This window comes from Orbilia oligospora, assembly GCF_000225545.1.
Source record: "Orbilia oligospora ATCC 24927 unplaced genomic scaffold scaffold00097, whole genome shotgun sequence".
NCBI classification, from domain to species: domain Eukaryota; kingdom Fungi; phylum Ascomycota; class Orbiliomycetes; order Orbiliales; family Orbiliaceae; genus Orbilia; species Orbilia oligospora.
In genome coordinates this window covers 736,569-805,602 of record NW_011645654.1, presented here as the reverse complement: position 1 = coordinate 805,602, position 69,034 = coordinate 736,569, and the positions used below count along the sequence as shown (strand labels likewise).

Genomic DNA, 69,034 nt, shown 5'->3' with positions numbered 1-69,034 from the left:
GTGCCCACCTTCGACATTCCATTCGGTAATAAGAGAACATCAGCGAAAAGGACTTCGCCGGCTGTAGAGTGGCACGAGACCAATTAGCAATCGTGAAAGTCGAACCAAAACCCAAAAAGAACAATCACGTGGAAAGAAAAACAAAAGAAAGGACATATTTCAGATTTTTTCCAGACTATATAGCACCGTTCCCGTCAGAGAGATGAGTCCGTACCTTGTCGCATGAAGTCTTTCAAATGGTGCCATTTGACGTCGTAAGAAAGGTTGCCGACGTAGACGCGTCGGTCCTGTTGAGAGCTTTCGCGAACGCTTTGCATCATTGCTTCCTTTGCCGCAGCGCGATCCTCGAATGAGCGTGGTGGACCTCCTCTTCCACCGTGATGACCAGAATACCCTCCTTGGTTTCCGCTCCCGGTCATAGGGCTCCGTGACCTATTGTCTCTCCGCTGGTTCCGGTACTCGTCTCTATCCCGACTGCGAGACCGGCTTCGAGGTGAATAAGAGCGTCGGCGGTGTCTTGGGCTCCGAGCGCTGCGTTCGCGATATGGCGAGCGAGATCTGTCGCGCTGTCGGTACGTAGAACCACCTTCAATCAGCATGGTTGGCATTTATGAAGAAGATAACTTTTGTGTAATTTAGTTTCCTCAGAAAAAGACACGCGACGGTGCGAATAAGAACAGAATAACAAAAAACGAGGAAGAATGGGGAGGGTTGAGGTTCAAGGGATGTGTCCAGGAGGATGGAGAAAGAAGAGATGGCAGTGAGATGAATCAGCGGAAGTAGAAAAACGCCCCAGCAAATTGGCTGTTGGTTTTTTTAGGCAATTTTTATTTTTTTTTGTTTTATTTATTTTTCCGCCGCAAAAGTAGGACACAACCAAAAAAAAAAAAGAAAAGAAAAGGATCCAGGAACGGCAATGTGAATGGGGACAAAGACGAAAGAGAAAGTGAAAAAGAAGAAGCCCAGTCTGGAAATAAAGGGAAAATTGAAGCCAGCTTTCCTGTTCCGTTCTGTTCTGTTCTGTTGTGTCTTGCTGTGCCTCTCGTATAGAAGAAAGAATAAGCCCGCAGCACTGTTGGCTTTTGGCTTTTTCCCTTTTCCTCCGAGGTCGTTTGGCGCGAGACCGAGAATATAACAGAGTATTGTTCTCAGGAAGGAGCAAACACTTCAGCAACTGCGCTAAAGAGCGATGACACTAAATAAGTAGAGAACAGGCAAGAACTGAACGGAATGGGTAAGACTGAATCGGAAAAAGAGAAGGCTCGAACTTCGGTGGACAGGTTCCCGCCGCTGTGCTACTAGCTACTAGCCGGTGCGGGTTCCATCTCTCGAACTTTCCATTCGACGCCCAATTGAGTACCGTGCGTCTGATGACATGACAGTTGACGGTTCCAATAAACCACGGAATGATAGGTTCTCCCCAAAAAAAGAGCCTGTCAATCGTCATCAGAAACAGAAACAAAGAGGCGGAGAACTAGTGAAGTGGGTTCGGATTGATTCCATTCTGTCTCGCGCCAGCTTGGGACCCCACAAAGCGCCGAACTTACAGCCAACCACCACACAACACCAACACACTTCTTTGCTGCTCTGCCACATAAAGCTTATATAGAAACCTCTGGATCGTCTTGCATTGCTTCGTCGAAACGTGCCTCCTGTCAAACTTTCCCAAATAGAAGTCTCGATAAACGTGTAATGCGGGTAGCGGGCTAGCAGTGCGTAGTTTCGTAAGCGCAGTTTGGGGTGTTGCCTAGGCGTAGACAATTCGAACAATGCAATGAGCACCGTGAATGGATGGCCCTGTCCAAGGTATCCCCCTCCAAAGTCGCTCAGTGCCCTTGCCATCTTCCTTTCTTATCGGTTGGTTTTCTGCTCCCAATCCAGGAAGGTAAAGTAAAGAAGGTAAAGTAATTGTTCATGTTGGTTCACCAACCGCCGAAGGGCCCTGCATGAAACAGAACGAAGGAGTTCGAGACACTTATTCAGTTGTCTAAATGCTAGACTACCATCTACTCCAAGGTACCACGGTTCCAAGAGTGAACAGACACGTCTGGTTAAAAGAAATTGGGGGAAGAGGGTGTGTGTTCAAGGGAATTAAAGAGTTAAAATGAAAGAAGTGGGACAGGCACATTGGCGTTCCGTATCCTGCAGCTTGCTTCCGTTGTTCTCGAACTCCAGCTCGCTCGCCTCATCCTAACCGCCCGCTCGGGATAGGCCATGCGAAACCGTCATCGTACCATTTTAAATATAACCCCAGATATATGTCATAAAAACGGGAGACTGCATTCTCGGAAATTTTCCATTCCGAAAGAAGGATCGGAATAGAACCAAAAATAGGAAGAAACTGATATCAAGATACCCCAAACCACATTTCTCCCCCAGGCCACGCCTCAAAATTGTATGAAAGCTGTATATGGGGCAGAAAGCTTGTAAGGCGTATGCAGCCGAAGGGAGCAAAAAAAAAAACCGCCGTCACAAACCGTATAGCTGATGTTGAAATCTGGCTTCAAAGCTCGTGACTGCTGGCTCCTCAAGTCGTGATACTATCTCGGAGTATTGAAATATCGAGGAATTCTCCAACTAAGACACAAAAAGTGGCGTCTCTGTGGATGAAACATACATGACGTGTAATAGGGAAGCTTGAGAGGGGTCGAGACATCGTAGATATAATATCATGCAGTGTTCGGATGATAGCAAAGAAAGAGGGGCGGGTATAATACCAATGTGATCAAGTAAGCTCCCAACCACTTAGTCCTCACAGCCGAACCACAAAACCAGAGAATGCAAAGGACACCTTGAGAAATACGCGAGGATAAAGAGGCGATAACGTCCAGTCCCCTTCCCTAGGATTTGTCTCTGAGTTTCCTGGTATCTGTCTCACCAAGGAGCTGTGGAAGATACCCGTTTAGGCGTTTTGGCTGTGGAATCGTAAGCAATGAAATGGGAGACCAGAAATTTTGAAGAGAATGGGAGTAGACGAGGAAAAAATTTTCCCTTTTGGCAGAGCTTTATAGTAGCTACGTTAAAAGCTACGTAGTACGAACGTGCTATTTGCTCAAGGGCTTCACTCGAAAGAAGAAAAAAAAGATAGGGCTTATATATTTGTTGAAGGGTAGAGCAAAGGGAACGACATGCGAAACGGCAGGCACCGCGGACAGGTACCAACTTAAAGGGTAAAGGCCCATAGGCGAAAAGCTCTGGTTCAGGGCACCTGGCGAGCACTGACAGCGCAGCCTGGTGTGGTAAGGGATACACAGACGTAAAAAGAAAAGACTCGCCAGAAAATAGAGGAAGGATAGAATATGATATGATAAAGCCGACGAGAAATGAAGGAGACAACTTCTCAAAAGACCGAGTCCAATCATCTGAAGCGCAACTCTCCGCGTCCACAGGTCTCTTACCACAGCAAGCCAGCGAGTAAACGCCATGCCTGCTTCTAGGAATAACGTGACCCAGATTGTGGTATCGGGAACGGGAGACGCCTTTCATCCCAGCAACAGCCCTCTTGCAGCCTGTGTTTCTTCTTTTGTTTGAATATACACTGACCATTGGGAATGCAAGGTGGTACCTGACATAAAGGTCTTGTGAATGAGGTCTTGTGGTCAAGTCGGATTTACGGGTGTGGGAAGCATATGCAATATCAAAGCAAACGCAGTCTTAATAGGAAACGTGGAACAGTGAGGCGTAGGTGCTTGGTTTCAAAGTACCAAAATGTTGGTGAAGAGATTTTTTCCTTCTTGGTGACTTACACTTCGGCGTGCGGCCTTATGATCTCCGCTACTTGAGGTATCTGCAAAAGATCAAACAAGAAAAGATATGTTAGCAGATTAAGCTCTGCATCGCGCAGGAACAAGAGAGACAAAAGGCGTCAAGGGTATATATCTGTGGGCTCTCTTTTATGTAAGATGCAATTGGAAGGAAGGGGGACGCAAACCCATTTTGTGTGCCTTTTAAACACTTAGTCAATGAAAAATAAAAATAAAGTATATGGACACCACCCTAAAAAAATTTTACGCTCCTTCGATTAAGATCTGTGATCGTTCCGGGGAATTATTGGTAGTGTTCGGGGGGTTCGCTGTTCAGAGGAGACCGGTGGAGAGGACCGTTAGGAGACGCGAGGTATTGTTTGAAGTGTAGGATTTCGGTTGACAGAATTGCCGTTCTCCAGTTAAAAACCTATCGAAATTATCCCTGGTGAAGTTCCTCTGCCTCCAAAAGAAATAGGTTTTCAGAGAGAGAAGTAGCAGGATGGACAAATCCTTGTTTTTGTCTCTACATGTGCATGTAACACGATGCGACAAGGGTATACGGCTCGTATCGGTCTGTACTTCCCCCGTTTGCTGTCTCCGGCTTTTCTTTTTCGATAGAAGAAATATCGGGTTTTGTAAAGTACTGGTACCTAAGAATGATATGTTTCGGGAAATTTCTTCAGGTGCGAGGGGCTCTGGGTGTTATGCAAAAGATTGAGACCGAGGAGAATGGGAGAGCAAGTTTCGGGCTCAATTCCAAACCAATCAATAGTAGGTACTTATGCAGCTAGGTTGAAGGTGCTATAAGTGTAGAAGAGAGCTGCAGCAGGCACAATTTACCCCGAGAGTCTTCCTTTAAGGTACGTAATTCTGGCTATTGACCCGGGAGCCTTTGAACGACTAACCCTTAGCTATCTCGCTTCGAGGTTTACTGCATCAGTGATTTCGGGAAGTATGTATATCAGATACTAAAGGAAAGATGCTTGATTAGTTCAATGCCAATATAAGCTAAATTGCTTTCGTCTCGATCTCTCCAGCAAATTGAAGGGGAAAGATTAAAAAGTGGAATTACGCCCGATGAAGGATGGTTATTTCGAAGAGAAGTTTGTGCGGTGCTTTCTTGTTGGACTTGCTTTCCCTGGCCGGTTGGGTGGTTGTATCAAAATGCCGGGCGAACCTCTGTCTCGGGTCTAAAATTTGTTGACCGATACCACCTAGGTCAAGGATTAATGACTTGACAAAATCGAATATCGTTTCTCAGCTGCCTTTCTTCGCCTTCGAGTTTAGTGGACCAAAGGTGATAACCAATTAGGGACAGGATTCCTAAGGTTGAGGATTCGATGACGAAACGGCAAAACTATTCGTCTTTAGGAGGTGGAGATATTCCCTTCTGCGCACTTGCAGTTTTTTCATGTAACATGCACTGTAGGCCAAGCCGAAGGAACGAGAACTCGGATCCAAAGGACGGCTGTCGCGGCAATGGACGAGCGAAGTCAAAGCACTACACGGGGGGTTTTCTGCTCTCTGCTTTTTTTTTTTTTTCGAAGGCAAAAGGGCTAACCGTTGGCGTGGGACCATACAAATTGATCACTGACTTGACAGCTTGGTTCTAGATGCGTGTATCTGATGCACATGTAGAGATTTTCAAGACTAGGGAGAGCGTGATGGCTCGACGAGATGTAAGCCTAAGCAGCAAGAACCAGCACGTTGACTGTCGACGTGTGTGGGGAACAGGGGGTTAGTATCCATACAGCAGTATGCATCAGCATTATCGTCCTTTCTGTTTTGGATGGAACAAGGTGGTGCGCCGGGAAGTTGAGTCGAACCAGGTCAGTGTTTAGTCAGGTCGGTTGTGCGGAGTACAGTACAAGGAGGTAAGCTATGCAATCGTGCTGCTCTCTCGATGGCTAGTTCAACGATCATGGGGGGGAGGGGGTGTGGTGTGTGGGTGTGCGGGTGGACGGGGGTGCGATGGGAAGGGTGGTGTGCCCATGCTCAGAAGTGAGGGTGCTGGAAATTGGCCCTATTGGAGACCACATCCGTTTCCCATCGCTGCACCGCATATATTCATTCATTCATCCATCCATCCATTCATTTATTCATTCTCAAAAAGCTTTCCGGCTTCAAATAAGAAATTCAGCCAACCTCCTCCGAATAAACGATTATCCCTGTACACATGCAGTCAATATGCATGCATATGGTCTACCACAGAATAGATAAAAGAAAACATGCCTTCAGATATAAGGCTCCGTCGCAGCGACAGAATTCGCGGTATATGTTTTAAACCAACTAGGCTAAAAACGTTCAGCAACCAGAACCATACTAAAACTTCAAACACCAAAAAAGGTTTTTTTGTATCGATCAATACTGGCGTTCCTGCTTCTTTGATCTATTTTATTTTATTTTTCTAGAGGCAAATCGGCAAACTCACAGTCCTTATTTCGGAGATGTTCACCTCGATATTTCCGAGTATTAGCAATTATAATATAATTGTGACCCAATTCCAGTCTAAATCTACTGCCGTTCCGTCCTGCCTATTCTTGACAGAAGCTGACCCACATCACGGACCGTGGGGAATCAAATTGACGAAGACTCAAGCTAATGCACTGATTAGAATGATACCTATCAAGCCATCATTTGCCTAATAAGAGAGCCGTGGCTGAAAGCCAACCCGCAATCATTCGGACTTGTCTAGACCTTCGATTATGTTACGTTACACACGTACCCTCCGGTAAATGTTTTCCGGTTTGAAGATATAATTGATCTCACGAAGAAACTGAGGTTCGAAAAGCCCTTATGTTACACCAATATCTGACATTCAGTTTACACTTTCAACCTTATTTAGCCGAGGGAAGTTGTGGATGGATAGTTCTTTCACAGACATGTCTCAAATCTCACATCCGAGCACTTGAGCTCAGATGCCTAACAGATTTCCCAGGAAGAAAAAATGTGATATTCGGTCCGATTTGAAAAAAAAAAAGGATTTGGATTCGAGCTCTACAAGTAGGGTTCCATGTTCTCAATCGGCGGCTACACTGGCCTTGGTAGGACAAAGCGGACCCGATGCCTGCAACCACAAAGCCCCCATGACCCCTGTTACATCTACACACATACTCCATCTGGACCTTTTCCTGATGCGCCAAATGGCTCGACATGACTAGTGTTGGTGGCTTGCAGGCGTCTATCTCAAAGGAATTATTGAAATGGATCGAAAGGGAACCAATATAAAGCCATCGAGGTTGGGGCGGATAACATTTTGTGACTTGTGTGATCACACGTGCATCACACATTTCGAAGACCCACAGCACAAGATTTTCTCAAGGATTATATGGATCCAAGGACCCATAGTCCGGAAAAAGAAAGGAAAAAGAAGAAACAACCAAGAGGTGAGAAGAAAGGGAAAAAGAAGTCAGTGCGTTCGTCGTTTTGTGATTAAACTCCATTGTTCCTAAGACGTAACATGTGCGCAATTCAGTCGCGAAGTGCAGTTGACTAGGCCTGATCGTATTTGCAACAGACCACTTTGCCTAACCATGGTCAGCTGAACCAAGAAATCAGAGGCCCAATTGGCCAGCGTTGAGATGAACATGATATCAAAGCTCGGACCGAGCAGATCGTAGTCGGATAGAGAAGAACTCGATCCACAGGAATGAAACGTTGAAACATGGCAGCACATCGACAGGCCGGGATTAGGAACGTGCGTCTGACATGTTTGTCTGATAGCCTATGCCAGGCCAATTAGCGACCTCGACGCTGCCGGAAATTTAAAGAAACTGAACCCTTGGCCACTCAAAGAAGATTTCGAGCAAGCAGACTTATTACGTATTGTATAGCGTAAAGTTTTAACGAAATCGCATCAACGATAGACCGTGTGTTTCTCCCATGGCCATATTAGGTATTTGCAATATCGATAGCCGAACCAAGATAAGTAACGAAGGTGGTTGATATTATAAAGCCCGTGGGGTTTTTTGAATTTCAAGAGCTAAACTTTGCGGGATCGATGCTCTGATTGGACGGATAGCGGCCCCTTTAGAAATTGGCATGAAATGAATGCATGGCATGGATACCATTGTATCTAGGGTCTCGTCTCATCCGTCCTTCCGGGTCGTGGCTTTGAACTTACTTGTACCCTAGGCCGGGTCTGTATACCATCCTATAGTCGCTAATTAGTTCAATACTATCTTTGAAGCCAGACAAAAGTTAGCCTGGATGGAATATCTCTCGACATTAAGTATCTTACATACTTAGTTTTGCGGTATATTTCTCACCCTAGTTCAAAGATCATTGGTTGGATTGCCTGTCTAACATGTCATGATAGCGTGCCGTCTAGCTATATTATGCTCACCGTGGATTATCCTTTCCTTCATGATAATTATCGTATGATTTGAAGCCCAACTCCATCAATCAATTGATTGCAAGGTCCCGGTCTAGACTTCCCTTCTCGTCCTAGACTTTAAGGTTGGATGCAGATGCAGGTTGTAGGTTGCCGGCTGTACAACGTTCAGCGCAACACCAAAAAATTTCAGTTTGATGTTGCCGAAAAAGACGTCGCGAACGTTCGAACTTAGCTTCAAACTTCATAGGCAACAACAACCACCGGGCTAGAAGGACTCGACAGCTGCCGTTGAAAACTACCAATCTGCCGCTTGTCGACCTGCCATGTAGCTGGACATCGCCAATTACGATAGAAGTGATATATCCGTGTGTATCAAGCCGGGAGATTACCAAGGACCTTATCCGCTTCATCTCCGAGTGCCATCAAACCCTGCCGCATGAGATTCCACAATTGCAAACACAATAATCGCATTCGAGACATCTTTCTTACTTTCTTTTGATATCAAATCAGCCCCACGCTTGAAATAATATCAAGACATAAGAAAAACAAGGAATTAAACGAATTAATTCTCGTTTTGCTCTCTAAACAAAGCGACAAGTCGAGTGGTTAGTATCTCTCCTTGGTCTAATAGATTTCATATTGATTGCTCTGTTCAAAGCTGATTATTTCTTCCTTTCGTTCTTACTTTCCTTTTAGATTAAGGAAGATGGCCTCGAAATCATCTCACCGTGCCCTTCGGCAAAGTCTTCTGGGATTTAATGCCCGATGGAAACAACCGTCCGCTTTCCAAATTCTGAGGAATAATTTGAACGGCCACCGACTGAGCCATGGTCAAGGTTCTGCCGTCTCCAGTACTTCATATACGCCCGAGCAAGCCGCGATATTATCGGCTGCCCTGAGCCATGTACCCTCACAGGGTTTCACTGATTCCGCTTTACTCTCCGGGGTCAAGGAAGCGGGGTACTTGGATGTTACCACTAATTTATTTCCTCAAGGCCCCTTTGATATCGTCAAGTATCATCTAGTCACTCAAAGAGAGGGATTAAGCAAATATGCAGGATCCGAGGAATGGAAAGATTTACAAGCTACAAACCCAAGATTTGGGACCACCAGCAAAATCAGAGCCCTTTGCATCGAACGATTAAAACAGAACAAAGATGTTATACGTCGTTGGCCAGAGGTAGTGTCTCACCCCAGGCAAACTTGCTAACACCTTTTCGTTATTGCAAACATCAACTAAAGCTAACATGCATATTTTCTCGATGATTTCTCTTCAACCGGCATAGGCAGTTGCTCTTATGAAATATCCAACCAATCTACAATCGTCTACATCCGAACTATTTAGCCTAGCAGATACCATGTGGAATATCGCGGGAGACAAAGAAGTCGATGTATCTTGGTATACTAAACGAGGTATCTTGTCAGGCATCTATGCAGCAACTGGTAAGTGTGACTTTTCTCTTGTTCGTTAAAAGTACTTTTAAGTATCCACAAGAGCGTGTTCGCTCGTAACGACCGTGGCTTATACTTTCGGCTACTTTATGACTTGCATATTATATCTCCCCTTTATCTTATTCCAACCCTCGCTGCATTCCGTTTGCCCCAGCCAATCCCATCCTCGAACTTAGCACAGCGAATGGGTTATCAGCCCATGCATTCCTGTGTGCGGATGTACGCACTTACGAGGGTAGACTCAGATGTACTACCGTCTTGGTTATGTGATGCGGGCGTCGGCAAACATTTTCTCTTAATTCCTTCTAGAATATATAACCATTCTAAGGAAATATTAGTTGCTGCGGAACCAATCAATGGTCGGAACGACGGCTAACACAAGAAAACTCACACAGAAGTTTACATGACCCAAGACAAGTCGGATCGTTTCACAAATACTTGGGCTTTCCTTGACGAGAGGCTAGCCGATAGCGCATCTGTGGGATCTACTGTCGGCCGGGTGGGACAGTACCTTGACTACGCCCGTTACAACGTCGTCAATGTTCTGAGAAGCAAAGGTGTTAAGATCTAACCGACCCACCGCTACTACCACAGAGAGAATGACCTATTATCGCCCTCCGCTAGCTCGTGAGTGGCTTCCTGCAGTCGTTTTTACTTATTCTCCTACCGCCCAGCCCGGTTCGAACTCGGGATCAAAAAACGCTACATTGTGCAGTTGCCACTTCGTCAATCCCGATAAACTGTAACCATCCATCTCTTGCATTCCGAAAGTCTGTTCTGAGGGCCCAGCTAAATCACATACTCGGCGCAAGCCAAAAGAAAGAGAGAGTAAAAAGATCTGGAAAAAAAAAAGATACAATCCTTGATGATGTCTAACTGATGACTTGTCTCTAGAAACTAAATACCGCTTGTCCACCAATACAAGGGCAACCCTCCTCATATCTTCCCGACTTAAAGCCTTGCCATTGGATAGGCTACCTGTTCCGTCTATCCTGTCTGTTTGCTGCAATTACCTTGTCACAGTCGGATATGCAGCACATTGAGGGTGTGGAAAAGTTCGATGCCATCTGTACGCTGTACCTACCTTCTCATCTCCATCACACTTCTAAGCCAAATATACCCCGGTCTTCTTACTTGCTCTCTAGCTCTTGACTTGCTCTTTCTCGTAGGCCCCCCACACCATCCTTCGACTCTAACCTGGATTCTTATCTTTTTACACAACCATATACCTACCTTCTCACCCCCCCTCATGGCCCAGAAACCACCCCCCTTACACGTTTAATACTTTTCTCTCCCATTTCACAAAGAAAACAGCATGCAAAACCGCCGTTTCTGCTTCTCCATATGTGGGCATATTGACTGGAATGTGCATATGCAACATGCAACGACTGAGTTGAGACAGTTGTCAGAAAGGAAAAAATGGCACCTCGTGCTCGTGCTTGACCTCGGGAGCGAGCGTTGTATCACAAAAAACATTTTTTTTTTTCAAAAAAAGACCACCATCTGAAAAAGAAAAACAAATGACTTCAGCCTTTCATGCATGAGCGCAGGTTTTCGCGGAGGCTGCTAGGGGGTACGTGTGAATGATATGGTGTGCTCTGTTGACAGCTGTTAACCATACATACACTCCACGGTCCCAGCCCAACCACCCCCTTCTCTCTCCCCAAAAAATAACCCACACACAAAATATATTCAACCACCAACCAACATCACTGAACCACCCACCACACCCCACCATTATAAAAACCAAAATAAATAAATAAAATGTAATAAGAAACCACTACTATACCGGATAGCTATACTTCTTTTGGATGATTTATTACTCCTTCCGTCTTTTCGGAATCGGAGAGACTTAAGAGCTACAGCTTGCAAACGGCTCGGTTGCTTCAGATATCAAAAAGTCCATATGCATACCGCATACCTACTATATGCTCCCCAGCTTCAGCTCACAGTTAGTATAATGTGCATGACTATACCCTCTGGTTGCATCCATCCGCGCAGCTAGCAGCCGTCAGAAACACCGTCGATCACTATCATATCAAAGACTCCATTCCTGAGCTCATATCGTATCGATGTATCAAAATATATTACACCGGCAGCTCCGGATCAGATGTTAAAGTAAAATACATACTGTACGCTCCACCGTTATCAGTCAAATATTTCGTCTCAAGGGACGGGACATACCGATTAAATCATGCCTGAACGACTCGCCTAACCCCCCCTTACCCCTCTCCATACCAGGCTGTAAAGCTTGAGTAGAGATTGATAGGAACATTATCGGTGGGTTAAATATTATCACGCTATGATATACCTAGCTATATATGTTACTCAGTGATTTATCAACTATTACTTATCAATATCGCTGGTACTAGTAGATGACTTCGAGCATGCATGAGAAACCATGCATCTTAACCTTGCGACATATAATATATTAAAATGTGGTTTCTTGGTGATTCGGACCCGGACCCGTCTGACTTGCGAGATTATGTATACGCCCGTGTACACTGTAGAAAAGATCTCTCGAACCGCATCAATTAATACAATTTGCGATTGAATTCATGAATTGGTGAATCCGAAGGTACTAATTGCAAGTTCCTCCGATGCAAAATCCCCTTTCATTGAAACTATAAAAATAAAACAGAAACGAAGGGTATCCCTTTCTATTTTACACATTTGATGATTGATAAAGAAAAAAATAATACAAAAAAGAAAAAACGTACCCGCCAAAATCGTAGGAGAAATGCGAAGGGGGGGGTGCGCAATATGAATCTCCTATGTACCGTAATCAGTCAGCATCAAAATGCTGCTAGCCGACTACCTCTTCTTCTTTCCTGCACCCCCGAAGCCTGCCCCCTCGAAGCCCGCCCTACCCTTCGACTTCTTTGACGGCACCTTCCTCGCTTTCTTTCCACCTTTACCGGCCTTCTTCTGCTCCCTCCGTGCTGCAAGGTTGGCTTCACGCTTCTTCTGCCGCATGACTTTACCCTTTTCGACGTTGTCATTGCGTTCCTTCCTGCTCATTCCGATAATTTATAGTCAGCAATCCAAACTTTGTGTCACCATAACATAAGATTGACGGGCAAACACTCACCATTCCCTCTCGCTCTTCTTCTTAGCTTTATCCTGCCTCTTTAGCGACTTCTTCAACAATCCCTCGTCGTCTTGTAACTTCTCTCCACTCGCCATCTTCAACGCCTTACTCCATCGATCCTTCTCTTGAATACCCGCCCGTTTCTCATCACTCATTCCCGCTAACCTTGCCTTCTTTGCCTCAGCATGTTTTAGGGCTCCAAGCACATCCGATGGACCCCTCTTCTTGCCAGCTACCTTGATACCCTCCAGGTTCGCAGTTAACTTAGCACCATCCTCGAAATCGACGTTTCCAAAAGTATAGTTCGCCGGTGCCGTAGATACCCCATTATGCTTTTTAGATTCCGGCTTCTTTTTTCCATCCGTAGATTCCGCCGCCTTTTCGGCTTCAACTTTAGCTTGTAATCTCATCTGCTTCTTTCTCTCTTTACGTTGTTCATCACGTTTTCTTCGCTGGTCCATGAGTTCTGTGCGGGTACGGGGTACCTCGCCACCATCGGCTTTGCGGGCATGACGGAGTTCTTCGATGCGCTTTGCTAGTCGCTCCTTAAGCTGCTGTTGGACGAGGGGGTCTTTTGAAGTCTTAAGCTTTTCGGCGAGGGTTTTTTGGGTGGTAGAGGTATCTGTTGTGTTTGAAGGAGCGGGAGAGGGGGATGATGTAGTGGTGGTGGTAGGTTCTGCTGCTAGACCTGGGATTCGTTGGATCGTTTCGCCTTCTGAGTCTGAATCCTCTGAATCGTCTCCTGAGCCCTCGGAGTCTTGTGCCATTTTGTCCATCTCTGCTGTGATATCTCCCTCTTCTTCTTCCTCTCCTTCGTCTTCGTCTTCATCTTCGTCTTCATCTTCGTCTTCGTCGTCGTCGCTGGAGTCTGAAGACTCGACTGTAGGCTTTTGAATAATTGAGGCTTTGCCAGTTTTTTCCGTACCATTAACCTTAATTTGAACGCCGTTCGGTTTCACATCTTTCCGTTTGGCGGGGTGATGCTGTTCCTTCTTTGGAGATGTAGATTGTTTCGATGGACTCTTCGGTGGATGACTGGCCTTCTTTGGTGTCGGCTTCTCTTCCTCTTCGTCAACTTCGACCATGTCATCGTCCTCATCATCCCCTTGAGCCTCCGCCTGAGCCTGCTTCTCGCCGTCCTTCTTCTTCCCTCCACCTGATTCCTTATTCTGCCTCCTTTCCCTTCGTTTTTCTTCCTTCTTCCTAGCCTTCATCTGCGACTTTGTCTCATAAGGTAAACCGTCTTCATTCAGCTTCCGCCTCTTCTCCTCCCTCGCAGTACGTTCTCTAGACCTTTCATCTTCGACTTCTTTAACTGTAACAGCCTGATCTGGATCTAGCTTTGCACGTTTTGCCGCTTGAGATTCTTCCTTTGTCTGTTTACGCTTTTTCCACTGGTCCTGTTTTCATTTTAATCAAGAGTTTTGTTAGTCATCTATACACACACATAACATATACATACATACATATATATATTCAAGAAAAAAAGGAGTGAGTGAGCGAGTGAGTAGTTTCATACGGAATTATCCTGAGTAAAATACAGCTTTGCAGGTATTAAGTTAAGAAGACTGTCGAATGCTCGAGCATGCTTGACTAATCGGTCCTAAAAGGGTATTAGACTTTAGAAAGACAATTGTATATGACCGGCGACCTAAAGCGCCCGAATAGCGCCGTACCTCAATGTCCTTCTCACTCATGATGATGGTAGCAGGCGCAGTATGGTCGCCAGGTTATATTACGATTAATAGGTAATAAGAAAAACGAAAGGAATTAGATGTGACAAAATAAAATACAAGTAGGTATCGCGATTACCGAACCGGTCGTTATTCAAACGCGCCTGGGGTTGGTTGGTCGGTAGGTTGGTTGCCGTCCAATGAACGTTGATGAAGTCGAGGGTGATATCGAAATGAAGAAAGAAAAAATAAAATCAACCCCAGAAATTTTTTCGTTCTCTCTTGCTCGCCCGTTTTGGAAACAACACATTTTTTGATCGTCGTTTTTTTTCAACGAATCTTCTTCAGTTCAGCCGCGCGTATAAATTTAGACGCCACAATTCTTGGCATTTAAGCCGCCTGAGATCTGAGAATGTGGCTGATGAGGTAACTGGTATGTGCACCGCCACAGTTCTGTGAAATTTTGTTGGTCACAACGCCCGGTCCGTCGTTGCTTAAAACTCGGACTTTAACACGAACGAATTGGAATAGCTCTAATTCCTTTACTCTTCTTCCTCTTCCCTATCTACCAGACTGCGAACAGACCCGCACACATATACATACACCCCTCCAATTACCTCATCGTCCATCCTAGGAAATACCGTCAAGGGTTCATCATTCTCGACAATTTTTATCAAAATGTTCCGAACAGCTCTCCGACAGTCTTCCCGTCTATTGACCTCGTCAATGAGACCAGCGGTATTCACCGGCGTCCGTGTCCTCCCCTCGATGTCGGTGGCGCCGCAGATGGTCTTTGGTGGACGATTCTACTCGTCGGGTGGTCCACCATCCAAGACGGATATTGAGGGTAGAATAGTGGAATTGTTGAAGGGATTCGATAAGGTGGGTTGCCGTTGCTCCCGAAGGGTTTTTGGCGGGGTTACTCTGGATACTTTATATCACAAGAATTTCTTATAACTAACTTATCGGTGTGTGTGTTCGGACAGATTACTGATCCTTCTAAGGTATACATGGTTTGATCTATTGGATTGGATGGTTTGGTTTGGGGAGATGCTAATATGGAGTGAAGATCTCGACGACTTCTCATTTCTCGAATGACCTCGGATTGGATAGTCTTGATACCGTTGAGGTCGTGATGGCCATTGAAGAAGTAAGATACTCAATATATCTAGTATTCATGGTTATTGGGCCAATGGATTGATAATTGTTCTTTTCGCAAATAGGAATTCAGCGTCGAGATCCCAGACAAGGAGGCCGATGCTATCCAGAGTGGTATGTGCATGACGTAGATACTACAGCATATCAGTCCGAGAAATATCTAATAAGTTTTCAATATAGTTGGTCAAGCCGTTGATTATATTGCCGCCCAACCCGGAGGTGAGTTTATTCTTCATGATTTGAATTCTTCTATATGTGGTGAACCTAGACTAACCGCTGTCGCCGCCACTTCCTATATAGCCGTCTAAACGGACTACTTCCCTCCGAAAATAGCGCTACAGTTGAGAGGGTGTCGTTGAAGTGTACAAAAAACATCCAGGTTTTGTTCAATTGAAATCCATATTAGATTCAATACGAAACGGGATATGAATGTCTTTCTTTTTACTTGACACGATAATGATGAAGAGAAGGACAAGAAACCACACCCCTCTCTTCCTTCTATAAAATAAGATGGGATGTATGTTTGGTGAAGAGGTTGCGATATAATTGCGGTCAGCCTGTGTACATAACGAATATCACTTTTTTGTTTTTTTGAACTCTTCCTTGACTTCTCTTCCTTTCTCCTCCTCCTCAAGTTCCTTCTTCTTTTGCTTCTTCTTCTTCTTCTTTCTCTACCCCACGCGACAGATTACTTGTATTCTTTTCCCTCTTACACCATTCCTTACAATCTCTAGATCTAGTTGAGGCGCATAAGTTCTCCGCCTCTTAGCATCGCTTCCGAATGGCAGTTTCAGGCGCCCCCTCCGACCACACCTGTCAAAACCAGTTATGTCTCTCGGATCAGAGTACCCACCAGGGGTCATTGGAGCAAGCTTACGTTTGAAGCAACCTGGTTGCGCTGTTATGGCGGCGGTGCAAAAAAAGCCACTAGCACTAACGCTTTTTTACTGCATGGGAAGAACTGAAGACTAGGCTAAATAAATGAGAGAAAAAACGCACCTGCCTGGTCATCTTATCTCTCTTTTTTACCGCTCTTCCTTACGTATACACTGAGGAAGTTAAGTAAAGTACTTAAGTCACTGGAGAAGTAGCATATATTTAATCTAAAGTTCAGTCCTGGTCGTACGTCGTCCAAGTTAACTCTCTTAATTATAATTGATCTTTTTCAATTTATCCCGGTACTACTTACACACCAGTCCACATACACAACCTTTATCTTCAGGTTTAAAATCAACGGTGTTATAGGTTAATACACGATAGCAAACTATATATCGTATTTTATTTTATTGTTTTAGCCCATCTGTTGAGGTTGTATAATAATTCGCGGACATAAAACGGGGCCCAGTACTGCAGCTGCACATATCAGATCAGTACCGCAGTCGTGCTTCCCCTTTCCAACTGAACTTACCTCACCTTTAATTACACCCACCCAGCTCAAAAACAACCGACACCTTCCACCACCACCACCACTACAACATACCCACCACAATCTACAATCTCACCATCACCATCACCAAACAACCCAAAACGACCCGGCCACCATTTTTCCCGATAATAATCTAATTCTTAATGTCGTCCTCTGTCGTGCGAAGACGCGGCGCCGGCGGTGGTGCAGGAGCCTCCAGCTCTAGCACACCCAATGCCAACGGTGATGGTGGCGAAGGGTCATCGACCAGGACGCCTATTCCGGCTTCTGGTGAAGGCACGTCGGCCACCAGCTATACCTCCGAAGATGGCGGAAAGGTCGTGTTCGATCCCAGGGATATCAGCGAGAGCAAGGAGAGGAGCAAGCAGCCTAAGCTGACATTGATGGAGGAGGTATTGCTTTTGGGTTTGAAAGACAAGCAGGTTAGTCTCATTTTTTGTCCCTTATTTTCAGCCTTAAAAAGCCCTTCCCGATATAGTAAATGGAATGCAATCTACAGAATATTAATGGAATGCTGGGGTGTGCTGCGTGGAACTTACAGGGATACCTATCTTTCTGGAACGACAACATATCGTATGCGCTACGCGGCTGTATCGTGATAGAACTCGCCTTCCGCGGAAGAATCGCTATGCAAAAAGATGCGTCCAGACGGCGGTTCCCATTGGCAGACCGATTGATCGAGGTCGTTGATGATGCGCTTACCGGGGAGGTACTACTGGACGAGGCTCTTAAGATGATGAAATCCAGCGAAAAGATGAGTGTCAGCTCTTGGATAGACCTTATGAGCGGTAATAACACCTCTTCGTCCCGACCGGATCCCTTTTTTTTCGCGATTCGCACCGCGATTTCCCTACTCGATAGACCGATAAACTAAGTGAATACCATTCTACATATAGGCGAAACATGGAACCTCATGAAGATCGGCTACCAACTTAAACAAGTCCGCGAACGTCTGGCCAAAGGCCTAGTCGACAAGGGCATCCTCCGCACCGAAAAGCGCAACTTCCTTCTTTTCGACATGGCCACCCATCCTGTCGCCGACGGCGGCGCCAAAACCGAAATCCGGTTGCGCGCCAAAACAATGCTTACAGCTAGAACAATAGTCCTCCCACCCACCGAGTTTTTGCCAGAAGACATGGAATTCAGGTATCTGAGAACCGTGGCAATGGTATGTGCGGCCTACGCCGCCAACGTACTCGAAAACGCGCTCTCTACTCTGGGGTACGACGCTAGAGAACGGGCTTTTGCGTATGTGGAGGAGTTACTTGCGCTTTTCTCGCAATGGCCGTTTGGAAGGCCAACAAATACTTCGGGGAGTGTGGGACAGAATCTGGGACAGATAACCCTAGAGGAGGTCAATAGTAATAAGGATAAGGAACTGCAGTTGGAGGTAAGCATCGAATTTGCACGCCTGCACTACGGATTCAGATATGAAAATCATAGAGCTATTACTGACTGGGATATAGGTTGTCGCTGCATGCCTAAGCGTGTTCACAAGACTTGACAGTCTACTCTAATCTACGAACTACCCTTGAAGCCTAAATTACTTACTCTCTTTCTCTCTTTTTCTCTCTACTTACACTACAGTTTTTCTTTCTTTTCCTTTTGGAGGAAACAAGAAGGCGATACTTGGTTGATATCCCATCCTTATGAACCTTTTCCTTCAATGAGCGGGTCTATATTTAATGTGACTATTCCATTCTATCCTACTCTTACAATGAGTATCATTCATGAGAAACCCCCAAAAAACATCAGTTTCTATCAACTCCCCATCCCCTCATGTGTAGCTTCTCTTCATACTATCTGAAACTCCTGCTACAACCACCACTTCTCCGAGTTTATGAGAAAGAAAAAAGTTTCCTTGGACGACTCATTGTTCTTCATTTCCCTCGTGATGATGACGCCTTTCTCTCTTTTTTGAATTCTGTGTATCTTTATATTACTCTTTTTTTTTACCTTTAGTATACTTTAGTTAGCGGCTGTTCTGCTCTGGTTTATTATTATTATCAAGAAATTCAAATGATCAAAGAGAGAAAAAGATACAAGAAGTATTAATTCTAGATGTCATCTTTCATGTGATTTTTCTCCCCTCTCTTTGAGTCGAATTAACTGGGCTATTTTACAAGGGTAGCTATCACGTTGAGGGATCGAAGAGTGGATGTTAATGTGGTGTTACTAAGCGCGACCCACAAACGGCCATTAAACCTCCAAGCTATAGCTCCATCCCATCCCCAGAATCTCCACATCACCATCACCATCACCACCATCCCCTCTCGTATCAACCAACTCCACAAAACAATCATGAACTAATTCTACCAACTACCTTGACATACTTATGTACATATACATCTCACCATGTAAATTCTCCCTACGCTTCTAACAACCCTCAATCCACCCTTAATCCACTCATTCACTGACCACTAACCACCACCCTCCAATCCAAACCCACAGGATCGATATCCGCCGCCGTCTACAACGGTGCATCATAACCCCGGACCTCCTAGTCCTAAAACGCCTCATCCAATCCCACCCAAACAGTCTAAACTTTTGCGACCCAACCGATCATGGGAACACACCACTCCACCTCGCCGCTTCACGAGGACAGACCTCGATCGTAACGTTCCTAGTCCAAGCGGGACATGAAAAAGATGGGGTATCGAGGAACTTTGACGGACAGACGCCGTTGATAGTTGCTAGTGGGAGTAATGATGAGAATGCGGATGATGTGGTGTTTTATTTGGTCGGAGAGTTTGAGAATTGTGTGGAATGGAGGGATAAAAGTGGGATGACGGCGGTGAGGCTTTCTTTCTTTCTTTTTCATCTATTTTAATGGTGGAATAAGTGAGGGCTTAGGGGGGGTGCTAATTGGTGTTTTTGGGGGTTGGTGTATAGCTTGCTGTTGCGGCGAAAGCTGGTAATGATGCTAGTATCAATGTATGGCTTCCAATTCATACCCTTCTACCACCGATCGCAAAGACTAACGATCACCAGATCCTCCTCGACGCCGGAGCCGACATAAACGCCGTCGATCCTTTAGGAAATACCCCTCTTCACGTGAGCACCTCTCTTCTTTATCGTCTCCCCCATTCTCAGGAACACCCCACCACTAACAAAACCCATCCATTCAGTACGCATCCGCCTACGGCCACCTAAAAGCAATGCGAACCCTCATGGACCGCGGCGCAAATTTCGACGTCCGCAATCGCGAAGGCTGGTATCCAAAAGACTACTCCTACTCCAAAGCCGCAGAAACCTACTTCAAAACACTGATCGACGGCGTCACCATCAAAAACGTGAATACGATGGGACAATACACCCCCACGGCTTCGAACCCATTCGCTGGATTAATGGGTCCAGGGGGTATAAGTAGTAGCGTTCGAACAGCAGGGAATTTCATCCCTAGCGGTGGATTTGGAATGGGAGGAATGGGGGGAGCGCAAACGGCACCTAGTAGTAGGGATGGAAGTAAACGACCTAATACCGCTGGAAGTTTTTCTTATGGTTCACATTCGATTATGGGTGGTAGTACGGCTACTCTTGTTCCTAGTAATACTGGTGGTGGCGGTGGAACACCTATGCTCCCTCACTTCGCACCAGCGATGGGACAACTGGGTTCTACGGTTACATTGATCTCAAACTCCGGCACCGCAACACCAATGGACTACGAGCTCCCTCCCCCCCCCTCACGAGTTCTAAAATCCGCTGCATCGATGGTGGAGTTCTCAAGAATGGATAGAGGCAGTATGACGGCAAGACCTGGGACGCCGCAGAGCACTTATAGCAGCAATATGGGGGAAAGGGAGTTTTCTAGTCCACTTGCTGGTAGAGGGGGGGGTGAAAGAGAAGGGAGGGCAGATGGCGGAAGACATAGTGCGGCGGGGAGTGTTAGCAGTTATGCGAGCGTGGGGAGTGTGGGGAGTATGCACGGTGGTGGGTTACCGGTTTTGATGCAAGGACAGCAGATGCAGCAGATGGGGCAAGGGCAGCAGCAGGGGAGTGGACAGCACCAACAGAGGGCTTTGTATGAGGCGTTTACGAAGTTGAGGCCTAGGGCTAGCAGCAATGGATAAGGTATACAAGTGGGCAGGTAAGTGGGGTTTGGGATCTCTTTGGAAAGGATATGGTTTATTTTACACGATCGTGGGATATATTTTTTACTGGTTTTAGCGGCGGGTATAAAATTGTTTTAGGCGTCAGGCGGTTCTTTAGATATATACTTTTACACATGCGTCCGCTGGTTTATGAATTTATAGGTACTTAGCTAACGTTGTATGATATGAATCATACCCGATTTCATAACAGTCTTGATATATACATGCCCCTTAAGCTATAAGCCCTCATATAAGTAGCTAATTTTCTAAGAGGTAAAAGTATGAAGTATTTACAATATAATATACATAATACAATATGTTTGTATGTCCAATGCATCAATCTTCACATCACCACCTCACCACCTAACATCCTCTGATCCCCTTCCCTCACCAAAGCCCCCATCATCTCCCTCAACCGTTCCTTCCCCTCCAAGACCCCCTCAGTCCTCCAAACCATCACCGTCCCCGGTAAGAAGCTATTACTCTCAAACACCCTAACATCACTCAGCACATCCGCCACAATCCCAGCCGTAATCTCATCGCCATCGACACCATTAACCCTCATCTCCTCCAACAGATCCAAAACCGCACTCATATCCCTATAACCCCTCCACTTAACTTCCAACATTTCATTATAAACGCCCACAGAGCAACCGATAATATAACTCTCAGTTCCCAACTGCTTAACTTTTTCAAATACGGCGGTGCAAGCCGAAAAATCGTTGTATTCCGTTCTCAGAAGTTTTATAGCTTCTTTCAGTAACTTCGGATAGTTACCTGTTAACCCTTCCGGAGAAAACGGCATGGTAAAGATATAACCATCAAGCCATTCCCATACTTCCAGATCATTACCACATAACTCCAACATCCCAGAAAGTTTCTCATACTCTGCTTTTCTTTCAGGACTCTCCATTTCTTCATCGATAGCATCCAACCCAACAGCTTTCCTACTCAATCCCAATTTCCCAGCAGCAGCAGATCTTAAAGAAGCGGGGAAATCCCCACGACTGAGTAAAGCCTCCATACTACTCTTTTCATCAACCCCATTCCTTTCCGGTCCAAAACTAACTTCATCATCAACTCCACTCTGAGGTCCCACAGCAGATTCAAAAAGTGCAGAAACCATAGGTGAAGGTCGATTATGTTGTAACCTTTTAGCCGGGGTAGCGTAAGATGACTTTTGTAGTAATTTATCAAATATCATATCGAAAATGACTTTTTCTCTTTCTGTCATATTTGTACGCGGTGAACTGGAGAGGTTGAGGAGGGATAGGGAGGGGTCTTCGGCTACTCCGTCTTTCGGGGAGGTTTTGTATTCCGGTTTTGTGTAGACTCCGCGTTCGTAGTTTTGATGGGTTGAGCGACGGTGGGAGAAGGATTGTGGGGATTCGGGGAATGATTGGCTGTTTGAACGGTGTCTACTGTTTCTTCCTCCTCCTCCTCCTCCACCACCCCCTCCTCCTGCACGGTCGTTTCGGAAGGGAGGACGGTATGAACCCTGTGAATCGTTGTTTCGGGGTTTGAACGACCGTCCATGGTTTGGTTCTAACGATGGCGATTCAATCCTCTGAGGCCGTAGACTAGCTTCCTCTTCCTCCGTGGATTCGCCAAGAAGGTATTGCCATGGTTCGTTCGAAGGTTCGAGGTTATACTTTGATGATGGTGATGTTGGTGATGACGATGACGACGATGGTGGTGGTTGGGTAGAGTAACACCGTCTTGTAGAAATCCTCTGAGATGATGATGATGATGATGTTGTTGTTTTTGCAAGAAGGGTTGGAATCGAACGAGAGTATGTGATTATATGACGACGGGCACTAGCAGGGTATAGGAACGAAAGCATTGTGGTGGGATATGGCGTATACGACGATGTCGATATCGATGTTTCGATAGCGGTGGGGTGATGAGAAGCGCCCCGCGATCTGAGGGTACGGCCGGCGCACCGGGTGACGGACGATTTAACGGTGTTCATGCGACTTATAAATAATCGTCAAATATGGCAATGAGTAGAGTAAAAAATTTTTGATTTTTTTGGGTTAATTGACCAAAGTGGGTCGGTAGCAGGTTTGGTGAGAGTTTGAACGTTAATCACGTTGAAAGAAGCCGGTTTATATCGAAAATGGGAATTTGAAGTTGAAAAGTTTAGGTTTTTCGTTGGTCGCTGTTTTATTTTGTTGGTGGGAAATTACCACGCGGCCAACACGTTTGCTCTGGCGATCCGGCTTATACTTCACGACTAAATGTATCGAACGAAAGAACCATAGGTCATCATAATTGTAATAGTAATAGTAATACTAGCCGTCCTGATATCCCGCCGAAGCTAAAGAGCTATATATAACAAGTTAAGGAAAATGAAAAGGAGAGGAAAAGCGGTCGTGAAAAAATACAAAGCAGAAAGTAGCTGCGTGGGAGAGAAATGAAGAAAGAGGCCCACGGTGACAAAAAAGATCAAAACGTCCATGTCCACACCGGCATCACTGTTTCCATACTGTAAAAAATAAAATAAAAAAGAGGATAGGAAGTACCGCGTTCTAAAACAAACCAAAAATAAAGCCCGCTCACAAAGCCTGCCTCCTCATTCATTCGTCGTTGATCTCATATACCCGATATGCCTGCCAACCGTCTCTTTTAAAACTCAACAGTAAACTCCCAAGTGCCATCCTGCAAACCTTTTGCTGTGGTATCTAGCAGGATCACTCGTCGGTTGCTCACATAAGCTGTCTTATCCATCATCTCAACCTTGATATTCGCCAACTGATCGGTGGGCTTCTCAAACAGCTCACTGAGAGCTTCGACCGCCATTTCCAAGTCCTTCTGATTGTCTTCAAATATAGTGGTCAAATGGTTTCGCTGTAAGTAGAAGGCGAAGGCGTAAGTCCACTTGAGTGTTTGTCTGCATTGCTGAAGAACTTTGGAGGCGGCGTCGAGGTACTGGACCTCGATCCATGACATGCCCGAAGCAGACTGAAGCATGGTCATTTTCTTCTCGGTCTTAATGTAGAGGTCCTTGTCCAGCTTCCCTGATTGTTCGTGGTTTGCGTAGCGGTTGTAGTACTAAAATGGTGACCGCCCCATTAGCCATCTCATCCGTAAGCCCATTAAAGAAAATAGAGAATATACTCACATGAAGGTACCTCTCCAAGCTAGCTCGGCTCTTAGCCTGAGTATCTCGGGCATCAATACCGCTCTTCTCCTCGTATCTGTTACAGTTGTACCAGCTTGTTCCGTGCTCGTTCCACGGCCCCATGCAAACCCAACAAAATTCATGCTTGCACTTTCGGCATGTCATATGGTTGCATCCACCGTTCTTCTCGATCGTGCTCTGGCATTTGGGACACTCCTTTGTGTTCGCCGAAATCCAGTTTGCAGTCTCGGAATCATCTTCGCACTTCTTCAACCATTTCTTAACAAGGCCGCAAGGACAGGGCTGATGGTCGTTGGAGCCACAGCCGAAGCAGAAGTGGTGCCCGCAGTCGCAGAGCACTGTCGGGACGATTTCCTGCAACTGTTTCTGCGAGACAGGACAGTCCACAACATATTCGCAGTTTGGCGCAGGGCACCAGCGCAGATTTTCTCTATCCTCTACATAAGTCCTATTAAGAAGCTCATAGTATCTAGAAAAATAAGACATGTTAAAAAATCTGTTCCGTCAACCTCGAGCGGGGAAAAGAGAGAAAAACTTACCGAGAGAGCACACCGACACCTGCCAACATGACAATCGACTTTGGATCAACCAAAACCTTACATCCATCCGACGGGCACTGTATCCTTATCGCTTCTCCTTCTTCCTTTATCTTTTGACTTAAATAATGTCTATAGCAATCGGCACAGTATCGGTGATTACACCTCAAACTGAATGTTGGAAGTCCATTTTCATCCTCACAGCAGATATCACACGCGAAACCGGGCACCGTCTTCAGTTCCGGCTTGTTGAATCCTGTTAAATCGACTCCAGCCTCCTCGAGCAGCTTCTGCGAGCCATCCATATATTGTTCAATCATGCGATCCTTGTTCCATTTGAAGTGACGAAGGAGAACGGCGCAATTTTCCGGGCTCATGGCCAAGATATTACAAGATTCTTCTATTGCGTCACTTTGTGCCTTTTTTATTTCGGCTTCTGTGAGAACAGTGAAATCAACTTCGTAAGCTTTCTTCTGAGGTTTATCGTCCTTATCATCGAGGTACTGGGTGCCATCTTCTTCCTCGAAGTCTGTGAGTATACATTAGTAAGCTAGTTTTTGTGATTGTTGGAAGAACCCGTTGTTAAACCGGGACAACCTACCGCTATCCATGCTCTCGTCCATGAAGTCCTCGTCAGAACCCCCAGAGAGAAAATCGTCATCACTCATTTCGGACATTTTCCCTTTCGGTTCGTTCTCAATAAGAGCGTCGTATGCTGGCGAGAAAGCGGCGTCTTCGTCGGTTTCGTAGTCACCGGCAAGATGTGGGTGTGTAGCGGTGGAAGAGTGTGAGCGTTTAGCTGGTCGCTCTTCGGCTACAGTAAGATTGGTGGGTAGGGTGGGTAACGGTTGGGAAGATGTTGGTGAGGGAGGTTGTTGTTCTGTAGAGGAGTCGGCGGCTCCGTCTAAGGGTAGGTCGTGTTGATTAGCTGCTGCCGAGGAGGTTTTTCGTTTCCGGGTAGGAGGGAACGTGGTGGATGGTTAGGAGACGAAAGACAAGGTTGTTCCGTTCCGAGAGAATGGAAGAACCTTGTATCGTCAAAGCAAGAAGAAGGAGCAGGATATATAAAGGAGAAAGGGTAAGAGAGGATGAAAATGATATGGATAGGTAGGTGTGATGAGTAGATTGGAGGAGGGGGGTGAAAATGGAAGGGAGACGAGGCGAGGCGAGGCGAGGGTGGAGATGGAGATGGAGGTGAAGATGAATATAGATATGAAGATGTATGTAAATGAAGATAAAGTTGAAGATGAAGATGAAGATAGAAGTAGAGGTGGAAGTGGAGGAACGAAGGAAGTAAGTTTATAAGTTTAGAGCAAGTAGGGCCAGGTTCCCAGGTTTAGATGGGATTCCCGTGGAGACCACGTGAAGTCTTGGAAACAGAGTGGGGAGCGGATCCACGAGTGAGCAACGGAGCGTAGGGATGCTGGATGAGATAGATACCGATAGACAAAGAACGCAGAGCAACAATACTTTAAAAATCAACAACAGGGAATCGATCGTGTGAAGGTACTTTGCAGATGGGAGGAAGGACGATGATGGCGATGTAGAGGTAGTGAGGTGGAGATGTCTGGTGGGAAGGGGGGGGGATGGAAGTGGTGATGGTGTTTTTGGTTGGTAATGAATTGGTTGCTTGCTACTCACAGCACTGTACTGTCACTACCTAAGTAAGTGTAACTTCGAATCAAAAAATCCTATTCTGACTTAAAAACTACAAGAAAAACAGCAGCCTGCTCAGACGATTATAAATGAAATGGCCCCTCCACCCTATGTATGTACTGGCTGATATGAGGTAAGTACCTCAGGCTTGGAGCTCGCTTTGTCACAGCCAGTCAGTTGTTAATTCGCAAGCCAAGTTGGGGAATCCCGCTGCCAGCAGGCGCAAGGGTCTCAGGCTTGGCCAGGATCGATGACTCCCAGCGTGACGCCTCACAGAGCTGTCTGCCAGCTAGGCATTCTTCCGTCTTACGAGCTATTCCCCATCTTCTTTCGCACATCGGATCCTGCTCATATACATAGTATAGGTAATTTAGATATATTACCTAGGTAGCTACTACGCTATGCAGTACGTGCTGGTATGATGTTCCGTCGGGCGGCGTCGAAATTATATTTTCGGAAAAGCCCTTAATGCCTTAAGAGACATGTACATACTTACATACATGCACGAGGTACATGTATGTATGCTGGTTCTGTATGTGCTGACAGCCAAAAGAAAATCCTCCATCATATCATGCATGCAGACAAAAAAACATCATGGTAAAGGCGGGTTTTTTAAAAAATACATAGAACTAGAAAGAAAAAAACAAGACAGGCCTAAGCAAGTATTTATCAATAAAACCTCATTCGCTCGCCGTTTCCAGAAAACCGAACCCCAAATCATGCAAATTGTAACGCAATGGCCAAAAAGGAAAAAAAAAGAAGGGGAAAAAATTATGTAGAACAAAAGTCATATACAAAAAAGAAACGAAAATGCAGAAAGCCGCCGCTACCACCCCATCTAATCAGTGGCTTATATACTGGAAAACCTCACTGACAACCCTCTCGTCCCCACCATACTCCCCCTCTTGTCTCAACAATAGATCCTCAATCTTCCCCATACCGTCTCCTGCAAAATGATTCCATGTGCTAGTATCACCGTATAATATCGCCGGCGCCTTCACATACTGTCTTCCATCTGGCTTGCATCTCTTACACTTGAATGTATCGTGTGTATCACTACGAGTATTAGTGTTGTACTCAAATAACTTTCTGAGATCTTCGGATCCGAAATGTCGTTCCACGTCCTGCGCCTCGTCTACGACACACGAAGAGAGCGACTGCTTGTGAGATTGTCGTTGGAAAATCTTCTCTTCGATCGTACCGGTAGCGATGAAACGGTACACAAAGCCTATGATATTTCAGTTAGCGACCAAACTATATTATTCATCTTCCGTAAATTTGGGAGTAAAAAAACTTACAATCCTTCTTCTGGCCATCACGCCACACACGAGCAAGAGCCTGCTGATCAGCTGCAGGATTCCAATCCGGATCAAACAAAACTAGACGATTGGCTCCAATAAGATTGAGACCGCAACCACCAGCCTTGCTGCTCAGCAGGAAGATAAACTCGTCTCCGTCCGGGTTATTGAACTTGTCCACCAACTTCTGACGCTTGTTGACGTTCATCGTTCCGTCTAGCCGAAGGAAGCCGTATCTGCCGTCATTATTAGTTTGGGTTAACCACCAATATCAAGATAGGAATGCTCACCCTTTCGAACGTGCCAATTTCTCAAACACATCCAAAGTCTGTGTGTAATTACTGATCAAAACAATCTTATCATTGGTGTCCTGGCGAATTCTAGCCAACATCCTGTCCAAAACAAGCATCTTCCCAGAGTAGCAGACGTTGACATATCTCCCATCCCGCCCTCTCGCTGCTTTCGGAACAAAATCGCTTGGGAAGAACTGTTCACTTCCATGGAGATCGTCCGGGAGCTCCAACAGATCTGGGTGATTGCACAGTTTCTTCAGAACATTGATAGCCTTGAGAGGTTTGCATCCAACACCACGAAGCAGTTTCCTGACTTCGGAGCTAGTAACAAAATGATTGTAGAGGTCTCTCTGGAAAGGTGCAAGCCCACAAAAGACAACGTGTTCGTATTTGACCGGTAGATATTTCGAAAGAATGTCGTTGGTGCGTCGAATAATGAACTTGTTGACAAGTCCGAAGAGTTCTTTCAGACGTTCGTCACCCTTCTCCCGTGTTTTCTCATCACTATTTGCATCACGACCCCGCAGAATTGGCATTTCGTACTTCTTGCGGAAGTCGGCACGACTTCCAAGGTAGTCAGGGTTTGCAAAATTGAGCAATGAGAAATATTCCGTCAAGTCGTTTTGGATTGGTGTTCCTGATAAGATGACACGACGCTTGACGTTCAACTCTGTCAGAGCGGTGAAAGTCAAACTCTCACCATTCTTTAGTCTGTGGCCCTCGTCACACAGCATGAGGCCGATCTCGGTACTCCCTAGCTCTTTGGCGTATAGACGAAGGGTTTCATACGAGACGATTAGGACCGGGCGAACGACCTGATTTCCGGAGGCGATAGCCCATTGTTTGAGCTGGCTGATAAGTTCTTCTTTGGTGGCCTTGCCGTCCACGGCGAACGGGTGGATGGTGCCCTCTCCCAGCCATTTTACAAGTTCATTAGCCCAGTTGCGAACCAAACTTGAAGGACACGCAATGACACATTTCCTAATTGTAGGCCTTCCAGCTTCTGGAGATTGTTTAAGAAGCGTCCACATAAGGGTGATGCATTGGAGCTATCATCCACGTCAGCAGCTTCTCTCGACCAAAAACGCACCAGATAGTATTAATATATTCTTACCGTTTTACCGAGACCCATTTCATCGGCCATGATACATCCATGCGCCTTGGAGTCAATAAGGCCTGTTGTTGCCCGATACAGAAACTACTTGCTGTTAGACTCATCTCATCAAGCTTCGGAGTTACTATTTCGTACCTTGACACCCTCGATCTGATGGGGTCTGAGCACCTTTGCCAACCTCGGATCGATGACTACGGCGACTCTAGGAATTTCACTAACATCTTGCTTCTTGATTCCCAGGATTTCATTCAAACTTTTGTTCGGTCGCCCTTTCGAAGACTTATCCGATGATTCAGGTTCCGGGGCACTAGGTGCCTCTTCAGGTTCCTCCTTCTTATCATCGATAGTAGGATCATAGAGAACGATTGCAAATTCACCGGCAGGATCATGAAGCGCCTTTGCTACAAAATTCGCACCCCGACGCATACCCAAAGCAATAGTCGGACGATCATTGTTGATACGAGACTTATCGATGAACGGAATAGCAAACCTTGAACGGAAAGTAGATTCTGCGTCTTTTACTTTGAATATCGGAAGCTTGTTCGCTTCACGGAGAGCAAGAACGGCACCAGGAGCCGTCCAGGATACCTCGCCGTCTTCGTTATCTCCATCAGCACCTGCATAATTGACCTTTCGGCGCTTACGAGGTGGCAAAGCGGATTCTCTCTTTGGAGCTGCAGAACCGGGACACTTGAAGGGTTTGAAGATGGGAGACTGAGAGGGGGTGGAGTTTATCCGATGGAGTTTTTTTGAGGGCGGTTGGGCGGTCGAGGGACGTTGGTTTTCGGAAAGTTGGGTCAGCGGCGAGCGGAAGGCGGGGAGTGGTTTGCTCATGGTGATCGACCGTTTGATGAAGAAGGCAGACAGCAGGCGAACCGTCAAGGAACCGGGTATGAAGTCGAGTTGGTATCACAAAAGAAACTACCAAATATAGGTAGTTGATTGGTAATCAATTGATTCCGCGATCTGGATAGCCAGAAAGGTACGTGGAGGGAGGGAGAAGAGGGGAGCTAAGGTGGAGTTTGAGGTTGATAGCTTGTAAGTGGAGCTGAGGTCAATTGTAATGAACGCGTGTTGAGGGGATGAGTCGCAGAGGTGGGACGTGTTGTTGTTGACAAAGTCACCTGGTCACGTGATACACAACACATCCACAACACAGAAGGGATGTCGGCAAGATCCGAATCTCGTCTCGAAGTCTGACTCGACCGGCTAACTGACAAAAGAGATCACTTCGTACATACATAGTTCCCAGCCGATAAGCCCAGTCGAACACGGTATCAACATCGGGAATGTTAACGCCCTCCCGAATACTATTTCAGAATCAAGGCCTCATGGATCTTGCATTGCATTGGCGACATGTTGGAACACCAGAAGCGAGAGTGGCTTGGCTGCGAGGCTGAAAATGAAAAAAAGAGTCACCGAGAAGGTTAAAAAAAAAAGTTGGAACGGCTAGGATGGGCCTTGAATCTACGTAGTATATATTACAGACCCCTGCTGGGCTAGATGGACAATTAATAGACAATCGGGATCGATAAAAGATCATAACAGATAACTGGCCGTAATTGTCATATTGTGGGGTTTAATAATCTGTACGACGGATGGTTCGAATTCGATATATCCCGCTGTTACTCAGAGTTGTTGCAATTGATGTTCATTAATCAATCGAATCAAAAGACATTTTTTGTCTTCGCCATATGCATCGTCATCCGGCAGTCTCCCTTGAGTCACAGACCTAGAAACGGAATGGACGGTCAGATTTTGGTTCTCTCTTTTTTTTTTTTTCTTCCTGGCAGGGTACATATGTGCATCGAGCAGGGGGGCAGCGGGTGGGGGAGGTTTCGTTCAACTGAACCTGCAGTTTTGGAGTGGATCCCGTAAAGCTTTGGGCTTGATTAAGGCACACCACCAGTCTGATCAGAGTTTGAATGACTCCATGCCTACTGATACCAACTTACATGATCAGGAACATCAACGTCAAAGTTACATTGGAAGGCCGATTTGATGAATGATGGTCACTATCGAGAGTGTTTGACAAGTTCGGATCTGTCTACCTGTCTGAGTGGCCTTGGGCAATGTGGCCTGGACCTCTTACAAGCTATCACGAACTAGCTAACACTCACTCTATTATACCATACACCATACACCATACACCATACACCATACACCACACACCATACACCACACACCCTGTGCATATGCATATCTGGTATGCGCATGTGTCTAGATCCCTCTGTATTTAACAACCTCCAGTTCCCCCCCCTACATCTTTTCTGGCTTCTTCTTCTTCTTCTCCTTCTTCCTTTCTTCTAAATCATCATCATCGTCTCTCATCTAGGAAGGTTATCAGAGTTAACCAACTTAGCTGGCTAGCGAGCTTAAGCTTACCCATCCGCTCTTGACTCGCCTACATCCTCCCTGTCCTCCCTCACCGTCCATAATCCTCGTTCCCTGCAAGGATCCGCCTCCAAAGTAAGAAACATAGCTACATCAGCTTGGATCCTTTTTGTCCAATTGGAAAATTATTTAACTGGTTGTACTTTCCGTCTACAGAACTTTGACATCGACCCCGTGGATATCTCTCCGTCGCCCGTCGTCTGTCGCACCCCCAAAAAAATTCACTCTCTTAACACCCTCAAAAACACATATACGCCCACACCCAATCTACATAATTGACATACCACCCCTCCTTTCTCCCTATTTTTATTATAACTTCTATTCCTGTTCTCATATTAATTTGAGAATCTAAATCACACGGTCTCTTTCGATATGGTGTTTATGCCAGGTCTCGGTGGGGATCCTGCAGCCATGGCCCTTAACGCTGGTCTCTACAGCCAAATCCCCCTCGGTGGGGCTGGCGGTCAACCCGTCCAAAACGATGAAGCTCTAGCTTCCATCCCGGGAGCGGAGATGGTGAAGCGTCTGCTCGATCAATATGGAATCGACTCTTCCATGCTTATCACTGTCGGTATGCTTCTCACCATCTTCAATTCGTTCACCGGTCTCTACACTTTTTTCCTCAGCATGGTCTACCAGGCAATGAATTTCTTTGCTGCCTACTTCCTCTCCAAAGCCCACATTCGGTCTAATGATGAATCTTTCGATTATGTTATGGAATATCTGTCCCGAAACGAGATCTCTACGGATTCTCGTCTGTTCCATGTCAGCACCCAGCAAGATACCATCCCACGCAAGCACAAGGCCATGTTCTACGACGGTGCCACATTCAAGGGCATCAACCGTCCGGACAGTGAATACGTTCAAGCCGATGAATACGGTCCAAAGCTCAAGTTCATCCCAGCATCTGCGAAGAAACACTACTTTTTCTTTGAAAGGACTCTCTTCATCATCGAACGAACCATCGAACATACTCCAACCCATAACAACAATGGGGGTGCTCGTGCTGATGATGAAACTGTTGACATCTGGACTGTTGGCCGAAACCCAGTCGCCCTCCGCCGGTTCCTCTCCCATTGCCGTGTTCTTTTCATGAAACAACAGCAATACAAGACCGTTCTCCACACCTGCGATACTTATGATATGCGCTGGTCTGCATCCCAAACCCGTCCAATCCGTTCCCTTGACTCCGTTGTTATGACCTTCAAGGACAAGAACCGTCTTCTTACCGACATCGCTGAATACTTGAGCCCAAAGACAAAGGCTTGGTACCAAGAACAAGGCCTTCCATACCGTCGTGGATATCTCTTTTATGGTCTCCCCGGAACCGGTAAAACATCCTTGACCACTGCTATCGCTGGTGCTTTCAATTTGAAGCTTTTCATTCTTTCCCTCGGTTCCCAGAACCTTCACGATAACTACGTCCAAGAACTTTTCATGTCACTTCCTCCCCGCGCCATTGTCTTGTTGGAAGACGTAGACTCCGCAAATGTCGACAGAGATTACGGATACGGCATGAACCACGACGAAGATATCGATTCCGAAGATGACGAGGAAGTTGACAAAGCTCTAAACCGAGGCCAGAATACCCGACGTCCATCTAATGTCTCCCTCTCCGGTCTTTTGAATGCTATTGACGGTGTTGGTTCCGCTGAAGGACGTGTTCTCATCATGACCACCAATCGACGAGAATCCTTGGATGGCGCACTTATCAGACCAGGCAGAGTTGACATGGAAATCGAATTTGGCCGAGCCAATCATGAAGTTTTGGAACAGATCTTTATCCAATTGTACTCCGGCAAGAAGCAAAACGTCTCATCGCTCGCCCTTGAAGCTGAAAAGAAGAAGACTGAAAAAGAAATCGCTGAAGAGGCCACCCACAAGCAGGAAATCGAAGAATTAGCTAAAGAGTTCGCTGCCATGGTTCCTGAAGGTACTTTCACACCCGCTGAAGTTCAAAACTTCTTGTTGCCACGCAAGAGAGATCCCAGGCTCGCTATTAAGGAACTTCGAGAATGGCTTGATATCCAACTCGACACCCTTAAGAAGTCCGAGGAGAAGGAGAAGAGAAAGCGCACCAAGTTCCTACAACGTCGCCAGAAATGGTTGAAGCAGAGGAAGCAATTGAAGATGCCAGCATTCGGTGACAGCGACGACGAGAGTGAAGACTATGGCAACAGGAAGAAGAGACGCAGTAAGGATTTCCTTGAAGGCATTACTGAAGAGGATGAAGAAAACAAGAAGGAAGAAGGCGAAGACGCCGAGAAGGAAAATGGTGACGATAAAACGGAAGCTAAAGAGGGCACAATCTCTGAGGGCAAGGAGGCCGCTGTTCCGGAGATTAAGACCGAAGCCGCGGACGATAGCAAGAGCAAGAAGAGCGAAGAGGGAGACTGGTCGGACGTTGAGACTAGCAGGCCAGCAAGCCGACCAACCGAACCCTCATCTTAAACCATCTACCTTCTACCTTCATAACTCACTTCCATCCTCACCACAATCTTTTTTAAAACCTCCTAACCTAAGTACCTATCTGTTACATTCTTGGTTTTTCATATCTGGACTGTTTTTCCAGCATCTTGAATGGTGTAAATACACGGTGTTTTTGGGATAGCCTATCATTGTACTGATTTATTCGTTTTTCTTTTCCCTTAATGTATTTCGAAGCGAAGCATGAATAATCTTGTTTGCGACACAGCTACGGGTGTGGTCTAGCGAGCCTTGTTCATATGGCGTTTATGAGAACGAATACATATCATTTTTTACCATTACTTTCCTAAGATAATACCCGGTAGTTTGTATAATTTGTCGTGATCCGTGAATTGACTTAATTTGCGAAGTTTCCGATGCGGTTACGTGTGGTTTACGAGACCAGCTGCATATACGTACTTGGTGTAGTTCAAATAAGTAGTAGCTATAGCTCCCAAGCTCTCCAACCCAACCCCAGCTCCACGAACCCTCGACACGCTTCCCAATCCAAACCACATCAACCACAAACCATGACCTCCACCCCCACCATTTCCATAAACTCCCCTCCAACCTCCTCCCGACCCTCTCTAGACTCCTCAGTCGCCCACTCCCGCCTCTCCTCCGACTCCCTCCACTCCCTCGCCTCACTCCCATCCCACGCGAGCACACCGCTAGCCGGGAACTCGATCCGCCAACCCCCCGGCGGCGCAACCCAACGTCGCAACCGCTCTGCACTCCGAGAATTCTATGGTTTAAAACGACGGGACGAAGAGTCGCCTAATCCCGGTGCTGTTACTCCTTCATCCATTCCTGGAGATTTAGGCGACGGAGATGGATTAGGCATTGGAAGTAGCACTACTACAGTGAATACTATTGCTGGGGATAGTTATTCTACACTTCTTCCCGCTTCGGAGCTAGACGGACCTGGGTTTGATGCTAAGGGGTGTGTGGATAGACTTGTGGGGTCGCAGGGAGTCAAGGCGTTATTAAAAGTTGAGAATGGGTTGGTTCATGATATTAGAGGGTTTGATGGGGAGAGGAAGAGTTTGGTTTATGATAATTATAATAAGTTGATTGCTGCTACTGATACTATCCGTAGTGTGAGCCCCCCCCCTTCCACTCCCCTTCTCTCTCTCTCTTTATAATGGCTTAACTCATGGGAATGCTTTTTTGTAGATGAGATCGAATATGGAACCACTCTCGCCAGCTACTACGACACTATTACCCGCAATATCGCATATAGCATCTGTTTCTTCATCACTTGTGGAAAATGTACACGCTCATGATCCCTCGACTACACCGGAAGCGATGAGGAAGGAACGGTTGAGGAAGAAGCAGGAGGCGGTGAGGTATATCATGGAAGCACCTGAGAGGATGGAGAAACTTGTGAAGGATGGGAGGAAAGAAGAAGCTGTGAAAGAGTGGGAAGTCGTTAAGGGGTATGTGAAAAGGTGGAAGGGAGTGGATGGGGAGGTTAAGGGGCTGTTAGAAAGGGGAGAAGAGGTGTTAAGTAGTAGGTGAGGGGTGGTTGGAGTACTTTGGTAGGGGAGTGTGATGCTCAACAATCACCATATACTCGCGGCTTTTGAAGGGAACATGGGATTCCTTCACGAGATGATCTGGAGGTCATTTCACTACAGGGAGATTATGATCACTGTGTTCTTGTTTTGGCGTATTTTATGCCTATGGGAAGCAAGCAGGAGTTTTGCATGTGCAGGAAGGATATATGCACTTGACAGGAGTACCCGGCGTTATAATAAAAGCTACCGCACAGCAGCTAGTGGCCGAGTGGTGGGGTTCACAGTGGCTTATTACCGGCTTTGGCTTCCCCAGGAAATGTCAGCCTGTGCATTGGTATGACATATAGTCTTCGTGAGGCAGGTCTCACGATGGTGTGTATTAGACACAATATATATTTCGACCACAATGTAGATAAAATCATTCAAAACGAGCCAGCAGTTTTCAATTCTGATATTGAAAACAGATTTTATTAACACCATTTTGTCGCTATAACCGAAAACTAGAAGCCATCATTACACCCTCCCATATGTATTAAACCCTTCCAGGGCTGTGTACGAGACAATATTATTAAGCCTCATGAATGTAATATATAGCCCACAAGGAACCACCAAAGCTACCTCCCACCACCTCCGCCGCCCGTAATTCTGCCGGACAGCCGTTGTGCAGCGACACTAAACACCGCAATAGATGAGGCAAAAAGGATTAAATTCCAAAACTGCGTTTCATCGATCTTTCTTAGTAATGCAAGCTCGAAGAAAGAAAGTTGTTTATATCAGAGATAAGGGAGAACCTTACAGCAGATCTAGAGTAAGAACTCTCTTCGGGCTCTGTTCTTGCATTTGCGAAGAGACGTCGTAGGTTTGGAAGGGACGCCTAAGTGATGACGACAAAAAATACGCGTTAGCAAGCACCAAGTAGATGATATCACCAACCTATAGCTTGGTTCATAATACATTTGCCTCGTCATCAATAGCACATACCATCCCGTAACACTCAGTAAGCAGAGGCCCCCGAGTGCAGTCACAGTTTGGTTATGAGACTAATCAAATCCAACTTTCCAGACCGTTGTAGAAGCATCGAAATCGAAAGAAATTGAGAAAACCACCACCACCGTGGACCGAGTTACGTGTGTTGGATTTTTGTTGGTCAGCCAAGATCTAATCTAATCTAATCAGTCCAATAGAGCTCCCAGCTCCGACCAGCAAGCCCAGCCCAGCCAGCTTCGCGAACCACACCTTTCACAACCTGTCTCGATTTCCACAAGTGCACAATCCCACGCCACATAATCACCTTCCATCTACCCTTCAACAACCCCCCATCAGTTTTCCAATCCATTTTCACAAACCGTTATCACGATACTTTTTGAAATAGCCTTGCCATCTTTTTTGTAGATTACCGAAAGAGACCCCCCCTTTTTTTGAACCGCCTAGCGACTCAGCTTCGCCGGGCATAGCTGAAATGATGGCGGTTAATCGGATTCGAAATGTATTCCAAGTTCCAAGGAAAGGAGAAACATTCGAGTTACGAAGCGGATTGGTAAATTAACTCCTTCCTTTTTTTCTTGCCTTAATGGTTATAATATTCGTTCGCAGAGCTAATAGTTACGATACATATAGGTATCCCAATACGCCCACGAGAGGTACATATTTACCCCCCACACGCACACATATACCCACGATATCACAAACCCTCCTATCCATACGAAGTAAAACCTGAATAACATTAATTAACCCGCCCTGTTTTTATACAAAAATAAACAGAAAAGATGCAATTCAACGAACAATCATGGCCATGACACTCGGCAAGGATGTCTCGGCGCTGTTTCCTGACGTATTAAAGAATATCGCTACTCCGGATCTCGACCAGAAGAAACTCGTGTACCTCTATCTGATGAATTATGCGAAGAGTCATCCCGATCTTTGTATTTTGGCGGTGAATACTTTTGTTCAGGTAGGTTTTGATTTGGGCATGGATTGGAGAGGGGGAAATCATGGGAATGAGACGGGAGGGAGGGCTGATGTGCGTGCGATGTAGGACTCCGAAGATCCGAATCCACTTGTGAGAGCGCTGGCGATACGGACTATGGGGTGTATTAGAGTGGATAAGATGGTGGATTATATGGAGGAGCCGTTAAAGAAGACGTTGAAGGTATGACGTCCGGCCCTAGTCTTAAATTGGATGCGGGTTCTAATATGGAGGGACTATAGGACGAAAGTCCCTACGTGCGAAAAACGGCTGCGATCTGTGTAGCCAAGTTATTCGATCTAAACCCTCAACTCTGCCTTGAAAACGGATTCCTAGAGCAACTACAGGAAATGATTGCAGATTCGAATCCAATGGTTGTTGCCAATTCCGTAACAGCTCTGGCAGAGATCATGCATTCTGCGCCGGAGACCGGGGCGTTGGCTATTACACCTGCGGTTTTGAAGAAGCTATTGTTGGCGCTGAATGAGTGTACTGAGTGAGTGGACTCTTTGTGAAAGGTTATTGGGTTTGTGTGATGCTAATGTGGTGATATAGATGGGGTCGAATTACGATCTTGACACAATTGGCCGAGTACAAGACTACAGATCTTAAGGAGATGGAGCATATTTGCGAAAGAGTCGTTCCACAGTTCCAGCACGTGAACCCTAGTGTTGTTATCTCTGCTATCAAGGTCGTCTTTGCGCATATGAAAGGCTTGAATTATGAGGTCGTCAAGACATATATGAGGAAGATGGCGCCACCACTTGGTATGCTCTTGACCCCATATATACTAATAATTGGGATTGATGTATTAACTAATGTGGGACAGTCACTCTCCTCTCCTCCGCCCCCGAAGTTCAGTACGTCGCCCTTAGAAATATCAACCTCCTCCTCCAAAAGCAACCGGACATTCTTTCCAAAGAAATGAGGGTCTTTTTCTGCAAATTCAACGACCCGCCGTACGTCAAACTTGAGAAGCTTGAAATTATGATCCGGATAGCAAATGACTCAAATGTGGATCAACTCCTGATGGAACTTAAAGAGTACGCATTGGAAGTTGATATGGACTTCGTAAGGAGAGCGGTTAAGGCTATTGGGCAGTGTGCTATTAAAATCGAGAGTGCGAAGGATAAATGTGTGAATGTCCTTATGGACTTGATTAACACAAAGGTCAACTACGTAGTCCAAGAAGCTATTGTTGTTATCAAGGTATCTTCATGTTCTGTCACACTCCGTGGTAAGTGGGGATTGATTGGCTAATTTGCGAACAGGACATTTTGCGGAAATACCCCGGATACGAAGGTATAATACCACAACTCTGCCAATCCCTCGACGAACTCGACGAGCCCGGCGCACGAGGATCGTTAATATGGATCGTGGGAGAATACGCCGAAAAGATCGACAACGCCGATGAGATCCTATCAACATTCATTGACGGATTAGAAGAAGAGGAGACACAAGTGCAGCTCCAACTTTTGACCGCCGGTGTTAAGTTGTTCCTGAAGAAACCACAAACACAGGCGTTGGTACAGAAAGTGTTACAATCCGTAACTACCAAGAGCGATAACCCGGATTTGAGAGATCGGGCGTTCATTTATTGGAGATTGTTGTCGAACGATCCGGCTTTGGCGAAGGTATTTGCAACCGGTTTGGTCAGGATATTCCGTGTGGGATAATAGAATAACTAACATATCTGGTGGGATCCGAAAAAATAGACAATCATTCTTGCTGATAAGCCACCAATTACTTCAACCATCAAGTCGTTACCACCTGGGCTGTTGGAACAGCTACTTTCGGAAATTTCTACGCTCGCATCGGTGTACCACAAGCCGCCAGAGACATTTGTTGGACATGGAAGGACGGGTGCAGATGCTCTGCAGAAGAGAGCATTAGAGTAAGCATATGCCCTTCCCCCTCTTTTTTCTCTATCACGAGAACATTTTTTCTCTCTTTCTTTCTTTCTTTTTCTTTTTTAAAAGAAAGCAGATTGCTAAATACGAAAATAATTTTAAAAAATTGTCCGAAAACAACAGGGAAGCACAACAAAACGCGCGCGAAAATCCTATTCAAGCAGCCGCCGTATCAGGCGGCAAAGTCACCAATGTGGATAACCTGTTGGATATCGATTTCGATGGCGGAGCACCTGCAAGTGCATCCACGCCATCGAACGATCTGTTCGGAGCAGACTCGGCGGAGACTAGTAGGGTCGCCAGTCCAATTTCGGGACTATCCGCGAATCCTGGCGGGATTCAGCAACCTGCCAATAATTTGGATGATCTACTAGGAGTTTTTGGTAGTGATGGTAGTGTGCAGAACGGAGGAGGAAATACGGGAGGTTCCGAGATGGATATTTTGGGAGGATTTGGGGGGATGAGCTTGGGAGGAACGACGAGCCCACCGCCACCACCACCTCAGCAAGGAGGACAACAGCAGAGATCACAGATGAAGAATGAAGATATTCTAGGATTGTTTTGAATGGGATAAAACAAAAAGGCGGTATTTCGAATTGGGGAAGTTTTTGTTGGAAGGTGTAGTTTATTGGCTGGAGGGGAAAGTTTGAGCGGTGTGGCTTTTTTCTCTCTCTCTCTTTCTCTTGTATAGGATTCTTCACTTTTTTTTTTTAAACTTTGCGTCAGGTGTGATAATGCAGATGGATGGATACTCTAAGAATAAAAAAGAATATACCTACCTCTTTTTTTTTTTTCGAATTTAAGATTATTTTTCGAATGAATCCTTTTAGTTTTTTGTTAAAACCTTTTTTGGAGGATTTCTGATACACGACTACATCATCGTACATCTGTAACCCTATAATAGGATATAGCTACCTATATCGGGGTGTAATGTAAGTACAATACATTGCAAATGTGTAAAAATTTAAAAAACCTGCAAGCCCAGATATCATGCAAGTTTTAGCAAAAGAGTTACCCCTCTCTGGAAGTAAAGTGGATACGGTAACTACATACATATCAGGACAGTTAAGCTACAGTTGTTTATACATATAAGGGTAAGTGCTTGAAGTATATATGTAAATATGTAATGGTATATAATTGGGATGAAACAAAAAAAAGGAACACGGAGCCCTTTTTCCGATTGTTCTCGCCTATTCATAAGCTTAAAATACGCCGTGCAGGTAGAGCGTGCGTCTGGGTTCCACTTCTGGCAGGAACGTGAAGGCTTACTTAGTTGATTCTTCTTCTTTTATTTTAATATTTGTGAGTCTGGTGACGGCGGGAGAGGTTTGAGGTATGTATGTCTTTCGATCTTTTGCATTTGCATTTGCATTTGCATTTATATTCACGGTTAGCGGTTATGTATGTATGTATGTACTCATTACATACAGGTTGGAGTTGTCTCGTCGCCAGACTCCTCAACTATGAGGTTGGAGATATACCTGGGTATCTGTAAGTAAGTAAGTACGCTGAAGTAGAGCTTTTGAATAATCAATATCGATATCAACTGCAAAATATTCAAAGTAATATATTATATATTACAATCTACACAAAAATTCAATACCTCCAAATGTAAACCAGACCCCTGGTTCTTTCATAATTAATATCTCTCTCTCCGTTTCATAATAAAAGGATTGAAAAAGAAGAAAAAAAAAGAAAAATCCCAAGACACAACCGGGACAGCCAAGACGCGGCTGGGCCAGGCGGACAAGGGGCTGTCCATGCCGATCGACGTCATCGATGCCGGTTCCATCCACGGCGCCCCGGCTGTTCTGTCTCCACTTCTTTTGGGGGAAAAAGAGAGAAAGAAAAAAAATTAAAGGGAAGGGAAAGGGAAAGGGAAGGGTGTGATTATGCGTTAATAGTGTACCCTTTTTTTTCTTCAAGATGCTTGATGCTTGAAAAAATTTAAAGTGCTAAGCTTAAAACCGGGTGAGATTTGCAAAGGAGTGTGGGTATACATGCTATTCTTTAGGAGGTTTCGAAGCAACGTAGGTAAGTAGTTCACGGGGGACGGTTTGATGTATGTAAGTCAATATGTACATGTATGTACAATACATTACACTACATACATCAAAGAAAAGAAAGAATAAAGTGGAGACCTCTCTTTTTCTTCCAAGAAAGCTCTCTCTCTCTCTCTCTCTGTCCCCACTTGTCATCGTGGCGGCAATCGAAGCTAAAGAAAGATTGGATTGTGATCTCCACTCTACATATTTTGACACGATTATATACAATTCATTTGATTGATTGATTGATTGGTCGGATATTGGTTTATCGGGATCCCGTTTGATCACGGTATGCATTACGTTTTTATTTATTTTTTATTTTTATCTTTTTTTTTAAAAAAAATTTCTATGATCATATGAATTCATCTTTAGAAATAATTTGGAGGGAAGACTACTAGCTTTGCATACTGATGCGAGGGATGTTTGGTATCCATTGCATTGGCATATGATACTTACATTATCCCCCCCGCTTGTCGGGTCGGGGTAGAAGATTGGATCGGTATTTTGACAAAAGAAACAAAAATAAAATAAAAGTAAATAAAAGTAAAAGAAACTGGAGATATCGATACTATGATTTTGATAATGATATGATATAATACTTTATGTATGTTTCGATACTGACTGATCGATAAGCGAGTGTCCGCGACGATGCGGGAGACCTTTTCATATGATCATGATACCGAGAAGGAGAAGAAGAAAGAATAATTCTTAGAGAAAAAAAACTTGTTATTGAACGAAGATCGGATCGATCCATATAGCGAATACAGATAGTTACCAATTAAGTAAGTAAGAGGTAAGTAAGTTAAGTATTCTGATATTTGAGATACGAAGGAAGTCGGTAAGATCTCATGTGGAACATGGAACATATCCTCGGAACAACAAACCCGGGTTCTTCTTAATTCTTCTTCTCTTAAGTTTAGAATAAACTTTGTTTTCTTTTCAAAAGTGATATGTCATAAAAAAAAAAAAAAGGGTTTTAGGGAAATGTCACGGTACGATGGGTAATGGAACTAGAAAACAAAAAAAACACCCGGCGATATAATGGTACAATAGTGGTACGAGTTTTTTTTCCTGTAGACAGACACAGACCCTGTTACCTACGACTTGTACACAAGGCGATCAAACCACCCCGCAGCTAGCTGCCAACTTATCTCCGAGCGCAGATGGGTTTTGTTGAAGCCTAAGGTGGAGGGGGAGAGAGAGAGAGAGGATCCGAAGTGGAAATGGAAAGGGAACCAATCGATTAGATCGGGATTTGATGGGACCACACCTGACCCTTCATTGGTCGGGGAATCAGGAATGAACGGAGTTCCCTAAAGAATATACATCTGTAATTTGCTATTTGAGAAGAAAAAAAAAAAAAGGTATAGCATTCCCGGGCGAACTTGTCATGAGGTGTACGCTAATTGTATATGTAAGTACATACACAGTTTGTACCTGTACGCGGGTATATTGATATTTGCGACTTTATTGTATTTTTATTATTTTTATTTTATTTTCTAATCTATTCTATCTGAACGAGGGGAGTTTTGTAGAATGTGGGCGTGTGCATGTGTAGGAAGATCGCGTTTGGGGATTGGAATTTTGATTGATTGATTGATTGATTGATTGAGCAATTCCATCCCGTCTTATCGATGTGAATGTTAGTTGTCTCATGGTTAATACGGTTGTAGATATACCTATCTACTATGTCCTATGCACATTAATTCCCGTCATGTTGCTGGTGATTTAGTTCGTGAATACTCGTTAGCCGCAGTGTAATTGAGAACCACTGCAAGGGGTACATACATACATACAAAGTACATACTTTTACAGATTCACAAAAATAAAATAAAATAAAATAAATAAAAAAAAAAAACGCCCTCTTCGACTAGGAAGATGCCTGTGGAAGTTCGAAACTCCTGGATTCGAGCGTTAAACGGGACATTCTCCACCCCGGATTCGTGACCTCTTTTCTTCTCCCCCTCCCTTCGATCATTTGCATTTTATGTACTATGTAAGTAAGTAAGTAAGTAAGTAAGTAAGTACACCCCTTTCTTTTCCCAGCGATCGGGAAGGATGGCTTCATATCTGGTTGGGATGAACAAGTGTATCATACTATACTACTTGTCGGTTGGTCCGTTCCCCCCATCCTTCTTGTACCTGGATCACAATGGTGTACCTGCCTTAAGGTCCTTTACGTTTTCTCTCTTTTTCTCTCCCTTTGCAAGACCGACTGGGATAGACGGGAACGGGTAGTACAATAACATAATACTAAAAAAGTGTATGGAAAGGGACAGAATCCTTCACCCAAAAAAAATGACGAGGCGGCGTCTCTCGGAGCTGAGGGACGAAAGAGGGAAGAAATATGACGAGAATGGGTTAATTCGAATACATACATCCATACATACGCCAGATGCATATGAGAAGATAAAGTAGTTAATGTTCGAAGCAAGCTTCAGATCTTGGTACACTAAAGCCATTATTTCCTTTTTTTGTATTCTTATTCTTATTCTTATTCTTATTCCTACATTCATATTCCTTATTTTATTTTTTTTCGGGAGGGAAAGAGAAAAAAAAGGAAGAGAAGAGAAGAGAAACCCAAAAAAAGGAATATAACGAGTCTACTCTCTGTACGTGGTAGTGGTTACGTCCGGGATGTCTTGGTGTTCCCCACCCCACCGCTTGAACCCATGCTCACTTCATGTACTGGCCATCCCTGGCTTGTTCTTGTTCTTTTTTCTTGCGAACCCTTCGCGGTAGGTTTTCCGTTGGCGTCGAAATCTCCTTTCCTTGCAGATTTCCTGATTGTGGGCTTTTACTCTGGAAAGGGTCTGTTTCTGTATTAAAAAGGGCCGCTTCTAGACCGGCCTCGCCTTCGAATCTGGTCCTTTTCTTCCCATCTTCTCTCAACTCACATAATCCACGGCCACGCTCTGCTAAGCTGCTGAAATTGAACCGGTGGAATAAGCTGGCAGTTCGCGATATTCGACAGGTATCCGCATTCTTTATCTTTTATCTTTATTTTCATTATTTTTATTTTTATTTTACGACATATTCATATCATATCATATCGTATCATACATACATACAAATACTCTCCCGTGATCATTTCTTTTTAAGGTATTTTTTATTTTTATTTTATTTTATTTTATTTTATTTTATTTTATTTTATTTTATTTCATTTTATTTTATATCTTTCTGCTTTTTGTTTCCAAGGTATCTCGTCACGGATTACATTTTCCTACTGGTATCGATCCCTTGACATCGAAGGAGTACTACTACTACCGGATTCTTCGAACCAAGCGAGAGGGCTTACTTGCCGAGTTTCCCTTGATCCTCCTTCGTGTCTTTCCCTTACCAGTTTTTTACCCGTTCGTACGAAAGGGATATACATCCACACGTTGAATTCTACATTCCTTTGACCCTTCGAACTCCTGTTTCGTCTGGGGGGAACGATAGAAAGATAGACAGATAGAAAGATAGAAGATCGAAGTAAGAAACATTAACGTTCTCTTACTTCTTTTGATTATTTTATTATCATTATTAACGTGGTTTTAACCTGTCCCTGTTTTTCCCCCTCTACGATTTGCCACCACCTTTTTCTTTTCGTTTTCGATACCCGTAAACATTAACGTTGATGTTAATGTTAAATGTCTAATGTATGGTGGTCCCATACATAATACATAATACATAATACATTACCCCTTGGAAAACCTTCTTTTTTTTTTTTGTTTTTGGTTTGCTGCATTTGCGCTGGAACTGTCTGTTCGTCATCCCGAGAAGCAGACAGACCACCGTGCGCCTTGCCTCCCCCGCTGTCCCACGGTATCGGAACGCCTTTTTTTTTGATTTGATTTATTTTAGACATACATACCATACCTAAGCATGTACGGACAGCTTGGGGGGGGGGGGGGTCAATAGCAAGTAAATGTCTGTGAGGGTGTGTGCGTGCGGGTGAACTGTCAATTCCGTCATATCGTCACTTTTTTTTTTTTTTATCTGTTTCGTTTTTACAGCTTCGATAATTCCTTTTTTTTCAACTATTATTTTTTATTTTGTTTTTTATTATCGCCATTTTAATATTATCTTTTACAATCAGTTATGTTAGCTGTATATTCTTTTTTTTTTTTTTTGCGGATTGGATTGGATTGGATTGGATTGGATTGGAAGGTTCCGTTTTGGTTGACGACCATGCAACTTTTTTCTAACGTCGTTTTTGTGAACAGAGAAACGGTTGCATTATCGATTCGATTGGATTCCTTCCAACGGGAATTTGACACAAGAATATACTATAACTACTTACTTAACTACCACTGAAAGATTGGCCGGTTGGAGCGGGTTTTCTGTCCTCGCTGGCTCGTGTGTCCCTTCTGAAGATTTGAAAAGAAAAGAAAGAAAGAAGAAAAGTATCCTATCTCGCTTGGCAGGTCAAAGTCGACCAAGAACCATAATCATACGAGGCAACGAAAAAGCATCATTTCCATCTTCCGTGAGAGCTCTTTTTTCTCTACCTCTCTCTTTCTTTCCCTCGAAGACTTCTTTTGTCCATTCGACGGAAAACGCTGGATTAGACACTTTTTACCTTTCCCTTCACTTTTATCATTATTTTTTTTTATTGGAAAAGAACAAGTGGGAGAAAAGAAGAAAAAGAAGAGGTGTTTCGACGATCGACGCATTTCAATTTCAATTTCAACGACAGCCAGCCAGCCAGCCAGCCATCCGAATTCGCCAGGGCAGCTGCCTAAGCTAAATCCACACTTCCTCCCTTCGTACATACCTCACCTGCATATTGCTATCTTCTGGTCTCATCTGATCCGATCTGATTTGATTTGATTTGATCTGATCTGATCTGGTCCTCCTCTTCTTCTTCTTTCCCGTTACTCATTCTTCCTTATATCCAATTATACACAGCTTCTACCCTACCTCCAAAGACCAGTGTTCGCGCATACACGTGTGTCGTCGCCAATATTACCCGTCACTTCCTCACATCCTCCTCCACTAATCGTCAAATCAAACCGAGACAAGAAACGACTTCTTCTTCTAACCTTCCCTCCTCCCTTGAAAGGAAAATAAAAATAAAAATAAAATACAATAAAAAAAAGAATAAGAATAAGGACGCCACTGATAACCTCAAAAGCCATCTTCGAAGAAAGTTAAGCTTCCGAGAACTATTTACCGCCACCATCGCCTCTTTTTCTCTTTCTCCAAACCATATATTCTTGGTTTCTGGGATTTAAGCTTCCGAACTACTATTCCCTTCCAAGGAAGTTTCGAAAAGTTGTTTGCATTTCTATTCTATTTTGCAAACTGTGGGGTTTTATATATATACTCTACTACCCCGGTTTTTATTTTCTTGGGATCTTTTCGTTTTTCGAAAGATTTAACGACTTCTGGAACTTTTTTCGGGGCGGGATAGCACACCGGGTTTTCTCTTGAAGTACAAACGGGACAAGGCCTGGAAACGATCGATCGAGTGTACCCGAGCTTTTGTCACTTTTTGTGTCGTTCGGGAACCGTTTTATTCCCTTTCGCCTTTTTCCCGTGATACACCCGGGTTTTCCGAAAGAGACCCATTCCAGAACGGAATATATAACGACGAACATATTAAAGAAACCGAGACAACTTAACCCCACGACTGTATATTTTATATTCTCGACAACCATTCGCTCACCACGTGCCTTTTTTTTACTTTTCGAGATCGTGGTCGACTAAGATTCTCTCCCCTCAAAAAACGTGGGTGTACATCATAGCGTGCATTGCATTACCGAAAATACAAAACGAAGCCGCTTAGTACGACGGGCGGTGACAGTGGAGGAATAATCTTTTGATCGATATATATTCGACTTTTGCGGGGACCTTCACATACAACTAGTGGTTTTGTTCGTTCTTTTCATTATACCTATCAAAAATGGACGGGGAAGGTGGTAAAGGTGGGAATTCCACCCTAGCTACAGGGAATACATCAGATTTCGTAAAGAAACTCTATCGGTAAGTTTAATAAAAAAAATCTTTTTGGAATTTTACTATTTGGGGAATTTGGAATGTTGATTTTTGGTGAATTTTTTTATAGCATGTTATCGGAGAAACAGCATTCGCATGTGGTCAGGTGGTCGGATAATGGTGGAAGTTTTATTGTTTTTGATGTGGGTTTGATATATCCCCTCCCTTACAATGGTTATGAGGCTTTTGTGCTAATATGGAGATACATGCATTGTTTTTAGAACGCAGAATTTACCAAGAACGTTCTTCCGCAGCATTTCAAGCACAGCAATTTTGCTAGTTTTGTCCGACAGTTGAATAAATATGATTTTCACAAAGTCAGGGCTACGGATGAATCGCTGATACAGAATGGAGTTAGTATTAACTAACATAGACCCTCAAAAAAAAGGCGTCGAGTACTAACTAATTTTTGTTGACCAAAATCCAGGACCAGGCATGGGAATTCGTGCATCCCAATTTCAGATTCGGGGACGACAGTAACCTCGAGGGAATCAAAAGGAAAGCGCCAACTCAAAGAAACAAAAAGGATTCAGAAGAGCCCCCGAAGCAGGATGAGACACGGGAGGTCATTGCGAAGCTCCAGGCGAGGTTGGAGCAGGTGGTCTCGCAGGTTAATAACCTGGAGGATTTATATCATAAGGCGGTATCGCATATGAGGTTCATGAATGGCAGGTTAGTTTATAAACAATGACCCCTTACCCTACTCTATCTATCAGAACCTAGCAGATCTTTAAAATAAGGAGATATAGAATACTAACCGGGAAAAAAATGATATAATGAAATAGTGGATATATGCCCCCTCAAATGCACCCGCACCACCCAGAACATGAGATACCGATGCATGTCTCCCCTCAATTGATGGCACACCAAATGTCCCCGCACGGCGCCCCGCAAATGCACCCCTCCACACCCCTCCAACAGGCCGAAAGATTCATACACCAACAGCAGCACTCAAATATCCCGCCGCCGCCGCCACCCCATCATCAGAATGGATACGTAGATATAAACGCTAATAATATGAATAACGCCAACAACACGGCTATAAACCTCAGTGGGTTCGGAAACACAGCCGCACAATCCGGAGTCCCGTTGCATGCTACGGATCCACAGATTTCAACTACATTCCGACAAGAAACTCGACGACCGATGGGGACGCGGAAGAAGAGTGCTAGTGGTGTTGTACCGCATTGGAAACGGCCGCCGAAGATTTTGCTGGTGGAGGATGATCCTACTTGTCGTAAGATTGGGCTTAAGTTCCTCGAAGCGGTAGGGTGTTTGCCGTTTTACGCTGTAAGTCTTTTCTTGGTGATACCCTTTTTTTATTATAATATTCGAACTGTGCGGGAGGATGAGGAAGCTAATTGGGTATGTATTTTTTGTAGTGTGACGGTTTGGAAGGAATTCGAAAGTTTCAAGATCTTAATGGGCCTCACTACGATTTAGTCCTGATGGATATCGTAATGCCCCATCTTGACGGAGCCAGCGCTTGTGGTGAAATCCGAAAAGGAAGACCGGACATGAAAGATCCTCCTGTTATCGCCATGACATCGAATATCAGAACTACAGATATAAATCTATACTTCAACTCTGGTACGTTCGCACCCCCCCCGGAACCAAAACCAACTACAAAAAATGAGAAACAGAGAATGAGGAGAGGATGATAAACTAACAAGCTATAATAGGCATGATCGACGTCCTCCCAAAACCCTTCACCCGCGACGGTCTCCTCCAAACCCTTCAAAAATGGCTCCCCCATCTACAAACCAATCCAACCGAATCCTCATCAAAATCCAGCAGCTCCTTCCCCACACCCGGTAGCTCCAAAGCAAGTAACTTCCCACAGAATAACAACAATAACAACAATAATAGTCCAATCTCAACCTCCACCCCAGCACCTCCTCAGCAGCAACAGCCACCACAAGCATCTAATTCCCCGGTTCTAAAAACCGAATACGATAACACCACAGCTTCGCACATGGATGATGTTTCTGACGACGAAGATGATAGGGGCGGACAACATACCCCGGATAGTTCGGTAGGCGGTCGAGTAACTTCATCTACAATGAGCGGCGGCGGCGGCGGCGGCGGCGCAGCAAACCATCTACACGCCGCGCCCCCGGGACATCCTCAACAGCAGCAACAACATCCACACCATCATCCACACCATCACGGTCATCATCCAAGCGGAGACTATACATTTGGAGAACCAAACGGTCCGCCAAGTGGATATGGAAATCCGGGAGGTAGTGCTGGTGCTGGTCCTAGTCCTGGTGCCGCCGGCGGAGTTGAAGGTGAAATGTTAAATGCTTCGGCAGGGATATATACACCTGGACTTGTGGGATTAGGAGGACCACCTCCTGGGGGGATGGCATCACCTAGAGGAGGAATCAGGAGACAGGTGGATGCGGGGATTCATGATGAGTATGATCCGAGGATGAAGAGGATGAGGTATAATAATGCTGCCTAAAACATTAGGAAAAGGTCATATGGTTGTTTTTTATATTTTATTTTATTTATATATTGTTTTTAGTTATGTATAGCCTTTTAGTTTTGTTTTTTTATTTCCATTGTGGAGTTTTATTTTTTCTTATACTTTCCTTTTTTTTTTGGATGCATTTATTTGAAGTTGGATGATGATGGGGATGATTTAATTCTCTTGATGAGATAAATTACATTTATTCTAGTTCCATATACATATACATATATGCATATATGGCTATGTATGGGACTGATTTTTGGGAGAGGGAGTTACTAATCTATGCTTTTTCTTCATCTTTCTCTCTTATTGATCGATTCCCTTTTCATCTTAATACCCAAAAAAAAGATTTTGGTATAGTAACCTTTTTTCATCTACGACTTTTGTAATTTACATTCTTATTCGACATTTACACGTATTACAGCATGGCGTCTTTATTTATTTATTTTTTCTCTTCCCTTTTTAACTTGACTCTACTCAATCTTATATTATATTCTAGGAGGCTTTTGATACCTCTTTGTTACCCTTTCAATTCAATTGAATTAGCGGCGGTGGTTAGTTCTATGCTTGCTTGCTCATCAATCCTCACTCTTCTTTTTTTCTCATGTAAAGCCTCCTTTGAATATATATATATATATATATTACAACAGCTTTTTCAATATTCACGGACCTATTCAATGATCCTCAATTGTAATATCCTCTTTTCAGAAAAGAAAATCAAAAAAGCCTTTGATTAATATAACCTCAACCTTTCCCCCCAAACGCCCATATTAATGAAAAAAAAATAAAAAAAAAAAATAAACCAATCCCCCCTAAAGATATTACTATCAATAGGTAAGTAAGTAAGTGTATCCCCTCCAAAATCTACATCCCCCCACCCATCCCTTTACTCATCTTCTTCGACCTCTGCCTATCCCTCGCCGCCGACTGCATCTTCCTATTATGCTCCCCTCTAGCCTTCGTCGTCTTCTTCCCAACATAAGGTTCCTTCCCATCCTGATTAACAACCGGCGCATTATCCCTTTGTTGTCCCGTAACATTCCTATCATTCGGTCCCGAAAACCCCCTACCACCTCTCCCTCTTCCTCTATTCCCGCCTCTATGACCTCCTCCACCCCCTCTTCCAAAATTAGTACCACTACCACTAGCTTCCCCGGATTCATCTTCATCTTCATCGCCCTTTCTATACGCCGTTCTTTGTAAACCCGTTTGATTATTCCCTCCTGCGGCTGCAGCTTCAGATTCCCTCGAAAATCTAATCTCCAACTGTCGTAACCGTTTCCCTCCATCTCTATCTAACATTATCTTCCACCCTTCAATAGCCTCATCACTCATCCCCGTAACCTCTCTTAATAACTTCCTTTCATTCCCACGTCTCGTCACCGCATCTCTAGTAAACACCCCGGGATTCTGTACCAAAGCGTTATATAACGCTTTTTCTTCAGTTCCACCGGATGTGATATTATTATTATTAGCATTATTAGCTTCAGATTCCGTAGCCGTAGTGGGGTCTACGGCTCCGACGTCTTCGTGGTCGTAGGTATCATCCCTTTCATCGTCATCGGAGTCGAATGCTTGTAATGCCGATAATATTTGAGATTTTGTCGGGGCTGTGGAACGGTCTTTTAGGAGGTTGTCTGCTGTTCCTGAGATGTCGCGTTTTCCGAGGTAGAGTCTTGAGGTTGGGACTGTGAGGGTTGAGAGTTCGTCGGGTGGGTTTGTGGATTGTTTGTTTGGGGTGTATTCTTCGTATGGTGGTGGTGGTGGGAGCGGGGAGGAAGAGGATTCGAGGGAAGGGTTGTCGAGGAGGAGCATTGTTGCTGTTTCTAGGTCGTAGTTTGTGGAGGATAGTGTTGCTTGGAGGATTGATTTTGAAGTGTGAGGGAAGAGTTGGGAGAGTTCGTGGATCTTTTGGGGGACGTCTATGGTTGTTGTGTCTACTGAAGATGATGATGGATGTTTGGATTTTTGTTTCCTTCGTGGTAGTTTTGTTATTCTTTTTGATACTTGGGATGTTGAAGAAGGGGAATCGAAGTTTTGAAGTTTTGTAAGGATCGTAGACCAGCGGTTCGTATAACCTTCCGCATCGATGGATGTTAATCGGTCTAGTAAAGGTGTTTGTGAGATTATGGCGGTGATGTATGAGTTCATCGGAACGTCTGTATCTGCGCCAGCGATGAAGTTGAATAAAAAGTCGATGATGGTGGAGTATCGTTTCGGATCTGCCTGTGTACTCGCCATGATGACAGTAAACTGCAACCGTCTAATTTCCTCCAATATAGGTATAACCGCATCCTTCTTTTTCTTCTGCTGCAGCTGCGACGATAGTGAAAAATACGCAGCAGCAAGATCCTCAAATACCGTTTCTTCCGACAATATCCCAAACGATATCTCCGGTATCGTCATAACAAAATAACAAAGTTCCTGTAAAACAGCAATATGTTGATCTTCAACATTTATCTTCCCAGAAGCCAGATCTTGTAACATCGTTGATATGGATTTTAAATGTTCCTTTGTGGCGCTGACAAGAACCGAATTATCGTGGTTCCATATCGAACGTAATAGTGGTTTCGAACCACCTTCGACGAAGAACAATGCGCCCAGTTTGATGTAATAACTATAATTCGAACCGAATATCTCAGAAATATTGATCCCAAGTGATATCGCCCGTTTCAGACATAGTCGAAGAGATCGGTTGATGTATTTTACTTTCGTGATTATGGTTTCTTCTTCTTCTTTTTTTCCTTGTTGGGTACTACTTTTTGTGGAGCTTGTTGACGTGGAGGGGTATACCCAATCGTCGGTATCGTTGTGGGATAAATCATCATTGGAGATGTAAGATAACAGGAATTTTGTGAATGATGATGTTGGTGTTATCTGCTGTGTGAATAGAGGGTCGGGGAGGTGACGTAGGGTGTGAAGAGCTGTGGCCCAGTGGGTTAGACAGCGGTCAACGGTGGGTGGGGAGAGCTTGGACCGGGATTTGTAGGGTGGGATGCTGGCGAAGAAGATCTGGTCGGATGGCATTGTGATTGATGATGTCGGTTAATCGATTGGGTGATGACGATGATGATGGTAGGTGAATTGGGTGAGGAGATGGAGAGGAAGGGAGGTGGTGATGTTGGAGGAGGATGGAAGGATGGATGGAGGGTTTATATCAATTGGAGTTGGCAGCTGCTGGGTGTGTTATATTATGAATCATGGCTGCACTTTGGCTCGAAACGGAAATCGTCGACTTCAATTCAACCGCACAACGTTACACACCACGATAATCTAGAAATCTCACAATTCAGGGTGCGAGAAAATAAAACTTCGAAGTAATATACTTTTATATATGTATAGTAGCTAGGTAAATAAAAAAGGAGTAAAATTATATACAAAAGCTCGTCTCAAAATAAATATTTTCATAAGAAATATATATACAATTCCAAGAAAAAGTATGTAGAATACTACCCTTGCATGGTAGATAAATACTTGTGCCTAGGCCTCACAAACCGATGGCCCCACAGAAAGCGATGTTGACATAAAAATATGCAGCATCGCAATCCTTGCTGGACGGCCTTCTCTTGCACCTGCGAAACTCCTGCTTCGGTACGTCGATGCCCTTTTGCCGAAATAGGAAAGTGGATTTCCGTAGATAATCTACATGATATATGACACTATGACGTGACATATACCATCTACTTCTTTCTCGTAAGTCCCTTCTTGGCGATCTGCTCTAGCCCTTCCCTCGCTTCCGAGTCGGGGAATATACTGATTGCCTCAATAGCCTTCCTCGAGAAGCTTTCCGCGAGCTCTCTCGTCCGCTCCAACCCATTGCTCGATTGAACCATCGCCCATGCCTATAAGATTTCTCCATTAGTACATATATCTTCTCCAGCGGATTCTCTTTTAGGAAAAAACGACGAACCTTCTCAACATCCCCTTCCTCTGAAAACTTCCTATTAATCATCGGCCCAAGCTCCTCATACTGCTCCCACGCAAATAACACCGGCGCCGTCGCCAATCCCAACTTCAAATCCGCCTGCGCCGGCTTCCCCAACTCTCCCGATGTAATCGTATAATCCAACAGATCGTCCACAAGCTGAAACGAAAGCCCCAAGTTCTTTCCATAAAGGTAAGCAGCATCAGCAACCTCCTTCGTACTTCCACCCAACAGCGCCGCCGCACGACAAGACTTCGATATCAACGATGCGGTTTTAAGATAAGTCTTTTGAATATAATACTCGAAAGCCGCCGGTGAATATTTCTCGGATATCGTTTCGGTTCCATTGTGCAATTGCATAAACTCGCCTTCCACGAGATTCGCAATAACGGTCGCCAGCAGTTCTACAACTTCCGCATCTCTCAACCTAGCTAGCGCTACCGATGCCCTTCCGAGCAAAAAGTCGCCTGCCAATATAGCCATTTTGTTTCCAAACGCTAGGTTTCCCGATGGACTCCCCCTCCTAGCTTCAGCGTTATCGATCACATCGTCATGTAATAACGAAGCCGCATGAATCATCTCTGTAATCTCAGCCAACCGCTTCTGACTCGGCGAGATCTGTGTCGCAACATCACTAGCAAGAGCTTGGCTATCCACAATCGGTCGTACCGAACCATCAACATCAGGATACGAAGGATTATGATCCTGCAAGATATTCGGACTCGTTATGGGGACATTGATAGTAGCCGATATACTATCCCGTCTCCTCTCCGCCTCCTCGGCCTTTGGACAATTATAAGTCGCTCTGGCCATTAACAAAACGACAAGGGGTCTTAAATGTTTGCCTTCGCTTCGGATGTAGTATTTTGCAACTTTGTCGAGTGAAGGGTGGCCGGAACTTAGGAGGTCTTGAATGTTCTTTGTTAACATCTTCATTTCGGTGGCGACTATGGCGGCCGGGTTGAGTGTGAAGGAAGGCGCTGCTTCGGCGACGAGTTCTGAGGCTTTGTTGAGGGTTGCTGCCCATGCTGTGTTAGTGCGCCGTTGGGGCAGACGGGTCCTTGGAAGTACCGAAGATGATGTGGTAGTTGTCGTAGAAGGTTGTAATTGGTGAGAGCAGAGGATGCATGGTGAAGTCGTCGCCGTCGTCGCCGTCGGTCTGGAAGTTGTATATGCTCTGCTGAGGACAACGGTACGCCGTAAGACCGGAAGGGCCGAACGACGGAGCAAATGCGAATGCATGATTTTTTATTTTATTTTATTTTTATTTTCAAGATTTTAATTTATATCTTCTCGGATGGCGCAGGAAGGGGTGATGTCGTTCCTCTCCGTTTGTCGGACCAGTATATTCTCCCGGTCTAACCCTAGAACCTTCAATTGATGCTAATCCGAGTGGTTTCAATGGTGTGTACACAACCTATGAAACGAATGAAGCGGTCGTGATATCGATAGAGGTACGTATTAATAGAAGCTCTAGTTGAAGCGGTTTGTCCCGATACCCGCCCGACGAGCTCTCCCTCTCGCAAACAATCGAATTACCAAACGGTACCTGGAGCTCACGTCCAAAAGTCCTGGTTAGTTCCTTAAATCTCCTTCCTTCCTTCTTTTTCTTTTCGGGTAAGGACAATTGTAATGAAGTTAATGGGGAGGGATGGAGGGGGGGTAAAGTACCTGTACAAAGAAAGACCCAGACCAGAGGTGGGATGCAATACAATTCAAAGGTGGGATTTTTTTCGGCCGGGTTTCTGGTTGGATATTTTTTCTTTCTCGTCATATGAAAGCGGTTAGCATTCTGCATTTTTTTGCATTTTCGGCTGCCATCAAAAAAAAAACTAAGCTGAGAATAAGCGAGAAAATGCGGCTGTCAGTTTGAATTTGATTGATTCAGGATCAAAGAGCTTTGATGCGGCATTCCATCGGTTATTGTTATGGCCGTGGTCGTGGTCAGCTATTACGTAGGCTGTTTTGACTTGAACTACTTCACATGTCCAAACAACTGACGGTGATCACGGCTGGTACAATCAACAATAACCACCACCATCACCATCACCACCACGGCTACCGCCAATAATGTCTAAAACTACAATGACCCCCGAGGTCTTCAAACAGAAGGCCATCGATTCCCTGCAGAGTTTTGATCCCGGTCTTATATTGCGGGGTGCACAGCTAACGGTCGTGGGTGGTACGTACCAACTTACACAAACAAACACTGTATACATTTACACAAAAAAAAGACTTCAAAACTAATTCTAGACTTATATTGTTATTATTAAAATAATAATAGCATACCGTGCTCTTCAAAATCCTCATCTCTTCAGAAGTTCGCATTACAAGAAAGCGGCTTTGGCGGTTGCAGCTGGTTTACTACTAAGGATTATCGTTGACCTTCCTGTAAGCCATTATTTATACCCACTCCTACGTACTTACATACACACATACTTCATACATATGTATAGTACTCAAGCAGATCATAAACATGATACTAATGATAGTCAATAATCTAGATATTCGGTGTCAAAATCCTTCTCACCTTCAGCGGTCTCTTTGTCGATTTAAAAACTCAATCATGGGACGATTGGATCATCAAGGGTCTTCAATTCCTCGAGAAGAACGTCCTTCAGATTCCCTTCTTTCTTATGACACTTACCATAAGACTTCAACGGGATGCTTTGGATGAAATGTATGCTATCCCCTTCTTCTTCTCTTGATTTTACTTTATTTAGTTTTATTCTTATTTCTAATATGACAATCAGGTTCATGGAATCCCTCTCCTGGGTTGACCAAACCTACCTCCAAAAACACCAAAACGACAACCCCTCTACCCTCCGCCCACCATACCACCAAAACCTCATCTTATACCCCAAAAACGGCCCCGCCTCCTCTTCATCCTCATCTACAAGATCCTCTTCATCCTCATCACCACCCCAATCCAAATCCTCCAAACTCGCCGCCACAATCGCCCAAAAACAAACCGACTTTATAAAACAAATGCTCAAAAAGGGTCTAATCTCCCTAATAGTCTACATCTCCTCCTTAATCCCCTGGGCCGGAATCCTCGTCCTACCGGCAGCAAGCGCCTGGTCCCTCCACCCAACCGTAGGAATAGGTCCAGCCCTCGGAGTCTTCCTAACAGGTCTCTTCGTACCCCGTAAACAAATGGTCATAGTCCTCCAAGCCTACCACGCATCCAGAAGTCTAGTACGAACCCTCTTAGAACCTTATTTCTCTCGTATACCGTTCACACCAGCCCAGAAGAAGAAATGGTACAGAGAAAGACAAGGACTATTATTAGGATTCGGAATTGGGTTTTATGCTTTCTTGAGGATTCCGTTGTTGGGGGTTTTGATATATGGGATTGCGGAGGCTAGTACGGCTTATTTGATCACAAAGATTACGGATCCTCCACCTTCTAAACCTAGTAGAGAGGCGTTGGAGGAGTATGCGGCTGATCAGGCGGAGTGGAGGAATAAACAGGAGTTTGTGGCTTTGCCGTTAAGAGATTTGGAGGAGAAGGTTGGGAGGGTTATTAGTGAGGTTAAGGAGACGAAGAAGAGGAAGAATTAGTGGTGTGTATATATGAATACCTATGTTCTTATGGGTATTCTTTATGGACGGGGGGAGGTGAATGTATAACAAACAAGCTTGGTATCATATCGTATCGTTCGAACAAAAAAAAGCGGGATAGTCAGCATATCGGAAGGATCGGAGTCTCTGGAGTATCATTAATTAAGTACTTAACTATTGACAGGTTACCAAAGTCAAAAAAGCCGTTCTTCATACCTTTTGTCCACTAATAATAATGCACCTCGAAAACTAAATCTATAAACAAGAATGGGAAAAAAAAGAAAATAATTCAAACGTACCGCTACAATATCAGCAGCAGATATGGGTGGTGATGATGGTAGTAATAACAGCTAATAAAACCACCCAAATTATCGATAATCGCCATCGACAGCTAAACAAAAAGAACGCCAGCTATGAACCCCGCAAATAAAGGTTAAACAATCCAAAAACCCATCAATACAATGGTTACCAATAATCATACAACCCCACCCCTTCCCTCCCTCCTAAACGTTATAACATCAAAAAAAAAGCCTAAGATAATGGGAAGAAAAAGAAGAAGAAGAATAAGAAGATTCACGGAACCTCCTGATCCCCCTTCAAAGGCACCATCTCATGTCCCTGTCCCGCCTCTCTATTCCCCACAGTCCTACTCCTACCCCTCCCAGCCCCACCACCGCCCCAATTCAACGGCCTCAACTCCCGTTTCTGACATAACCAAGAAGCCAAAGAAATAGTTATCAAACTAGACCCCAGTTGTACGGCCCACCATAACCAACTCGAAGGTAGGGAGTGCGAGTATAGCGAAGTTATTATTAAATGGATAAAATGTATCGTAAGCGCGAAGTCGAGGACGAATTTTGTACGGATTATTAGGAGGGTTATTGATATTACACTATTATAGATATATCATTAGTATTTTAAATACCCCGCAAACACAAAAAGACAATTGAATTTTTTTTTTCTTTGTAGATGAAATGATGAAATGGAAAACGAAAGGAGAAAGGGAGGAAAGAACATACTTCGTCAAACTATTACAAATCCACACCATCGCCAAAGTCCATCCGACAGCATTATCAGCCTGCAAGGGAACCCAAGAAAACATCAGATCCAACGAGAAAGCCGATCCTAACACCAACGTCGTAAAGAGGAAAAGTATGGCCGCGACGACGTAGAATGCAGCTTGTAGGAGGATGATTTGGGAAAGGATCCATAGCGGTGAGAGGGATTCGAGGGCGGACGCGGGACGGACGCGACGGCGCCGGGCCATTGTAATCTTTTCTCTTCTCTTGTTTTATATTCTTCTTCTTATTCTTGTTCTATTGATTCTTAATTAATTGAAGGATAGCGTTTTTTTAGGTCGGTGGATCGGAACGGGGTGGTGTTTTTATGGCATTCGTGGATAGGTTTTGTTTGGAGCTGGGAGTGTGAACGTTATTAGGTGTTCTGATTGCTATGATGTCTCTGTCTCGTCGTAAGCTGCCTGGCTAGTTGAACGGCAGGTCCCCCTTCCCCCTTCAAAGACGCCCCTTCTACTTTGATCGGACCGAGAAAAGTAAGAAACAAAAAAAAAGGCCTAGCTGTCGAAACGGAAGGTGTATATTCGTATAGGTATAACCGAATTCCAATAGTAGTAGCTAAGTGGCTAGGTAATTAAATCGTCGTCGTAGTTGCTGTCGTTATACAGGATAGTATACTTAGATGAGATGATGATGATGTGGATGGATGAATAGGTGTTTGCGTAAGTCAAGTTAGTAGGTTTAATATAATCGAACGGGAGTTTTTTTTTTTTTTTTCCTTGACAAGGGAAGCTAGCTAAGTAGTTACAACCAGCGCCCTTAAAATATAATTCAGTTCCCCTCCTCTCCGTAAGTACCTTGGATTTTAGGGGGGCAATCCATACCGAACTGGACTGGACTGGTTACTTAATTAACTAGGGAAGAGGAGAGGGGGGAAAGAATTAATAGACCAAGACCCTCCTTGCGACAGGGTCCAACACAACGTGGTATCAACCGGACCTTCGAAACACTACTTATTCAGCTAGTCAGAGTGAAGTTAGAGTGTAGATGTATCGATAAGCGTCATCATAATGATTATGATTTTTTTTTTTAAAAAAAAAGTGGTTCAGTTGGAAATGTTTGAATCTTAAATCCCCTTTCTTCCTTTCTTCCTTTCTTTTTTTCCTTCTTCGGCTCAAACGGGTGAAGATTAATATTAAAAGTTGAAACTAGCATTTTGTAGAAAGTTGGATGATCCGATCGATACGTAAACTTGCATATATCTCTGTGTATACTTTATCTAAAAGGAATTATCTTGGAAAAACATACATACATAGTACATGTAACAGCCGAAAGAGCCTCAATAGGGACAGGCATGGATATACGATATATAGGACGAGTATATCCTAAAATAAAAAAATATAAAAAATATAAAAAAATCCGAAGGCCATGGTTATCGTCAATGTAGACTGAAAAAGAGGGGAGATAGAATAGAAAGAGAGGATAACTATAAAAATATATATAAATAAAAAACCCATCTAAGAAATAGGAACCCGCCTACAGAGGGATTAGGTATATGGAATTCAAATTTTAAAGAGGAATGTTTTAAAAACGAAATCACAACCATGGGAGACCATGTATAAAAAAAAGTCCAAGTCCCCAATAAAAAAAAGTCTCAATTGATAAATATTTGCTTTGGTTGAAAAAGACAAGAAAGAGTACACCCAAAAATAAAGAGATCTCCCCACAGTTGGCCGTTAAGATACTAGTAATTAAGCTTAAAGAGAAAATGAAATAAGAGGGAAAAAGTCATAACAGTATAGGTACTTAGTAGTTAGCGGATCCCTAGGGAAGAGGGACGAGATCGGAAATGAGGAAATAGAAAAAGAGAAGTCAAAGAAGAAAAAGACATACGCCCTTTAGAATCAACAATACGAAATGTAGAAGGAAAAGAGAATAGAACAATCCGAAACTATGAAAAAGAAGTTATCCGAGCCGTGGTAGAATGGGAAGGAAAAAAAACTTTCACCATGATATATTAACTTGAACCATTAACAAAGGGGGAAAAAAAGGAAGAAGAAGAAACAGAAGGAACGGGAACATGATAAAAACAATCGTGTATCAAATAAAACGCCATTTGCACGCTGACCGGAGAATAAAGCACAAAGTATCCCAGGTAGTCCTCATACCTGTGCAGATTGCCTCCCCTCAATCGATCTCCCCATTCAATTATTCCATAGCATTCAACATCAAAAAGGCAAACCAATAAAATAAGGATAATAAAGAAAAACATATCCTGATAGGTAAATGAAAACGACACCGATAACAAATGAAAAAAACTGTTAAACCAGCTGCGAGCTTCTGCCAATTAAACCCTCATGAAGGTCTTATCAAGCTGCCTCAGAGCCCTTGCATCTTCTCCAAATCCAAGCTTCTCGTTTGGAATATCTTGTACATCCAATGAAGCAGCAGTTCCTTCAACGGGGCTGAGGATTGGCGGTGGAGGCTCCCATGGATCCGCCGGTCGTGGTGGCGTTCGACTTGGATAACCGGCGGCGACGCTCGACGCTGGTGACGAATATCGGGAACTCTCCGGCGGTAGTAATGGCAATGGGCCATGGTGGAAGTTCGAGATACCGGGCGATGTTTGAGGAGGATGTAGATGTATAGATGATGGCATCGAAGGTCGGTGTGGATGTGGGGATTGCAGGGGTTGTAATGTTGGATGCGCCTGCTCGTAGTGTAATGGAGATCCCATCATACCGTACCCAATTGGAGCACCTAATGTTGGATCGTAGGGCCCTTTCGTAACTGCCGTATTCGCTGGGGGTGGACTTGTTAAGGGAGCTGGAAGGCCCTGCGGGGGGTATCCATTACTCTGTGCGAAGTTGTTGGTCGGAGGTGTAGATATTGGACTAGGTGGCCAGCCGTATGGGCTAGGTGCATGTGCTGATACCGTACCAAACCCTTGTAGATGAGGGACGACGGCGGGTAGCTGTGGAGGCTGCATTTCCGGGGGAGCATGGGCTTGCTGGACAGGAGTTTGAGCAACTGAGTACGGCGATGGGAGCATCGATCTGGGAGCCGCGACGACCATAGGAGGTTGCCCTGGCGGCATAGTTAAAGCTTGATGCAGGCCTGGTTGTGGAGTTGGATCCGATAAAGTCTGCTCGGGGTATACTCCCGGCTGAGGTATGATGTGCTTCAGCTGTGGGTCCGTCGAAGGTTGTTTTAATTCTCCCATGTTCTGAGATCGTGCGTAATAGCTGATCAAATGAAGCTTCTGATTGGTCGAAGTGGTAATGCTGAAGGACTGCTTCATCAGCCCGTCCGGCTTATATCGATACCCTTCAGCCAGTCCATCGCGGTTGTCCGAATCGCTGTCACTGCCATGATCCGGAGACTTTCCGTTTTGGGTTGGGGGCATCGAAGGGAAAGTGGAACCCCCACCCCGCTTCCCTTCCATCTCGCGATAGCACAGAAAGCTCCCAGAAACTCTACTCGCACTCCACGATTTCCCATCGGTCCATCTTCGCATGCCGGCTTCTCGTTCATCCCAAACGAAAATGCTGCCGGATTTTATGCTTTGCCGCTCTTTCTCCGATAACCGGCGTTGGACCCGCGGGAGGAGGCCCTGTCTGCACGCTTCGAACAGTATTATCGCATCCATAGGCGAGCGAACCAGCCCATGGTATGTCTCCATCGTCGCTGCCTCCGAGTAGGTATATCGGCGATATGTAATCAGTTTTGGTATGAAATTGTAATAGGATACTAAAATGTATTCTAGTTTTTTCAGTTCAGTTGAGATATAGCTATATATAGGTATATATCAATGATTCCGTTGTGTGCTGGTGGTGAGATCTAGAGGAATCTTGGTGTTAGTGGGGGAAGTGGAAATATTAATTGGTGCATTTGTGCTCAAAAAGCAGTGCAGCTGGCTTTCCCAGATCCTGGCAACCAGCGTTTTTTTTTAAAAAAAAAAAAACAAAGTTATCCGCTGGCTGGCCTAACCAGATATCTTGCGTAGAACGGAAAGCCTGAACGGCAGTGATTTTATCTGTTTGAACATGTGGGAAACGTGCAGAGAAACAGGTGGAAGATGGGAATTAGAATTGGGAATAGGAAATGCCAGTCAGTCATGGCTCACTATGTGCTTACCTAGGTCGATTCGTAGCCCTCCCACCAATGTTGAAACTACAACTGGGCACCTGACCGGGGGGAGAAGGAAGGGTCTGACCTCGTTGAACAGCTCTGTTTCGGTAGGTCCAATCCAGGAAAGAAGATGCCACCGGTCGAGGAGGTGATTATATACCTGAATATCCCCAGGGAGTACCTTTGATGGGGAGCTGAGGATGTAGAGAGTGCGGTGGTAGATGTGGATTTGGATTTGAATTTGGATTTGGAAGTGGTGGGCGGGAAAGCGTTGGAGCAAAACCTGGTAGCTGGCGGAGAGCAGCGAGCAGCGAATAATTGTAATCGCTCTTTCTTGGGTGTGAAATGCACCGCGGAGAGATCAAAAAAGCAACACCACCACGACGCACGGTGAAAATCTCAAAGCTACTAGTTAGGAATGTTGGCTGCTGCTACTGCTGCTGCTGCTGCTGCTGCTGCTGTTTAGTCCAGGACCAGGAGCGAACAGGTTTGTGGGAATTTAAATTTAAAGAGAAGGAAGAAAAGCGAGGGAGGTCGATCCAGGAGCCAGCCGGCCAGCCGCTAATCCACGGGCGTTTGATATGTCAAAGCGTCTTTTTTTAGAGCTCCCGGCGCAAGGCGATGTAGTTCGAGGGTGATAGTGATGATCTGGAAGTTCGAGATGCAAACAAGGTGCAGGCAGTCCTATCCTATCGGCAGAGAGAGGAAATCGAATATTGTGGATGGACGTATGGATGAACGAACGAACGAACGGATGAATGAGTGAATGGGATGTTCGGGAAAGAAGGGAAGGGTACCCAGTCCACCGGCAAACTATATCTCCCACGACAGATCTTGGGGAGAGAGATGGTGCTAGGGTGGTGGTGGATGTGGAGGGGTTAATTAACTATCTTCGTCTTTCACTTTACTGGATAATAACTACGGTCCGCATGCAGTATTGGATCCCCGGGTAATTGTAAAGTGACTGGCACTTGATCGGATTTTGCATTCGATCGACTGGACAGTGCAGAGCAGCTGAGATACCTATGAACGCGGGACGATCGATGCTGGTGATATGATAATGATGATAATTATGATGATGATGTTGTTGTTGGTGATGTTGGTGATGGTGATGCTGTTGATGATGATGAAAATACAAAAAAGAATCAAAGGAAAAAAAAAATCAAAGAAGTAGGAAAAAGAGAAGGAAGAAAAAAACAAAAGATCGAAAAAGAATAGAAACCGAAGACTTTAAATATTTTAAATTAAACTTAAACTTAACTCAGCGTCGATGGAGCCGGTGCATAAAAAAGCATGTTAACATCAAACCGCACAAGATTAATATGGCTTGACTTGACTTGACTGGCTTGTCTTGACTCTGTTGACCTAATGGCCTCTGCTCGATCCGTTGCAATATCAAAAGCCAAGAATCAGCAATTTTCTTGTCCGACGGTCTTATAAGAAGCAGCAAGCTGTAAAACGGCACTTGGCCTGCGCAAGATTTTTATTTCTTTCTGGTCCCTTTGCTTTTCCTGGATGCTAGTTTTGGCAGCTGAGAAACTGTCCGCCCAGGATTCACTTCCTCCCAACTCCAAGACACGATTTTAAGGTTAAAAACCATGCCATCAAACCTTATTCGTAGGTCTGTCTTCTAACTAGTTCTTCGAGTTCGTTCTTCATTGCATAACGTCGTCTCGGGTTCATTCCCTTCCGTCCAAGGTTTTTTGCTGATTAAGATGTCCATGTCATTCTCCGTGTCCTCCGCGCATTCCGTGGCTATAAATCGAGACCAATTCCTTATTATATAATACAAACTTATCTAATATCCACCGACGGAAAACTATGATTCGAAACAAAAGACAAGGCAAGGAAAAAAAAAAAAAAGGAAGCACTCGGATATCGGTCCTGAGTAAAATCAAAGAGATCACTGGAACCCCAAGATGTCCCAGCTTCCCCAAGGATCCCGCTGGGCGGTCCTCTTGGCTCTTGGCCCCAAGGCTGTGTCCGTCTGCCAATTAGCAATTAACCAGGTGGGACGACACATTATTTGCCTTGCCCTCCCACCCCCCAAGACCCAGCAGACAAGCCTAAACTACTGAACTGCACACCATATACGTAAGCTTCCTCGCTTCTTCGTCCTTTCGTGGAACAAAATGGTGCAAGCCTTAACTGCTTCGATCCTCGAGATGCCTCGATAAGGTTGGGCGGGGCCGGTTACTCGGAAAAGAATATGCCGCACGCATGACGGCACCCTAATTTCTTTCCTTCTTTCATTTATCTTATTTCTTTTCATTTATTCATTCATTCCTTTCAGATGAGTACACATTTGAAGAAATAAAGATGATAAAAAATAAATTAAAAATGATTAAATTTAGAAATAAATGAAATAGCAGACGGAGAAGAGAAAAGATGAAAAGAAGAAAAGAAAGAAAGAACCTCTCTCTCTCTAAAAAGTTTTCCGTTAACTAAAAAAAACTTCTGTCTAGCCGATGACGACCCCGTTGGAAAAGCTTAATCCGTACGGGATTATAAAAAAAAAACCCTACATAGTACTTCCCCTAGATCGATCTACATATCAAATACCACGTCGAACGAAATTAACCCCCCCAAGCGGGAGCATGAGAAGGGAGTTTGGGAGACAAAAAAAAATAAAAAAATATGGTGAACAAGGAAAAACCCTAACATACTACATAACAAGTATTATGGGGGAACTAAAAAAAAAAAAAATCTTTGGAAAATCCTGCTTTCCTTCCGAAGAAAAAGGGTAACCAAAGTCAAGAAAAAGCTAAGAGAAAAGCTAAGAGAAAAGGGCAAATTCCGGACTCCATCTTGGCTCCATCTTGGCTTTTGCTTATCCACACGCGGATCGCTCTGCCACGCTAATTTAAGCTTACCTGGGGTCCTGCGAGCCAATCATCCAGCCCAAGCGAAGGCTGCGTGATTTTTCTCGGGTCGTCCATGGAAATCCAGCTGATAATAGCCATGGGGGGCCGTTGAGTACCGCTTTTTCTCTGTGGGTGTCTGTGGTGTGTGTGAATGTCAATGCGCAAATTAATTGGGGTGCATCTGCACAAGCATAGCAGACTCTTCTATTGCATGGAAATATACATACTTTATACATCCACCAGCTTTGGGATTACGAATACAATCAGCTTCTCTGACCATAAAAACCTGTCTAAGTGTCGAGTCGTCTATGTTATAATTGTCAGGAGTTGCCCGTCGCAGTGACAGCGAATTGCTTTGTTTTTCGGACGGAGCCGATCTTCCGGTTGTGTTACGAGAACCAAACCAGACCACACGACAACTCAAAACGGCATTTGTATCCCAAAATGCCACACTTAGCGTCCTTCGTTATGACGTTGGCGGCGTCTACCACCGAGGTCTCGACAGAACTAGCCTGCAAAAAGTCTACTGCAAAATTCGGATTATACCAACCAATCGGCTCTCAATGCTTCTCTCTTTAGCGCCCCTTCAACAATCGTACGTGGGCGGCGCTAATAGTAGCTTAATCCGAAGGGGGGAGGGAGGGGAGTCCCTGGGCAACCTTGGAACCATCCACTGGTGGGAAAGATCCACACTAATGATCGACCAAGTGGAGAGGATTGCGACGCCGATACTTCTTCGAGATCATTGGCAGGTATTGGCTCAGTTACTAGAGACATTAGGTAGGCACCGTAGCACCTTGGAGCCCGGACGGCCACATGGCCTTAAGCTTTTTCTCCTCCCGAATACCCGGTATCGGGCTCGAGTCCGACATCCGATTTGACTGTGAACGATCCGAAGGGCGTAAATATGATCGTACGTGTTCCCTCTTCAGGTATAGATTTATAATGCACCTTTTTACTGCGTCAATGCTTAAATAGACTGTACTTCCTCCTTTTAGTAAACGATGCAAGTATACCGCTTCGCTTTCTAATATCTTTGAAATTGGTTTGTGATGATGCAGATGATTGATGTTGTGACTAAAATAAAATAAAAAGTAATTTAGGTTAGGTTAATCAAGACGTAATACGGTATACAGAAGTTGCTAATTCTATTAAGGTTTTGAATCTGAGACCATGTATCGGCTCTGGTACTTATGCAAGTCGATAGACCTGCATGCATCCTGCCTGCTTCCTCAAGCCCTTCGAATGATCCAGATCCATACCTCGGTGCAAATCCATTCTCTTATAGTAGTCTTGGAGCCAGAGTATAGCCGAGATTTTAAAAATTAAAGTTTCAAAATGTCAACACCTTACAAAACTAAAGAATCCAATAATTTCACATCCATCCTACCAAGCATGCTAGCATAGTACCTACCCTCCCACGCAAATAAATACCCAGAAACGTAAATCATAAAACTCTTCCCTCCAACCGAAAGGAATCATGCGAAAAGCTTAAAGTAACTATAAAAAATAAAATAAAATAAAAAATGCCACACCGAGTGGCCCTGCTGTCCTCTAACGCATCCAAATTCTCTAACCTCTTCCTCCTCCTTAATCTGATAAAAATTCGGAACCACCCCCACCGCCAAGTCCAACGATCTTTCGCCTATTATCAATCTCTTGCTTAAAAGCTTCCAACTCTGAATAATCCTTTAGGTAAGGACTAATTATTTCATCAATCCTCATTACATCCGCAAATTCCTCAGAATTGATCATTCTATACTCCTGGTCCATCGGAACAAACAGCGATACATTACTCCCCCTGGCGGCAGCTCTTGGATACTTCGAATTGCCACCGTACATCAGATGCTTAAATTTATAACTAGTAAGGTTCAAAAGTCTTTTCCGTAGAAGTTCGAAAACAGCGGCCCAATGCATCCAAGGTGGGAACTCGAATCCCCGAGAATGTAGCATCGTATCGGGCTTTGGGGCCGGAAGGTCAGTAGCTGGATCATAATTTATCTTGGAGAAACATCTTATGGATGGATGATAAAGTGCAATATACTCCATCTCGAGGTTCTTAATAGCAGGCCTTGATACGATCATTGCCTTGAAATCCTCGAAAGATGGAAGATCACTGGTACTGTCGGGGATAAATATCGTACATAAACTAAGGGAGGTGAGGTGCACGCTCTCGGGCACTGGAGAGAAGACTTGGGGGGCAGGATTCCTGAATAGAGCGGTATTTGCGATTCCAAACGAGTTAATATTTGGAATATTCGAAAGAAAATTCGCTATTTGATTAGCTGCGATTCTATCATTGTTTGATTGTTCTCGGGAACTCTGCGTGGAGTGGATGGTTATATCAAGTGATTTAAGGCTAGTAGACAGAACATAATATCGATTAGTATCTTTTTATTAAAAGTAATATAGTTCGAATGAAAATTTTGATTTCATTTACCTCGAGAACACCATTTTTCCACCTTCCTCCGACGTACTAAACAAGTAGTCCGAGATGATAGGAATATAACTACATCTCATCCGCGCCACCATAATACTCATCTTCCTAACTCTCGGAGCTATCACCGGAAGCGCAGTATTCGTAACCATACAAGTCCAATATTTCATCCGCTCAGTCCCCCAACCTATCCCCTGAGCGATGCATATCTGCTGTAAATTCTCGCATGCTTTCAAAAACTCAACTATTGTCTTTTCGTATAGTTCGAACTGCTGCGTAAACTCGGGTACTTTAAGATCGAATTTAATATCTCTGTTTTTAGGGTCTTCCGGGAGATCTCCGTGCCAGACGGCTTGCTCGTCAATGGGAGAACCTCGGAGTCTGACTAGTAGATTTAAAACGTCGTCGTCTTCTATGGGTAAACTGGCAGTACTTGACATTGGATTATCTTCTAAATCCGGCTTCGGGTCTGTTTTTGGGAGTTGCTGGGACCAATTAAACATGTACCATTTCTGGAACTTAACTATACATACCCATCGTTCACCGTTAATACTAACTCATAAATTGAGGTCGAAAACATGGATGGTATATAGAAATCCATACATACAATCCTGAGCCCGCGGGAAAAAAGACTCGCTGGGTAAAAATATTTTTTTAACACGAAGTCGCACAGGTACACCCGAAACCGGTGTCGGGGCATCGATTATAGCTCTCATCTGGGCAATCGAGCGAGATAGTCCATAGTGGATGTTTAGATCCTGGAAGAGCACTTCCGTCGCGACTTGGCATAGATGATGGTTTATGATGCGAAGGTTGCTGAGTGTTTTGCGGTCCAACCTTTGTAGAATGTCAAAAGAATCTCTGTGGGCACTGAGAGTGACATGGTTCAAGAATACTATATATGGGGCTGTAGAGGCAGGGATATATCTGGTTGGGAGCTGGTAGCTATAGTGCATACCGTTGTCTGATGCAGTATCGTTTGATATACTTGCAGCGCAGCTAAAGCAACCCGGAACGGATCCTTCGAAAATACAACACGAGAACACAGATTCGAGATGTTCTACCGATTTTATGACTTAACGAACTGATATTGAAAACTTGCTTCGGTAATACGAAATCTTCAAGCTTCATGATATTTTGCTCTTCAAAATGACCTTTTAAATTCACCCCAAACCCAATATAAACCCACAAAAATATCCCTAACGAGACTAATTACACACCCATAAGTATCCTCATTCATTCCACATAGTTTCTCAAAACTTTTTATTATATATAAAAGAATAGGTCCCTCCACTCCAGCTTCTATCGTAACTCTGCTTGAGC

The 69,034-nt window shown here is 44.5% G+C and overlaps 18 protein-coding genes across 18 annotated transcripts in view; 9 read left to right on the top strand and 9 right to left on the bottom strand.

Annotated features, from left to right (window-relative positions):
- The window catches only part of AOL_s00097g229 (uncharacterized protein), a gene marked incomplete at both ends in the record, with an annotated part of 2,308 nt that extends 1,709 nt beyond the window's left edge, over positions 1-599 (bottom strand). The window contains 2 exons of the mRNA XM_011126062.1: positions 9-61; positions 215-599. Coding sequence (XP_011124364.1) covers positions 9-61; positions 215-599 — 438 coding nt within the window. The remainder of the gene's footprint in view (positions 1-8; positions 62-214) is intronic.
- Positions 600-8,788: 8,189 nt separating this feature from the next.
- Positions 8,789-10,105, top strand: AOL_s00097g228 (uncharacterized protein; the record flags this gene model as incomplete). Its single annotated transcript, XM_011126061.1, has 3 exons — positions 8,789-9,262; positions 9,369-9,525; positions 9,930-10,105. The coding sequence occupies 3 exons, from the start codon at positions 8,789-8,791 to the stop codon at positions 10,103-10,105; spliced, it is 807 nt and encodes a 268-aa protein (XP_011124363.1).
- Positions 10,106-12,348: 2,243 nt separating this feature from the next.
- Positions 12,349-14,322, bottom strand: AOL_s00097g227 (uncharacterized protein; the record flags this gene model as incomplete). Its single annotated transcript, XM_011126060.1, has 4 exons — positions 12,349-12,547; positions 12,626-14,025; positions 14,145-14,228; positions 14,302-14,322. 4 exons carry the CDS (start codon positions 14,320-14,322, stop codon positions 12,349-12,351), a joined length of 1,704 nt encoding a protein of 567 aa, XP_011124362.1.
- Positions 14,323-14,976: 654 nt separating this feature from the next.
- Positions 14,977-15,764, top strand: AOL_s00097g226 (uncharacterized protein; the record flags this gene model as incomplete). The annotated part of the gene is made up of 6 exons (XM_011126059.1): positions 14,977-15,180; positions 15,285-15,302; positions 15,368-15,448; positions 15,522-15,570; positions 15,637-15,675; positions 15,757-15,764. The coding sequence occupies 6 exons, from the start codon at positions 14,977-14,979 to the stop codon at positions 15,762-15,764; spliced, it is 399 nt and encodes a 132-aa protein (XP_011124361.1).
- Positions 15,765-17,025: 1,261 nt separating this feature from the next.
- On the top strand, positions 17,026-18,399 carry AOL_s00097g225 (uncharacterized protein; the record flags this gene model as incomplete). Its single annotated transcript, XM_011126058.1, has 4 exons — positions 17,026-17,304; positions 17,424-17,670; positions 17,779-18,272; positions 18,349-18,399. The coding sequence occupies 4 exons, from the start codon at positions 17,026-17,028 to the stop codon at positions 18,397-18,399; spliced, it is 1,071 nt and encodes a 356-aa protein (XP_011124360.1).
- A 1,268-nt stretch (positions 18,400-19,667) lies between these two features.
- Positions 19,668-20,952, top strand: AOL_s00097g224 (uncharacterized protein; the record flags this gene model as incomplete). Its single annotated transcript, XM_011126057.1, has 3 exons — positions 19,668-19,676; positions 19,775-19,936; positions 20,011-20,952. The coding sequence occupies 3 exons, from the start codon at positions 19,668-19,670 to the stop codon at positions 20,950-20,952; spliced, it is 1,113 nt and encodes a 370-aa protein (XP_011124359.1).
- A 364-nt stretch (positions 20,953-21,316) lies between these two features.
- AOL_s00097g223 (uncharacterized protein) lies at positions 21,317-22,816 on the bottom strand (the record flags this gene model as incomplete). Its single annotated transcript, XM_011126056.1, has 1 exon — positions 21,317-22,816. The coding sequence occupies one exon, from the start codon at positions 22,814-22,816 to the stop codon at positions 21,317-21,319; it is 1,500 nt and encodes a 499-aa protein (XP_011124358.1).
- A 785-nt stretch (positions 22,817-23,601) lies between these two features.
- On the bottom strand, positions 23,602-29,849 carry AOL_s00097g222 (uncharacterized protein; the record flags this gene model as incomplete). Its single annotated transcript, XM_011126055.1, has 9 exons — positions 23,602-24,027; positions 24,098-24,587; positions 24,658-25,183; positions 25,256-25,558; positions 27,182-27,538; positions 27,609-27,844; positions 27,899-28,950; positions 29,016-29,099; positions 29,151-29,849. 9 exons carry the CDS (start codon positions 29,847-29,849, stop codon positions 23,602-23,604), a joined length of 4,173 nt encoding a protein of 1,390 aa, XP_011124357.1.
- Positions 29,850-31,781: 1,932 nt separating this feature from the next.
- On the top strand, positions 31,782-33,860 carry AOL_s00097g221 (uncharacterized protein; the record flags this gene model as incomplete). Its single annotated transcript, XM_011126054.1, has 1 exon — positions 31,782-33,860. One exon carries the CDS (start codon positions 31,782-31,784, stop codon positions 33,858-33,860), a length of 2,079 nt encoding a protein of 692 aa, XP_011124356.1.
- Positions 33,861-34,405: 545 nt separating this feature from the next.
- AOL_s00097g220 (uncharacterized protein) lies at positions 34,406-35,396 on the top strand (the record flags this gene model as incomplete). The annotated part of the gene is made up of 2 exons (XM_011126053.1): positions 34,406-34,975; positions 35,052-35,396. 2 exons carry the CDS (start codon positions 34,406-34,408, stop codon positions 35,394-35,396), a joined length of 915 nt encoding a protein of 304 aa, XP_011124355.1.
- Positions 35,397-37,181: 1,785 nt separating this feature from the next.
- Positions 37,182-39,836, top strand: AOL_s00097g219 (uncharacterized protein; the record flags this gene model as incomplete). Its single annotated transcript, XM_011126052.1, has 8 exons — positions 37,182-37,346; positions 37,431-37,544; positions 37,604-37,857; positions 37,917-38,128; positions 38,191-38,570; positions 38,633-38,995; positions 39,077-39,255; positions 39,395-39,836. 8 exons carry the CDS (start codon positions 37,182-37,184, stop codon positions 39,834-39,836), a joined length of 2,109 nt encoding a protein of 702 aa, XP_011124354.1.
- Positions 39,837-47,206: 7,370 nt separating this feature from the next.
- AOL_s00097g218 (uncharacterized protein) lies at positions 47,207-49,765 on the top strand (the record flags this gene model as incomplete). Its single annotated transcript, XM_011126051.1, has 7 exons — positions 47,207-47,286; positions 47,369-47,441; positions 47,520-47,651; positions 47,726-47,970; positions 48,084-48,588; positions 48,681-48,888; positions 48,981-49,765. The coding sequence occupies 7 exons, from the start codon at positions 47,207-47,209 to the stop codon at positions 49,763-49,765; spliced, it is 2,028 nt and encodes a 675-aa protein (XP_011124353.1).
- An 873-nt stretch (positions 49,766-50,638) lies between these two features.
- Positions 50,639-52,801, bottom strand: AOL_s00097g217 (uncharacterized protein; the record flags this gene model as incomplete). Its single annotated transcript, XM_011126050.1, has 1 exon — positions 50,639-52,801. One exon carries the CDS (start codon positions 52,799-52,801, stop codon positions 50,639-50,641), a length of 2,163 nt encoding a protein of 720 aa, XP_011124352.1.
- Positions 52,802-53,454: 653 nt separating this feature from the next.
- AOL_s00097g216 (uncharacterized protein) lies at positions 53,455-54,941 on the bottom strand (the record flags this gene model as incomplete). The annotated part of the gene is made up of 2 exons (XM_011126049.1): positions 53,455-53,616; positions 53,685-54,941. 2 exons carry the CDS (start codon positions 54,939-54,941, stop codon positions 53,455-53,457), a joined length of 1,419 nt encoding a protein of 472 aa, XP_011124351.1.
- An 828-nt stretch (positions 54,942-55,769) lies between these two features.
- AOL_s00097g215 (uncharacterized protein) lies at positions 55,770-57,263 on the top strand (the record flags this gene model as incomplete). The annotated part of the gene is made up of 4 exons (XM_011126048.1): positions 55,770-55,881; positions 55,984-56,090; positions 56,204-56,379; positions 56,453-57,263. 4 exons carry the CDS (start codon positions 55,770-55,772, stop codon positions 57,261-57,263), a joined length of 1,206 nt encoding a protein of 401 aa, XP_011124350.1.
- Positions 57,264-57,836: 573 nt separating this feature from the next.
- On the bottom strand, positions 57,837-58,530 carry AOL_s00097g214 (uncharacterized protein; the record flags this gene model as incomplete). The annotated part of the gene is made up of 2 exons (XM_011126047.1): positions 57,837-58,155; positions 58,283-58,530. 2 exons carry the CDS (start codon positions 58,528-58,530, stop codon positions 57,837-57,839), a joined length of 567 nt encoding a protein of 188 aa, XP_011124349.1.
- A 2,096-nt stretch (positions 58,531-60,626) lies between these two features.
- On the bottom strand, positions 60,627-61,961 carry AOL_s00097g213 (uncharacterized protein; the record flags this gene model as incomplete). The annotated part of the gene is made up of 1 exon (XM_011126046.1): positions 60,627-61,961. One exon carries the CDS (start codon positions 61,959-61,961, stop codon positions 60,627-60,629), a length of 1,335 nt encoding a protein of 444 aa, XP_011124348.1.
- Positions 61,962-66,864: 4,903 nt separating this feature from the next.
- AOL_s00097g212 (uncharacterized protein) lies at positions 66,865-68,214 on the bottom strand (the record flags this gene model as incomplete). Its single annotated transcript, XM_011126045.1, has 3 exons — positions 66,865-67,633; positions 67,715-67,832; positions 67,899-68,214. 3 exons carry the CDS (start codon positions 68,212-68,214, stop codon positions 66,865-66,867), a joined length of 1,203 nt encoding a protein of 400 aa, XP_011124347.1.
- Positions 68,215-69,034: the final 820 nt, after the last annotated feature.